Below are 72,089 nucleotides of genomic sequence, written 5' to 3' on the forward strand. Positions count from 1 at the left end.
ATGTGTTTTACCATGTTCTGCATTTTTGGATATTTAAAGAAAAAAAATTGTTTATTATGATGTTCTGTTGTGCTGGACCTCCTGACATTGTTATGACACTGCATTGCATTTCTAACTCTGCATTTATGCTGTGGTGATGTTGTACCATATTCTTGCTATGTGTAATGCTGTGATTAGGGCCGGCCCTTTCATTAGGCAATATAGGCAAATGCTAGGGGCGCCATCTGTCCAGGGGGGGGGGGGGGGGGGGGGGGGGCTCGCATGCATGCGGTTTTTTTTTTTGTTTGTTTGTTTGTGAGTGACAGCATAGACGAAATTTTGATTTCATAGGTGGGAGGGACACATATGGCTTGAGAACTGGGGCGCTGGGGGGGGGGGGGGGGGGGGTTTACAGCTAAACTACAGCCTAGAAGCTTTCATTTACATCCTCACTTACATAACATTATAACATTACATAACCTGATTTTTGAGTAAAAAAGCAGAATTTGGTTTATTTTGACGAGTGAATGGGAGAAATTGAATAAAATATCCATAATTCTATGCAAGTACTGATCATACATTTTATTTAAAATCAACTTATCCAAAACTTCCAAACACGTGTTGTCTTCGATCATTGGCAGAGATAAATTACTGGCACATTTTTTTCCTGTCCAAGGCATCAAGCCTTCCTTGGTGTATGTGACAAACTGCCACATTGTTCAGGCGTTTCTGTTTCATACAGTTGCAAAGCCAGGTCTTTAACCTCCTCAGTGCACTGAAACTCTTCTTCAGCAGAAGCTGTTGGAACAACCAACAACAACCTCACAAGGACCTCCACCTGATCAAAAATGACCCAGGCAGAACAAACGCACAACATTTTAACTTACAGCCGCGGATGAACACGGATTCCTGGACAATTACCTCGCAAAACAGTTTGCAAGCCCACATGCTAGAACCAGATGGAGTGACAGCTGCGGTGGCCAATGAGACATTAGCAAGAAAAGGCAGACTGTTTATTGTCATGTTTATGTGTTCGTGTGTGGGTTTTAGACTGACTGTGGGGTTGTTGATGCCAATGTTTGATGTGTTTTACCATGTTCTGCATTTTTGGATATTTAAAGAAAAAAAATTGTTTATTATGATGTTCTGTTGTGCTGGACCTCCTGACATTGTTATGACACTGCATTGCATTTCTAACACTGCATTTATGCTGTGGTGATGTTGTACCATATTCTTGCTATGTGTAATGCTGTGATTAGGGCCGGCCCTTTCATTAGGCAATATAGGCAAATGCTAGGGGCGCCATCTGTCCAGGGGGGGGGGGGGGGGGGGGGGGGGGGGGGGGGCTCGCATGCATGCGGTTTTTTTTTTTGTTTGTTTGTTTGTGAGTGACAGCTCCCCGTAAAGACGTCAAAAAGGCAGAAGTAACTGTGGTGCCCAGGGTAGAAAAGGAATTATACCCAGGGCCGGCTCTGGCTGTGATGATGTACTGCTGTATCCTGGAGTGGTCGCCGGGGATGTCTGACCTCTTGCGAGAGGGCTGTGTAGCGTCGGTTGATTGATTGTTTGTGCTGTTAGTTTAAGTTACCCCGTGTCAGTTTATGTAGTTGTACTCTGTCGGAACCTCTCTGCCATGTGTGTGTAATGTTGTCGCATTTATGACATTCCCTCATGTTTCATGTACGAGTTGAGTCTGTTCTACGTGATCGCGGCGTCATGCGTAAATTATGTTGCTATGGCAATTTAAATAAAAGAGCTTTATTGTGTTAAAATGGATCGGTTTCCTGCTTCTCCTTCCAACACCATGCCACAATATTTTATTTTTTATTTTTATTTTTATTATTTTATTTTTGTACTCTTCCTTCGAAAATGAATGGAAGACCCTGACCAAGAAACTATTTTTATTCATTTATTTCATTTTAGCTGCATACACCCAATTCATTTTCATCCATTGACTATGTTTTGAAAACTCGCGGACATCCTCTTGCGTCAAATAAACCCGGAAGACTTTGCGGAGCAACTTTACAAATTCTCTGCACCCTGACTGGGACGGAAGTTTAACTAAAATTTAAATACCTCAGCCATATGTTCGTCTCATGGATGAACATCCTGTATGAATTTATAGGATAAATGTGTTTTGTATGTGGTTTTCACGTTGGGTTTTATGCACGTTTCTAATACCAAAGACCCTGGGTTGCTGAATTAAGTGTGAAGCGCTACACAAAGACCCAACGCGACCCGCCGCGCAATCTGGACGTTGGTCGCACACACCGCAGTAGCTCTGGTGCGTTTAACGGTGTTACTTTGACTTCTCAGTCGTGCTGTTTCTCTGAGTGTCTTGAGGACGTTTTCCGTGCGGTTAGTAATCGCTCGTCGTTAATAGTTTAATAGTCGCTCGTACAGTCATTTCCTAGCGTGTACAGTGCATGCGTTCGTTCACCTCCTTGCGATCTGATTTCAAGCATTTACGTGAACAGTGGTGTGCACACATAGACATCGGGTGGCTCTGCCCTTTATCAACGAAAGTGCCCTTTTGAAACTTCGGTTTTTTTTTTAACTATTATTATTATCATTTTACTGAGGTCGGTTTGAAATGAACTTTTGAAAACCTGAGCGATTAAAAACAATGCCCTGAAATGAGCCCCCACCTCGCACACACCCGACCTCTCTCTTCCTTTAACACCAGATGCGCTGCAGCAGCAGTTCAGTTCAGCGAGTGGAAGGAAGCGTCTTCAGCACATCACACACGGTCACAGATAGACTTCTTCTCCCGTGCCCCACCAGCCAGGTCACATACACATCAAGTCAAATCGTACCGTTTGCCCTCTAAGCCCAACGTGAAATAATTTTGTTGTGTAGTTAAATGTCTCATACAGCACCAAACTACTAAGCATTTTAGCCGACTGGTCACCTGATAAACTAGTCGCTCTAGCCCAAATCAATGATAGATAACGTGAGGACGACCACATACAAATAATTAAGGTAGAGTTTGCAAATCTATGTGTTAAGCTGAACGTTTTCTGTTGTATAGGTTTTGTTAGGCAACATAAATTAACACATTCATTTGTGAAAGAAGAAACGGGAAGTTCCCCATTACCTGTGAAAAATGCCCATCTGCATTCATGTAATGACAACACTCAGTAGCCTATAACTCCTTCTCCTACTTTACGGTCTTTTACTGTCTTAATTGTAGGCCTATAGGCCTATTGATTTACTAATTGCAAAATATATGCAACAAGGCCTGCAGACAGTGGAGGGTAAACAGAAGTTAACTGAAGGACATGACTGTATATAGTTAATATTGTATATGAATTTTATCAGTCGGCTGCGTGACTTTTTTCCATTTAAAACTCACGTTTAGAGAATGTGACAAATAAAAGTCAAATTTCATTCAACATGTGCTTGTAATTTTTTTATAACGAAGTGTTCCACGTGCGCTAAAACTCTTCTCACTTTGATCCCTTCTTTTTCATTCCTTGTTTTTCATCCATTTTCTTCAATTAATTTTCACTGCCTTTTAGCTCCTGTGTTGTATATATGTTATTGTTGTATATGTTATTACTATGTATATATATATATATAGGATATTCGTCCTTTACCCATCACTCTATTGACTTTATAACCCCTTCAGCTGTATAGATAGTACAACTAAATCTGCTGTACTGAGTCAACTGTACATATGCTAAATATGGGCTTACATTTTCTAATATGTTCTTAAACAGCCCATTATTTTCTTATAGTTATTCATTCTTTTTCATCTCTACATCCCTACATTGATTTAATCACTCTCTTAATTTTCAAGTTATGATGATCATACTTGGTGACAGTAGACAGTAGCTGACCCCAAACACCAAAATGCATTCCATATTGACTGTACTCATCCATCTATTATCTCTGTCCTTCTATTAATCCCTCCATCCTCCCATAGGAAGCCATTGATTTTGTAACTGCTTCAGCTGTAAAGCTAGAATAACTTCACTTGCTGTACTTATTGAACTACCAGGCCCTACTGGAAACTACTATACAGTTATTTGACAATACCCACCATTTTAAATAACATATCGAACCACAACAGTGTGTTCTGTACAAGTAGTTGTGTGCATGTTCTTTTTTCCTTCATTCAATTAAACAGTTTCTCATGTTCCACCACTGCAGATGTCTGCTGACAGCAGTGAGGGTGGAGAGGAGGGTGGAGAGGTTCTGCTGGAGTTACACCTGTTATGTGACTCTGAAACATCCTGCACAAAGTCAGTAGGGACTGACCTCTCCATGGAGGACATTGGAAACCTACAAACTGAAGTCTGTGAACTGAGAAAAGTGATTGAATTGCTGGAGAGAAAGTTGAATCAGCAAACAGAAAATCTTTCTAAAGAGGTATGTGTCATTGGATTGAAGAAATTGTTTACACCAAAAAAGTATTTTGCATGTTTAAAACATACGCATGTGTTTATGGTGTTAATCAAATGCCTTCAAGTGGTGCAGAATCATGTTTGCTGTTTCATGTATGAATAACTCCATATTTACACTGTGTTTGCCCTGTTTAAGTTTATAATGTTTTTGTGATCTTTTGTCTAGAAGGATGTTGCCACTTTGTGCAGTGTCTGTAAAGCTGAACTAAACCAAAGAGAAACTCAAGACTATGGTCAGAGAGACCAGCACACACCACAGGACACAGAGGATATACTCAGTCAGAATCCAGTGTGTTATCCTGAAGCAAATCCCATGGAGACACTGGAACCTGACTGTAACGCTGGAGTCCAGCACACACCACAGGACATGGAGGATGTATCCAGTCTGTCTCCAGTGTGTGAAATGAAAACAAAACCCACAGAAACACTGGAACTTGACTGTAACACTGATTACCAATACATAAAGCAGGAGATACAGGATGAAATCAATATGTCTCCTGTGGATAAAATCGACCCAAACCCCATAGAGTCCCTGGGATCTAACTGTAATGTTGGAGACCATCACACACCGCAGACTCCATTAAAGATGTGTTCAGTGAGACTGGTGGACTGCATCCATGGTGGACATGATGATTGTAATAATAAGAATGATTTTATACCAGGTGAGTTAAGCAAGTTTAATTAAACACAGTGTTAACCAAAACATAACTATTGAGGAGGCCTGAGATTAGCCTAGAATGATTATTATAACTCTAAGGAGGAAATCGGCTTGTTTAGAAGTTAAATTACTTACCAAATAGTTGGATCATTACAGGTATTATAGGATCTATTCACGTTGGATGATGGCATATTTATACACTGCTCAAAAAAATAAAGGGAACACTTAAACAACACAATATAACTCCAAGTCAACCACACTTCTGTGAAGCCAACCTGTTCAGTTAGGAACAACACTGATTGTGAATCAATTTCACCTGCTCTTGTGCAAATGGAATAGACAACAGGTAGAAATGAGAGGCAATTAGCAAGACCCCCCCTATAAAGGAGTGGTTCTGCAGGTGGGGACCACAGACCACTTCTCAGTACCTATGCTTTCTGGCTGATGTTTTGGTCACTTTTGAATGTTGGTGGTCCTTTCACACTCGTGGTAGCATGAGACGGACTCTACAACCCACACAAGTGGCTCAGGTAGTGCAGCACATCCAGGATGGCACATCAATGCTAACTGTGGCAAGGTTTGCTGTGTCTGTCAGCGCAGTGTCCAGAGGCTGGAGGCGCTACCAGGAGACAGGCCAGTACACCAGGAGACGTGGAGGAGGCCGTAGGAGGGCAACAACCCAGCAGCAGGACCTCTACCTCCGCCTTTGTGCAAGAAGGAATAGGAGGAGCACTACCAGAGCCCTGCAAAATGATCTCCAGCAGGCCACAAATGTGCATGTGTCTACACAAACTATTAGAAACCGACTCCATGAGGATGGTATAAGGGCCCAACGTCCACAGATGGGGGTTGTGCTCACAGCCCAACACCGTGCAGGACGCTTGGCATTTGCCAGAGAACACCAGGATTGGCAAATTCGCCACTGGTGCCTTGTGCTCTTCACAGATGAAAGCAGGTTCACACTGAGCATATGTGACAGACGTGACAGAGTCTGGAGACGCCGTGGAGAGCGATCTGCTGCCTGCAATATCCTTCAGCATGACCGGTTTGGCAGTGGGTCAGTAATGGTGTGGGGTGGCATTTCTTTGGAGGGCCACACAGCCCTCCATGTGTTCACCAGAGGTAGCCTGTCTGCCATTAGGTACCGAGATGAGATCCTCAGACCCCTTGTGAGACCATATGCTGGTGCGGTTGGCCCTGGGTTCCTCCTAATGCAGGACAATGCTAGACCTCATGTGGCTGGAGTGTGTCAGCAGTTCCTGCAAGATGAAGGCATTGAAGCTATGGACTGGCCCGCCCGTTCCCCAGACCTGAATCCGATTGAGTACATTTGGGACATCATGTCTCGCTCCATCCACCAACGTCACGTTGTACCACAGACTGTCCAGGAGTTGGTGGATGCTTTAGTCCAGGTCTGGGAGGAGATCCCTCAGGAGACCATCCACCACCTCATCAGGAGCATGCCCAGGCGTTGTAGGGAGGTCATACAGGCACGTGGAGGCCACACACAATACTAAGCCTCATTTTGACTTGTTTTAAGGACATTACATCAAAGTTGGATCAGCCTGTAGTGTGTTTTTCCACTTTAATTTTGTGTATGGCTCCAAATCCAGGCCTCCATTGGTTAATAAATTTGATTTCCATTGATGATTTTTGTGTGATTTTGTCAGCACATTCAACTTTGTACAGAACAAAGTATTCAATGAGAATATTTCATTCATTCAGATCTAGGATGTGTTATTTGAGTGTTCCCTTTATTTTTTTGAGCAGTGTATATCAATGAATGGAAGTACTATTGGTTGAGTTCACTTTATCACTGTCAGCCATTGTGCTACAACCTGATTGTTGATAATAGCCACAGCGCTAATGTAGCATCTGTGCATGACTGCGCCGGATAGGATTACATCACAACAACCAGTGGCAGGCATGAACCCAAAAAGACCACAGGGAAAGGAGGCGGGGCTTAAAGGAGGCGGGGCTTCCTGTTACTCCATAAAACATCTTTTTCTTACATTATTCCTGTTTCATATGATGTTCTGTATGATTATTGTGTTTATTATGTATGGCCCAGTAATAACGCTGTAGCTGCCACTAAGTTTGTTTTTTTTTTCTCTTCCAGAACTCAAATCTTCTTCTGCACTCCTGCACGTCTTCTCCTGCTCTGTGTGTCCACATTCCTATACAGCTCAACTGTATCTCCACAAACACATCAGGACATGTCACCATGAGGAGTATGTCAGACTGCTGAAGTCAGGACAAATTAAATATGAGAATCTGGCACCCAAACGCAGCTTCAGAAATCCACGAATGTTATCCAAAACTCTCCAGCGCATACACAAAGGGGCAAAGCTGTATCGCTGCTCAGAGTGTGGTAAGAGATTTAATAGATGGAGTGATTTCCATCGACACCATCTCATTCACACAGGTGAGAAACCGTATTGCTGCTCAGAGTGTGGGAAGAGTTTTACTAGACAGAGTAGTCTCCACAAACACCGGCGCACTCACACAGGAGAGAAGCCATATTACTGCTCAGAGTGTGGGAAGAGTTTTACTCAATGGATTCATCTCCACCAACACCAGCGCACTCACACAGGTGAGAAGCCGTATCGCTGCTCAGAGTGTGGGAAGAGTTTTATTAGTCAGAGTGATCTCCAAAGACACCGGCGCATTCACACAGGAGAGAAGCCCTTTCACTGCTCAGAGTGTGGGAAGAGTTTTATTAGTCAGAGTGATCTCCAAAGACACCGGCGCATTCACACAGGAGAGAAGCCCTTTCACTGCTCAGAGTGTGGGAAGAGTTTTACTTATCTGAGTCATCTCCACCGACACCAGCGCATTCACACAGGAGAGAAGCCGTATCACTGCTCAGAGTGTGGGAAGAGTTTTATTAGTCAGAGTGATCTCCAAAGACACCGGCGCATTCACACAGGAGAGAAGCCCTTTCACTGCTCAGAGTGTGGGAAGAGTTTTATTAGTCAGAGTGTTCTCCAAAGACACTGGCGCATTCACACAGGAGAGAAGCCGCATTACTGCTCAGAGTGTGGGAAGAGTTTTACTAGACAGAGTAGTCTCCACCAACACCAGCGCATTCACACAGGAGAGAAACCCTATCAGTGCTCCGAGTGTGGGAAGCGGTTTACTCAAAAGAGTCATCTCCACCAACACCAGCGCACTCACACAAGAGAGAAGCCATAACACTGCTCAGAGTGTGGGAAAGGTTTTACTCGACGACATGGTCTCCATGAACACCGGCACATTCACACCTGAGAGAATCCACAAATGTTATCTGAAACTCTGGCGGATTCACAAAGGAGCAAAGCTGTATCGCTGCTCAGGGTGTGGGAGGAGATTTAATAGATGGAGTGATTCCCTTCGACACAATAGCATTCACAAAGGAGAGAAGGTATATTGCTGGTCAGTGTGGGAAGCATTTTACTAGCTGGATTTGATCATGGATGGAATCAATGCTCTACGTGTGAAGTTGGATTAGTTGGGAGACTGCTGACTCAAGGGGAGTTTGTGTGCTCAAACTCTGCCCCCCCCCCCCCCCCCCCCCCCCCCCTCCCTCTCTGAATGAATCACGCCTCTCACTGCTTACTGTCTGTGTTATCAATGCTGTATGTGCTATGGGGATTTTTTGCATGCACACAGACTGTTGTCCTGTTTGTGAGAATAATCTGTGGTCATATTTTTTTTGTCTCCTCCCAATGTTATCTCTCTATGTTTCTCTCCCCGTCCTGAAAGAGGGTAGGGCTGCGCACGAATCGTGCTATTGCGGCTTCTCTGACTCAGGGCTCCCAGTGTCTTAACACGGGTCCCAGGGAATGTCATCTCAGTTTGTACTTGTACGATGTGACAATAAAGCATCTATCGATCTATACGAAAGAAACTAATAAAGTTGACAAAAAAATAAAACCCGAATAACTGAAAACTGTGATTGTATGGTGATTACATTAAAGAAAACTAGCCACATCATTCCCACATTCACAAGAGTTCTGTAATTGTGCAATTCAACGTTTACAAGAAATTAGCTTGCTTTACAACTCACTCCACCGCCTAGTATATATAGCGTGGGTTTTGTGCTAATAACGACTCATGGAGTTGTAAAATAACGCATTAAATTTAGTGAATTATGAGACAAGAAAATTATTGTAACCCTGTATAGTATCACAACTCATTGATAGCTGTAATTTTCTCCAAGTATGTCACATGGTCCTGCCTCCCCCCTGTCATTAATTTCTTTTGTTTTCTGTGTGTATGAGTGTCTTATTTTGAAATTCCTAGTTGTCTCTGTCTTCACACACCTGCCTTGTTCTCCGCTCCTCATTATTGCTTTCTGGTGTGTATTGTTGGGTTCCTTGTTTGGTCAGTGTATTTAAGTCCTGTGTTTGGTCTGTGTTGTTGATTATTGTAAGTATGTGTTATGTTCATGCCTTTTGTATGTCTCATGTCCCCTCTGTGTGTTGGTTGTTTTATTATTAAAATCACTTCAATCTGCATTTGTGTCCCACCTGCTTAGCCCTCAACTTTACAAGAAGGCAGTGACCCCTTCCAGGTCACGAGTGCAGGCCTCTCCTGGGCCTTTGGCACGGGTGCGTTGGCCGTGGCTCTGGAGAAGAACACGAGTTGCACTTGTGCCACTCCTCAGTTCCCTCATCACCAATGTGGTTGGTTAGGGGAGACGTGAGGACCTGACGCATAGGCTCCCAGCACCCCCCAAAAACAGTCTTGGATTGATCCTCCATGCTGGCGGCGAAGACTTCTCCAGGAGGGGTGTAGTATCGCTATCAGTCTCCGACACACTGTAAGGCCAGGGGGGCAACACTGGAGAACCTAGCCTGTAAAAGTCTGAAAAACCCCTCCACAGTCCAGGCCTCCTCAGTCCTGTGAGTAAGGACGATGTTTGCCCATTCAAGTGCCTTTCCCTCTAGTCTTGTCCTCATGAAGAGCACAAGGACCATGTCTGGTGGCTGAGGGCATGTCAAAAACTGAACGTATGCCTTGCTCTGTAGCACAAAGCCATCAGCGGGATCCTCCTCACGATCGTATCTGTCCAGGCAGTGAGTCAACGAGGGCAGTGCAACAGGTCCACCTGTAGCATCCAGAGTGAGACACGACTGCAAATAGTCCAGTTGTGCCTTGTATTCCTCCACATCCTTGGGAGGGGGTAAGCTACGTACGGGTCTCACTCCATTTTCTGCTGCGTCCATTGTGACGGTTGGGACGTGATTGCAGATTTTGACGTGATTTAATAAGAAAACAAAGAACAGCGGAGACATGAAAGGGCATGGTTACAAAAGGCATGAAAATAACAAGTACTTACAATAATCGACAACACAAGACACCAAACACAGGACTTAAATACACTGACCAAACACGGAACCCAACAAGACACACCAGAAAGCAATAACGAGGGGCGGAGAACAAGGCAGGGGTGTGAAGACAGAGACAACTAGGAATTTCAAAATAAAAGACACCCAAACACTCAGAGAACAAAACAAAAGACATGACTGACAGAGGGGGAGGCGGGACCATTTGAAAACGTATATGTATATTTATATATATTTTTTAGAAATAAATTATGAACAGCGGAGCTCTCTCTGCATGACCTACTTACAGCAGATCATCCATGCAACTGAAGCAGGGAGCACATGAAGGCTAGATAAAAGAACCAGAACCTCTTTAAATTACATATGGATACAGGGTAATGTAGCTCTTATCTACATATGCAATTAAAATGGAAACAATATATATTTTTTCTTTTCACATATATTCATTTTGACAGGATTCACACAGGTGCTTATTCCACTTTAATTTTAACTCTGTTACATGTACAATATGTTTCTGCAATAAAAGAAACTAGTTAACAGGCATGAAAATCTGTCACCTATCGGCGAAATTCGCCGTTTTGAAGTTGAAAATGGTGACATTTATTTTAATTATCATATTGACTTAATAAGCAAACAGAACACTTCCGAAATCGGCAATTTCAATGACACAGTTGGCCACCCAATATTGGCCACCCAATATCAGAAATAGGTAGATTTGTACCACCCAAAAATTAAACCACACAAAAAGCGGAAACTGTTTAAAAACTTTTATCCAAAAAAAACGCGGTTTGGCAGCGTTCGCAATTCACGCGCTGTGTTTATTTTTACAACTTGTCAGGCACTCTCTGGGTCTTTCGCTTTCTTAAGGCTTGTGTTGAGATGTTCAGAAATATCCCGCACTCATAGCGTCACTGACCCGAGCTCTCGCCTCGCTGCAGCGTCGGTAGTTTGCGCCAGCGTTAAACGCGAGGTCAGTGATGAGAGCAATGAATAGCCAAACATATGACCATATATATGACAATAAAACAGCTTTATTGTAATGTGCTGTTAACAGACTAGGAGGGTTTGGGTTAGCTAACGCTTGTCAGAAAGCTCTCTGAAACGTAAAGTTACATTACTCTCTGCCCACGTCCCAAACTGCAGACTGCTACTACACTACACATGTGTAAAAAATAAAATATAATAAATAAAACAAATAAACAAACGAATAAATAAAAGGACACCATGGTTTGAAGTGCTTTCAGTAGTGCAGTATGTAATATTCCAGAGTGTGCAGTTTGGGACACAGCCTTACTGTCTAACATTAATGTTAGTCTTGTCTAGTCAGGAAACCTTAACATACATTTTTTTTGTCATTTCGTTTCAGCATGCCACCAAAGAAAAAAATAAAACCATAGGACACAACACTGAGTTAAAAAAAAGAAAAAGAGTGGAGATAGTATAAGTATACAATAGAGTTTAGACATAATATTAATAATAATAATCATAATCAAACCTGTTAATATTATTTTAAATATTATGCATCACCTTATTAGGAGAGTACTGGTACAAAAATACAGTAACAGTGCAGAAGCTGCAGCGATCATTCGTGCTTTGCCTTCAGAGGTACATGGATTATTTGGGCAAGTGGAAGCTCTGGTCAGGTTGCTTTTAGTAGTCCATGTTTCATCCTCTGAGGCAGAGAGAAGTTTTTTGGTTATATCTGAATATAATCCATACATTGCATGCATAATTTATTTAAAGTTTGTGGACAATAGTATCATGTATTATTGAGTATCTTGTTTAGTTTATAAAGTGTCCTTTAATTTGGACTTATCTAATAATAAACATAAGTACAGAAAATGTTGTATATTGTTTATTTATTTATTTGCAATTTACCATAATTTCACAAATGTTCTATGTCACTATACATACAGTGATTAACTACCTTACCTACAGTGGAATCAGTTTATATGAATATTTTAGAGGATAGGGTGGGCTTTGATTTGATAGCAAATGTGTCCCCCCCCCCCCCCATGTCAAACCCGCTCCTACGCCCTTGCGTAATGGTAATCCCCGTCCCGTCACCTGTCATAACCCCCCACCACCGGTCTTCTCACCTTTTTAACCCCTGACCCATTTTCACGCCTGACTAATAAACTTACTGATGTTCTTTAAATGAAATTCTACTGAATAAGTGTTATAACACGGTATGCAGTTCATCTGTGGCTAATCATAACTACGATAGTTAAGTAAAATTTTACACTGTAGACTGTAAATACACAGCTAAATATCAAACACATAGCCAATGAGTATTTACGATTATCAAGTTAATGAATGTCTCTCAGATGAAATATAGAAAATGTTTCTCATTATTTTTCTTTCTTTTAACTCACAATTTTCTACATGCTCCCATGGTCTCTGTATCAGTAAGTACTGAGTGCAGTATGTAGTGTACAGTATGTAGTCGTCTGTTTTGAACATAGCACCTGAAAAGCAGAGCTGTGTCAGACCACAGCTAAAGCTCGAGACCGCCCCCTATTGGAGGCACAGGAGGAAGGCCATCTTGGGGTTTACACTGCAAACTAGGTCCAACACTTCCTAATGCCTGTGGAAGTGGCTGCCGGCTACCTCCTGGTCGTGTACGCCGTGTCTCCTCTCTCCTGCCCTGCGTGTAGCTCCGCCCACTTGTGGCACCTGAACCAGGTAATGGACTGGAGAAAGGCCATCTGGTATTTGTTGGCGTTTTCCCAGGACAGTATTAAAGATTTCCATGTTATGCTATATGCTCGTACAGAGGACCTGCATATCGTCACCTACAATCGAATATTTAAGTTGATTTATACAGCACAATGACAGCTAAAATGGTAGTGCGTTAACAGCCAAAACCTTCTTGGTGTAGAAAAAGGAAAACATAATATATTATTGTTTTATTATTGTATATTTTATTTAGTACTCTTCATTCGAAAATGAAAGGAAGATCCTGACCAAGAAACTATTTTAATTCATTTAATTCGTTTTAGCTCCAATTCACCCAATTCATTTTCATCCTTTCACTATATTTTGAAAACTCGCGGACATCCTCTTGCGTCAAATTAACCCGGAAGACTTTGCGGAGCAACTTTACAAATTCTCTGCACCCTGACTGGGACGGAAGTTTAACTAACATTTAAAGACCTCAGCCATATGTTCGTCTCATGGATGAACATCCTATATGAATTTATAGGATAAATGTGTTTTGTATGTGGTTTGCACGTTGGGTTTTATGCACGTTTCTAATACCAAAGACCCTGGGTTGCTGAATTAAGTGTGAAGCGCTACACAAAGACCCAACGCGACCCGCCGCGCAATCTGGACGTTGGTCGCACACACCGCAGTAGCTCTGGTGCGTTTAACGGTGTTACTTTGACTTCTCAGTCGTGCTGTTTCTCTGAGTGTCTTGAGGACGTTTTCCGTGCGGTTAGTAATCGCTCGTCGTTAATAGTTTACTCGCTCGTACAGGCATTTCCTAGCGTGTACAGTGCATGCGTTCGTTCACCTCCTTGCGATCTGATTTCAAGCATTTACGTGAATATGATATTTGTTGGCCACCGTCGCTTCTGTTAATGGTAGAACTGTGATGACTGTTTTTCGGTTTGTTTTACTCGAAACTTTTTAGTATTATTTTTCCGATGCAAATAATAGCATGCTGTTTCGTCTGTGTTATGGTAGTCCAAGGATGGATAGAAATTTCTCGTCCACTTTTCACAACTTTTCTCACTTTGATCCCTTCTTTTTTCATCCCTCGTTTTTCATTCATTTTCTTCAATTAATTTCCACTGCCTTCTAGCTCCTGTGTTGTATATAGATTATTGTTGTATATGTTATTACTATGTATATATAGGATATTCGTCCTTTACCCATCACTCTATTGACTTTATAACTCCTTCAGCTGTATAGCCTAGATAGTATAACTAAATCTGTACTGACTCAACTGTAATTTTCTAATATGGTCTTAAACTGCCCATTATTATTATTTATTGAAAAGCCATATATTGTTATCTCACATAGTTCTTCTTATTCTACTTCTTCTTGTCACTATTTGTGCGTTTAATACAGCCCGAACTGCTTAACGTACAGACTCCGTTCAAACTGCGTTTTAAAGGTTTCGGCGCTGTGACTTGTAGTAGCATTTTTTGAGTCAATAGGATTTATTAAAAAATGTAAAAACCCCTCGTTAAAACGAATGGCAGAATGTTCAGAGTTTCAAATTACCACTGCCAGGTAGAGAGAGAGCAGGCATGAAAAATGATCAAAACTCTCCTGGATAAACTACTGTAAAATCCTTACACCTTGACCTAGAAGCTCCATTTAAATTTAAAATGGGAGAGAAACTTGTCCTTTCTGGCACGCCGGGATATCTAATCATTTGATCAATTACCTTTCGAGTTATGAGCATTTGTTTGGCACTAGGCACAGAAAACTGCTCCATTAGCTCCCATGTAAATTTCTCAAAATCAGAATTACAGAATTGGCTTTTTCACAATTTGCCTCTGTGTTTAACTCGTCATAAATCAATCATTTTTGGGTTTGTTTGGAAGGTGCAAATCGCATTAAACAAGCCTTCTCCACTTAGAGTAGCAGAGATTAGAGTGTGAGGAATGTCTCTCCCCCTCCCCCCCCACACACGTGCACATACATACATCTCTCTAATACCCACTACACACAGTCACACACACATACACCACACACACACATACAACTCTCATACCCGCTCCACACACAAACACGCATATACACCAAGCAGAGATACACATAAATACCACAGACATCCACTCCACACTAGGGGTGGGCATCTCCAAGCACTCTACGATTCGATTCGATTACGATTCGGAGGTCTGCGATTCGATTATAAAACGATTATCGATGCATCTTGGTAGTAGCAATCCATGATGAATTAACTTCAATTTTATTAAATGAAAGCAATATGGAAAGTACAAGGCCAAACATTCCAGAGAACTGAACAAAGAAATACAAACTGAAAAAGTGCACCTGTAGTAGCATGTTTGCAGTAAATTAACAGATTTCAGCAAATGCCAACTCTTAACTAGACACAGTAGGCAACTTGAGTGCTCGCTGAGTTGCCAGGTTTAGTGTGTGGGCATAGCATTTTACATGTAAGTATTTCCCTACTTCAACATCAACAACCATGTTGGGTGCGTTATCAGTCACTAAAACTAAATTTTTCTTGGCGATCTGCCATTCTTCTGCTGCATTCTTTAACAGCTCGGCAATATTGCTCTCGTTCACTGCTCTTGTTTGGAGTACATGTGACTGTAGTTGCCACTCACCGCTGATAAAATGGCCAGTTACAGTGACATACGATTCTGTGGCAATGGAAGTCCACGCATCACAAGTTAGAGCGATAGTACCTGGTTTCTTGAGTGACTCCGTGACCAGCTTTGGTCATGTTGTAAAGTGTGGGGATTGCTGTATCAGTAAAATATCTCCTAGATGGGACGCTGTATCTTGGCTTCAATGTGTGCAGCAGGGCGCGAAAGCCCTGGTTCTCAACTACTGAATACGGACGCAAATCCTTCACTAAGAAAGTGGAGATAGTTAGTAATTCGCTTCGCCCTTTCCGAGTTGGGTGGAAGTTTTGATAATGCTTGCTTGATGGTACACTGTTTGGCAGCTGCAACACATATTGGTTTTTCAGCCTCCGCTGGGTGGAAACGTGCAATATGGTTCCTCATGTTTGTCGTGTTTCCAAAATATTTTAGCTTTGTTTGACACAACTTGCATATGGTGTAGCTCTTGTCAATGGAAGTTGTCTCTTCGACTTCGTAGAAGCCGAAGTTCTTCCACACACTAGCTTCTAGTGCAGAGGGTGCCGGCTGAATTTGCCGCTCTTCCATCTTGCGTTTTTGTTACAGACTGTCCGGGTGCAACACCTCCGCTCTTTATGTTCCGCTCATTACGTTCTCAGAGCTAAAGTAGACAATCGATTGTTGTCATTTGTGAATCGATTCTGAATTGTCCACGTTGCGCATCGAGATGCATCTAAGAATCGAAAATTTCCCGCACCCCTACTCCACACACAGACACACATACATCTCTCTCATACATACTCCACACAAAAACACACACACCTCTCTCACACACATCTCTATCATGCCCAAGGTGGGCAACCATCAACACTTTTGATGGTTGCCACATCAGGGGTTGATTGTATATTGACATACAGCAGACGAAGATTCTCCAGAGACAATGGATTGGCAGTTGGCTTTGTGCTTAAATGTAATGCTTATGAACTGTATGTTAACTTAAGCTAACCAAAGATTCTGTGAGGAAAATGTAACTTGAGGCTTCAAACTCCGCTAGCATAAATTCTAATGCCTCTGTGTATCAAATGCTGAATGGCCATGAATAACCTGAGAGGAAAAATGTATGCATTTATTAATAGATTAATGAATAGTATGCTAACTAAAGATTAAATATATACACACATTTCATTGTTTGTTCTCTCGCACAGGTCTACGGAGGATTGGACACAGTCACTGAGAAATTTTTGGAAGTTTTTTTTTTAAGCCATTGCTGTTGCTGTCTGGGAAGGATGGTTCGGAAAGGGAAGCGTTCTGAAGCTCAGAAGCGACGCTGGAGACAGCAGAAGGAGACTGGTTGTGAAGCAGCAGGTCAGCCAACAGTCACCCAGCGTGCGGTGAGTACAGCTCAGGCTGCTGCAGTACACACTCACTGTGACGACATTGGTGTACTAGCTTCACACAGGCTGATGTGAGATACAGGGAGTCATCTAGGAACAGACAGTGTACGTGTATTTCCCTCGGCTGTTCTTCATGAGCGCAGACAGTTGCGGAGTACAGATCTAGATTTTGTTTTGGAAAAGGGTGACCTGCTGTATTATTCTATTAGAAATAAGCTTATTAATGAAAGCAGATTTTTACATGATTTCCTGGCTCTTGATGAGCTTCCTGATGAGGTTACAGTACATGAGCACACCTACAGTGTTTCCAAACATCTGTCACGGTATGGATATTTGAGAAGGCAAGAACCTGATGGTGCAGAGGATTTCCTGACACTTTCAGCGAGATTACAGTGCTTAGTGTCAGAGGTGAAGTACACCCTCCTCACACTGTCCAGCCTCACCATTGCTTTGTTCAGGGACCAAACAGGAAAATATGGATTCTTTGATCCTCATTGTAGGACTCCTCATGGCTTGCCCTGCAATGCCAGGAACAGTCCTGCAGTCATGATCACCTTTGGAAACCTGAGTGATCTGACTGAACGGCTTCTCCTATTTCATGAAGTTCTGCAAACACCTCATGATTGCATGTACGAGTTCATGCCAGTTTGGATTACATCATTGGGAAGTTGTTCCACAGGACATCAGCCAGCTCATAATCAGGAGACCATGCCAGCCCCTGGGTGTAGCACCTTGAACTCGGAACCTGCAATGACTGTAGAACCATCAGCCTCTCTGAAACCATGGACAGCTCTCAAATGAAGTAAAGATCGGAGGTGACAGAAAGTTGTGTCTAAACAACAGCAGCCCCACACACGTAAAGAGATGAACAGACTAAGACAGCATGACTATTATGAGAGGAAGAAAACAGAGAAGTTGCAAGCAGAAAATATGCCAATTCAGCTCAACATAAGAAGGCACGTCTAAAGGAGCGTTATTCCCAAGATGCAAATTATCGACATGAAAAAATATCCTACGCCAAGTTTCATTATTCCCAGGATGTCGATTATCGACTAAGGAAGAAATCCTCCATAAAGAACCGATATTCCCATGATGCAGTTTATCAACTCAGAAGTCTTACATAACCAGACGTTATGTGCAGGACGCAGAATTTCAGGAAAGACAGAAGTCCTACATGCAAGCTTATTATACATGTGAAGCACACAGAGAAAAAAGAAATGTTTCACAGAGAGATACCAACATGATCCTGACTTCAGAAAACATTGCATTCTGAAAGCTAAATGCAAATACACCAATAAAGATCATCTCGGCATCCTTCACAAACTACGTTGTTCTTTGCATATACAATGGAAATATCGACAGTTCAGTTTAAATCGTCAGCTTCAAGACCATCAAAACAACAAACAACATCCAGCTGAAACGATATCACATGCAATGCAACAAGCCAATTCATAATTTCAGATGGAGACACGTGTTGGATCCACTTGCATCTGCACGGTCTGTCACAGAGCCTTGTTTCCCAATCAGGTGAAAGTGTGCAAACGTGAGAACTACAAAAGAAACCCCGATGAGGTACTTCATTGTCTCACTGGGAAATACGTCCACACATGCAGTGATGTATGCAGTGATCTTCGGCAGTGTTCACTTCCTGAAAGGCGGACCGGATGGGTGTGTCATAGCTGCCACGAGAATTTGATGATTGGAAACATACCATCAGTTGCTGCAATGAATAAAATGGAATTATCACCAATTCCTCCAGAACTGTGGTCTCAATGTACTGGAGAGGCATATCATCGCAACATACATTCCATTTGCAAAGACAATAAGTCTTCCCAAGGGACAGCAGAAAGCGATCATCGGGTCACTTGTATGCGTATGTTCAGAGGTGGAGTCAACGGTCAATGTGTTGCCAAGGCCCAACAGTGAGTCTCAGCTTCTAAAAGTCAAACTGAAGAGGAAGATGGATTATAAAGGGCATTACCAGTTCCAGACGGTGGCTATGCATAAGGTACTGCGTTCCCTATCAAAACTGAAAGAGATCCACCCTGAGTATAAGGATATGCTCATCAGAGATGACCCAGCAGCTTTTGAATTTGCAGATGTGACCGATGAAGAAAACATGAAGGACACTGATGACATCACTGCTGATATAGCGAAAGCCATCGAGATGATGGAAAACGACAGATGGGATGATGTTGCGGAGGCTGAGGCAATAGTGCATCATTCTGAGAAGAAAAAATCATCCAATCCATCAGAAGAAAGAAACGAAGATGAAAACACTGATGAAGAGGATGTGACCAAACAGAATTCCGGTTGCCAGTTGGATACATGCCTTCAACCAGCTGATATATCACAGGAGCTGCTAACTTTTGGTGATGGCATATTCTATATTGCTCCAGCAGAGGGAAATAGACCAGTTGGCTTTTTCAGAGTTCCGAAGCTTGAGACCATGGCAGTTCCTGTCCAGTTTCCCATGGGAGAAAACACATTGGATGAGATGAGCAGGATAAGAAAAGTAACACCATCCAGATACTTCAACGCACACCTCTTCTCTGTGGATAACCGATTTGCGTTGGATTCAAATTATATCTTCTTTGCACAGTAACAGAGCCACATCTGGCAAGATGGAGCATGTCAATTCAGCTACGGAAAGGGAAGCCTCTGACTAGAGATGGACGTAAAATAACAGCTAAGATGCTGCAGGACAAGCAGGAAGAGGAGCGATAAAAAACAAAGATGCAACACGATTCATGCAGCCACTAAGAGGAACCCTAGCTTATTGGGAGAAGACACTTGGGGATCTTTTTGCTATGCTTCTACAGTTGGGAACCCCTACGTTCTTCTGTACGTTTAGTGCTGCAGAGATGAGATGGCCAGAATTCATTGAAGTCATCAAAGCACAGGGAGAACAAGTGGATTTTGCAGAGCTCGACTGGGCAACAGAATGTGAGATTTTGAGAAGCAACGCCGTCACGATCATGCGCATGTTTGAGAAACGTGTGGATGCGTTGTTGAAGTATCTGCTGTTATCACCTGCACAGCCCATCGGAGAAGTCATTGAGTATCAAGCTAGAGGATCGCCACATATTCATCTTCTGGCTTGGTGTCAGAATGCACCTGTATTTGTATCAGAAAGTCTGAATTTGTGGATTCATATATAACGTGTCAGCTGCCGGAGCCAGACACTGACCCTGAACTTTTCAAGATTGTAACTGAGGTAACTGAGATGTCACTCAAAATCTTGCAAAAAAGGTAACAAGCACTGCAGATTTGGATTTCCCAAACCACCAACAGAGAAGACTTTTATCACAAGACCAGATGGAGCAAGACGCAGTAAATCTGACAGCGATCACCCTGTAATAGATAGATAGATAGATGAGCTTTATTGTCACATCATACAAGTACAAAGTGAGATGACATCCCCTGGGACCAGTGTTAAGGCACTGGGAGCCCTGAGTTGTAGAAGCAGCAATAGCACGATTCTCGACCACAGATTATTCTCTCAACAGGAAAACAGTCTGTGTGCATGCAAAATAATAACTCCGGCAGAAGCAAAAAGGAATATCAAACCAGTATGGGAACGGCTAAATGATCCTAAAATATCATTTGAAAGGACTGCCCAACTACTATCCCAATGTAAACTGAGCTATGAGGAGTACCTGAAGAACGTCAACTCTTTAACCACCTCCAGCGTGCTCATGATGACACGTCAACCAAAGGACAGCTGGGTAAATGCTTATAACAAGCATTTGCTATGTGCATGGAATGCCAACATGGATATTCAGTTCATACTGAATCCGTACTCCTGCATAATGTACATTTTATCTTGCATATCGAAAGCTGAACACGAGATGAGTGGTTTTTTGGCCCTTGGTGTATTTGACTTTGACATCCCTGCACTAGACGAACTTCGAGCACAGCTGTGCAAAGCAGAGATCATTACTATTTATGAGATCTCTATGGTCTCCAAGTCTCTCTTTGCTTATGTTAACTGGAGACTTCAAGAAATAAAAGGAAGCAAGAAGCCTTTTGGAGGAATGTCTGTTTTGGCTGTTGGAGACTTTTACCAGTTGCCACCTCCCGGTAAAGCTAAACCTCTCTGTGTGTTTGAAGATCATGTGGTGGATTTCTGGCAAGATCTGTTTCATGTGATCACACTCACAGAGATTATGCGACAGAAAAGGATGTTGCATTTGCTGAGCTCCTGAACAGGATAGGGGTAAAGCGAAAAGGAGAGGCATTATCTGAAGAAGACGGAGGTTGTGGCTAAGGCTGAAGATTGCCCTAAAGCAGGGGTGGCCAACCCGCCAGAGACCTAGAGCCATTTTTTGTACTGTGTAACAGCAAAGAGCCACATCATGCATTGGCGAGTGTAAATTGTTGAGCGGGGGGGGGGGGGGGGGGGGGGGGGGGGGTTAGTGCAGGTGAGCCCACGGACCGGCTGGGGAGCCGCACGAAACCAGGCAAAGAGCCGCATGCGGCTCGCGAGCCGCGGGTTGGCCACCCCTGCCCTAAAGATTTCCTTCATGTTTTTGCCACAAACAAAGGAGTAGATCAGCTCAATGCAAAAATAATATCGGCTCTCCATGATGAATTGGTCAACGTTGATGCCCATGACTACAAAAAAGATCTCCAAACAGGACGGATGGAGTGACTGCACCTATCGAAGGTCAAAAAGGAGACCTTCAAGACACACTACAAGTTGCTGAGGGGGCTCGAATCATGCTCATCAGGAACATTGATGTGGATGATGGATTAGTCAATGGCTCTTTCGGAAAATTCGGCAAGATTGTTCACCAAGTTCAGCATGGGAAAGTAGATGTTACACTGCTGGGTGTAGAGCTAGACAATTCACATGCTGGGAAGAAACATCGAAACAAGATACCTGGAGGACCAGATAACTTGGTTTACATTGAAAGAATTGAGGAGCCGCTATGTAAAAAGCGCATGATTCGTCACCAGTTCCCCCTGAAACTGGCCTTTTCTTGTACTGCTCACAAAGTACAAGGCATAACAACAGCCTCTGCAGTAGTTTCATTATGGCCCATTTTCAAACCAGAAATGGCATACGTTGCTCTCAGTATGACAACTTCACTTTGTGGACTACGTGTCATTGGTTTTAACGAAGACAAAATATATTCAGATCCAGAAATCACAAGCTCTCTGGAAAACATGCAAAAGGCAGTTTGCAGCAATGCCATGACACTTCTCCTTCCAACTGCCTTCCAAATGTAAGTGCAACTTGCCTTACAATCATTCATCACAACACGGAAGGACTGTCTGCCCACATCGACGATAGTTGATAGTTATTTGAATATTTTATTGTTCTTGAATCCTTTGGATATTTTTGTGCAGTATTTTGTACTTAGGCGCCTAGTTGTCATGGTGACCGGTGTCGGCCAGAGGAGGATGGGTTCCCCCCCTGAGTCTTGGTTCCTCTCAAAAAAAACTAGGGAGTTTTTCCTTGCCACTGTCGCCTTTGGCTTGCTCACTGGGGGCTAGGACTCGGCACTTGTAAAGCTGCTTTGTGACAACAACTGTTGTAAAAAGCGCTATATAAATAAAATTTGATTGATTGATTGATACTTATTGAAAACATTTAAATGAATTTATGTTTTTTGTCATCTAAAATGTACAATTGAGACTGACTATTTACCAATCTGCATCCCTTATTTTAGCTTAGAGTTGAATTGTCAACAGTAATTAACTTAATAAGGGGCACACCTTTCCAAACCCTATAGTATTTCCTTCAGGAAATGCAAGTCTAGTTTTTTATAGCTATTCATTCTTTTGCATCTCTACGTCCCTACATTGATTTAATCACTTATAATTACTATGTATATATATAGGATATTCGTCCTTTACCCATCACTCTATTGACTTTATAACTCCTTCAGCTGTATAGATAGTATAACTAAATCTGCTGTACTGACTCAACTGTACATATGATAAATATGGGCTTACATTTTCTAATATGGTCTTAAACAGCTCATTATTTTCTTTTAGACGTTCATTCTTTGTCATCTCTACATCCCTACATTGATTTTATCACTCTTAATTTTCAAGTTATGATGATCAAACTTGGTGACAATAGTCAGTAGCTGACCCCAAACATCAAAATGCATTCCATATTGACTGTACTCATCCATCTATTATCTCTGTCCTTCTATTCATCCCTCCATCCTCCCATAGGAAGCAATTGATTTTGTAACTGCTTCAGCTGTAAAGCTAGAATAACTTCACTTGCTGTACTTATTAAACTACCAGGCCCTACTGGAAACTACTATACAGTTATTTGAGAATAACCACCATTTAAAATAACATATCGAACTACAACAGTGTGTTCTGTACAAGTAGTTGTGTGCATGTTCTTTATTCCTTCATTCAATTAAACAGTTTCTCATGTTCCACCACTGCAGATGTCTGCTGACAGCAGTGAGGGTGGAGAGGAGGGTGGAGAGGTTCTACTGGAGTTACACCTGTTATGTGACTCTGAAACATCCTGCACAAAGTCAGTAGGGACTGACCTCTCCATGGGGGACATTGGAAACCTACAAACTGAAGTCTGTGAACTGAGAAAAGTGATTGAATTGCTGGAGAGAAAGTTGAATCAGCAAACAGAAAATCTTTCTAAAGAGGTATGTGTCATTGGATTGAAGAAATTGTTTACACCAAAAAAGTATTTTGCATGTTTAAAACATATGCATGTGTTTATGGTGTTAATCAAATGCCTTCAAGTGGTGCGGAATCATGTTTGCTGTTTCATGTATGAATAACTCCATATTTACACTGTGTTTGCCCTGTTTAAGTTTATAATGTTTTTGTTATCTTTTGTCTAGAAGGATGTTGCCACTTTGTGCAGTGTCTGTAAAGCTGAACTGAACCAAAGAGAAACTCAAGACTATGGTCAGAGAGACCAGCACACACCACAGGACACAGAGGATATACTCAGTCAGAATCCAGTGTGTAAATCCGAAGCAAATATCATGGGGACACTGGAACCTGACTGTAACACTGGATTCCAGCACACACCACAGGACATGGAGGATGAATCCAGTCTGTCTCCAGTGTGTGAAATAAAAACAAAACCCACAGAAACACTGGAACTTGATTGTAACACTGAGTACCAATACATACAGGAGGAGATGCAGGATGTGCCTTGTGTATTTGTGATGTGTAAGACTGAATCAAACCCTGTGGAGACACGTGACACTGACTCGAACACCATGAGCCAATGCATAAAGCAGGAGATACAGGATGAAATCAATATGTCTCCTGTGGATAAAATCGACCCAAACCCCACAGAGTCCCTGGGCTCTAACTGTAATGTTGGAGACCATCACACACCACAGACTCCATTAAAGACGTGTTCAGTGAGACTGGTGGACTGCATCCGTGGTGGACATGATGATTGTAATAATAAGAATGATTTTATACCAGGTGAGTTAAGCAAGTTTAATTAAACACAGTGTTAACAAAAACATAACTATTCAGGAGGCCTGAGATTAGCAGAATAATTATTATAACCCTAAGAAGGAAATTGGCTTGTTTAGAAGTTAAATTACTTACCAAATAGTTGGATCATTACAAGTATTATACGATCTATTTACGTTGGATGATAGCTAATATATCTATCAATGAATGGAAGTACTATTGGTTGAGTTCACTTTATCCCTGTCAGCCATTGTGCTACAATCTGATTGTTGGCTAATAGCCACAGCGCTAATGTAGCATCTGTGCATGACTGGGCTGGATAGGATTACATCATAACAACCAGTGGCAGGCATGAACCCAAAAAGAACACAGAGAAAGGAGGCAGGGCTTAAAGGAGGTGGGGCTTCCTGTTGCTCCATAAAACATCTTTTTGTTACATTATTCCTGTTTCATACGATGTTCTGTATGATTAATGTGTTTATTATGTATGGCCCAGTAATAACGCTGCAGCTGCCACTAAGTTTGTTTTTTCTCTCTTCCAGAACTCAAATCATCTTCTGCACTCCTGCACGTCTTCTCCTGCTCTGTGTGTCCACATTCCTATACAGCTCAAATGTATCTCCACAAACACATCAGGACGTGTCACCATGAGGAGTATGTCAGACTGCTGAAGTCAGGACAAATTAAATATGAGAATCTGGCACCCAAACGCAGCTTCAGAAATCCACAAATGTTATCCAAAACTCTCCAGCGCATTCACAAAGGAGCAAAGCTGTATCGCTGCTCAGTGTGTGGGACGAGATTTAATAGACTAAGTAATTTCCTTCAACACCATCTCATTCACACAGGTGAAAAGCCGTATTGCTGTTCAGAATGTGGGAAGAGTTTTAATAATCGGACTCATCTCCGCCAACACCGGCGCATTCACACACGAGAGAAGCCGTATCACTGCTCAGAGTGTGGGAAGAGTTTTACTAGTCAGAGTAGTCTCCACCAACACCATCTCATTCACACAGGAGAGAAGCCGTATCACTGCTCAGAGTGTGGGAAGAGTTTTACTAGTCAGACTAGTCTCCACATACACCAGCGTACTCACACAGGAGAGAAGCCATATCATTGCTCAGAGTGTGGGAAGAGTTTTACTAGACAGGATAGTCTCCACATACACCAGCGCACTCACACAGGAGAGAAGCCGTATCACTGCTCAGAGTGTGGGAAGAGTTTTATTGGTCAGAATGATCTCCAAAGACACCGGCGCATTCACACAGGAGAGAAGCCGTATTGCTGCTCGGTGTGTGGGAAGAGTTTCACTCAACAGTCTAGTCTCAAAACACACTGGCGCATTCACACAGGAGAGAAGCCCTATCACTGCTCAGAGTGTGGGAAGGATATAACTAGATGGAGTAATTTCCAACGACACCGTCGCATTCACACAGGAGAGAAGCCATATCACTGCTCAGAGTGTGGGAAGAGTTTTAATCATCGGACTCATCTCCGCCAACACCAGCGCATTCACACAGGAGAGAAGCCGTATCAATGCTCAGAGTGTGGGAAGAGATTTAATACATGGAGTAATTTCCATCGACACCATCTCATTCACACAGGTGAGAAGCCGTATTGCTGCTCAGAGTGTGGGAAGAGTTTCACTCAACAGACTAGTCTCCAAACACACTGGCGCATTCACACAGGAGAGAAGCCCTATCACTGCTCAGAGTGTGGGAAGAGATTTAATAGATGGAGTAATTTCCAACAGCACCGTCGCATTCACACAGGAGAGAAGCCATATCACTGCACAGAGTGTGGGAGGAGTTTTACTAGTCAGAGTGATCTCCAAAGACACTGGCGCATTCACACAGGAGAGAAGCCCTATCACTGCTCAGAGTGTGGGAAGAGTTTTACTAGACAGAGTAGTCTCCACCAACACCAGCGCATTCACACAGGAGAGAAACCCTATCAGTGCTCCGAGTGTGGGAAGCGGTTTACTCAAAAGAGTAATCTCCACCAACACCAGCGCACTCACACAAGAGAGAAGCCATAACACTGCTCAGAGTGTGGGAAAGGTTTTACTCAACGACATGGTCTCAATGAACACCGGCACATTCACACCTGAGAGAATCCACAAATGTTATCTGAAACTCTGGCGGATTCACAAAGGAGCAAAGCTGTATCGCTGCTCAGAGTGTGGGAGGAGATTTAATAGATGGAGTGATTTCCATTGACACAATCGCATTCACAAAGGAGAGAAGCCGTATTGCTGCTCAGAGTGTGGGAAAGGTTTTATTCGACTGGAAACACCTGCACATTCACACTAGAGAGAAGTGGAATCACTGCTTACAGTATGAGAAGAGTTTTAGTACACAGAGCCATCTCCACCAACACCTGCACTCTCACATTGAAGAGAGGCCATATCAGTGGCAGCTGGCCAATATGGGGCATTGGGGTGCCGCCCCCTTAATATTGTCCAGAAATTAAAATGAGTTCATTATAAACTGTGATAATTAGCAAATTATTTAGTCACATTGTATGTCTAATAGCCATGTTTGAATTTATTAAAAGAATAAACACGTAATTGTATTTAATTGATTACATTGTGCACACTTCCTGTGTGCGGGGCGCCAGTCTAATGAGATTGCATGTAGATGCATAAACTTTGGCAAGCAGGTGATCTGAGGCTGCAGTTTAATTGGTTGTTTCAGATTTTCCACAGGGCGCTGCTCTCTGCGCCCTAGACACACCCACTCTTGTTGGACACACCCACTCTTGTTGGACACACCCACTCTTGTTGGTAGTGTCAGTCAGCTGCGGTTCATTAATTTGGCTCACGTTGAATATCATCAGGCTGGAGCAGCAGCTCTTACAAAATGAGAGAAAATTCAGTTTTACCTTTACAAAAAAAATCCTTTCACAAAGCGTTCACTTGAAGAACGCTAGGGTAAAATTCATGTTCAAATAAATAAAGGGCACTAAGACTGATTTATTTGTTTTTCATTTGTTTGTGCCCCCCTCAATTTTTTTTGCACCAGCCGCCACTGGGCCATAACACTACTCAGAGATTGGAAAGAATTTTAGACAGTTTTAGTCTCCGCCTACACCTGCACATTCACACAGGTGAGAAGCCGTATGACTGCTCAGAGTGTGGGATGTTATATTAGACAAGTGTTAACTTCACCAACACCAGCAGCACACTCATACAGGATTCAAGCTGAATTACAGAGTGCCCAGAACTTCACTCTCTTTACTGTAGGCAACATGGAAGGAAGGTGAATTTTCTTGGACTATGTTCAGATTGCCAACCCAAGTCTGATTTTTGGCATATCCAGATTGTGTCCAGATTGATTTTTGAGTCTTTGCAAGCGCCGAGTTTATCTGATCCAGTGTAATAACACTGAAACACAACTAAATATTTTTGGTTGTTTGGAAGGCGATATTATGAGAGAAGCCATTTCACTACTCTGGAGCAATATTTTTATTCCACAGAATCATTTCACTCACACAGGATTATGTGATTGTGTATGTGACAATGTGTCTTTTGTGCAGCTTATACTCAGACTCTGCAGGCTCTGGTCGGCTTCTTTCTCTGATTTTATTGCCTACAGCAGAACATCCGTGCAATCTGTACAATAAATAGCATCAAAGCTCCTACAGACATTCATAAAAAAGAAACTAATAAAGTTGAAAAGAAAATAAAACCCCAATAACTGAAAACTGTGATCGTATAGTGATTACATTAAAGAAATCTAGCCACATCATTCCCACATTCACAAGACAGTTCTGTGATTGTGCGATTCAACGTTTACAAGAAATTAGCTTGTTTTACAACTCACACCGCTGCCTAGCATATATAGCATGGGGTTTTGTGTTAATAACGACTTGTGGCGTCATAAAATAACGCATTAAATTTAATGAATTATGAGACAAGAAGAAAATTATTGTAACCCTGTATAGTATCACAACTCATTGATAGCTGTAATTTTCTCTAAGTATGTCACATGGTCCTGCCTCCCCCCTGTCATTAATTTCTTTTGTTTTCTGTGTGTATGAGTGTCTTATTTTGAAATTCCTAGTTGTCTCTGTCTTCACACACCTGCCTTGTTCTCCGCTCCTCATTATTGCTTTCTGGTGTGTATTGTTGGGTTCCTTGTTTGGTCAGTGTATTTAAGTCCTGTGTTTGGTCTGTGTTGTTGATTATTGTAAGTATGTGTTATGTTCATGCCTTTTGTATGTCTCATGTCCCCTCTGTGTGTTGGTTGTTTTATTATTAAAATCACTTCAATCTGCATTTGTGTCCCACCTGCTTAGCCCTCAACTTTACAAGAAGGCAGTGACCCCTTCCAGGTCACGAGTGCAGGCCTCTCCTGGGCCTTTGGCACGGGTGCGTTGGCCGTGGCTCTGGAGAAGAACACGAGTTGCACTTGTGCCACTCCTCAGTCCCCTCATCACCAATGTGGTTGGTTAGGGGAGACGTGAGGACCTGACGCATAGGATCCCAGCACCCCCGAAAAAGAGTTGGGATGATCCTCCATGCTGGTGGCAAAGACTTCTCTGGGAGGGGGTGTAGTATCGCTATCAGTCTCCAACACACTGTAAGGCCAGGGGGCAACACTGGAGAACCTAGCCTGTAAAAGTCTGAAAAACCCCTCCACAGTCCAGGCCTCCTCAGTCCTGTGAGTAAGGACGATGTTTGCCCATTCAAGTGCCTTTCCCTCTAGTCTTGTCCTCATGAAGAGCACAAGGACCATGTCTGGTGGCTGAGGGCATGTCAAAAACTGAACGTATGCCGTGCTCTGTAGCACAAAGCCATCAGCGGGATCCTCCTCACGATCGTATCTGTCCAGGCAGTGAGTCAACGAGGGCAGCGCAACAGGTCCACCTGTAGCGTCCAGAGTGAGACACGACTGCAAATAGTCCAGTTGTGCCTTGTATTCCTCCACATCCTTGAGAGGGGGTAAGCTACGTACGGGTCTCACTCGATTTTCTGCTGCGTCCATTGTTACTGTCGGTTATTCTGTAATGTTGAGGGCTAAGCAGGTGGGACGCGAATGCAGATTTTGAAGTGATTTAAGCACTTTTGTAAGTCGCACTGGATAAGAGCGTCTGCTAAATGCCATAAATGTAAATTTAATAATAAAACAACCAACACAAAGAACAGAGGAGACATGGAAAGGACATGGTTACAAAAGGCATGAACATAATACGTACTTACAATAATCGACAACACAAGAGACCAAACAGGACTAAAATGCACTGACCAAACAAGGAACCCAACAATACACACCAGAAAGCAATAACGAGGGGCGGAGAACAAGGCAGGGGTGTGAAGACAGAGACAACTAGGAATTTCAAAATAAGACACTCCTACACACAGAAAACAAAAGAAATTAATGACAGGGGGGAGGCTGGACCATGTGAAAAAGTATGTGTATATATGTATGTATATATATAATATATATATATTAGAAATAACTCATGAACAGCGGAGCTCTCTCTGCGTGACCTACTTACAGCAGAACATCCGTGCAACTAAAGCAGGGAGCGCGTGAAGGCTAGATAAAAGAACCAGAACCTCTTTAAATTACATATGGATACAGGGTAATGTAGCTCTTATCTACATATGCAATTAAAATGGAAACAATTTTTTTTTTCACATATATTCATTTTGACAGGATTCACACAGGTGCTTATTCCACTTTAATTTTAACTCTCTTACATGTACAATAATATGTTTCTGCAATAAAAGAAAATAATAAACTTACTGATGTCCTTTAAATGTTATAACACGGTATGCAGTTCACCTGTGGCTAATCATAACTTCGATAGTTAAGTAAAATTTTACACTGTAGACTGTAAATACACAGATAAATATCAAACACATAGCCAATGAGTATTTACGATTATGAAGTTAATGGATGTCTCTCAGATGAAAGATAGAAAATGTTTCACATTATTTTTGTTTCTTATAAATCACAGTCTTCTACATGCTCTCATTGTCTCTGTATCAGTAAGTACTGAGTGCAGTATGTAGTGTACAGTATGTTGTCGTCTGTTTTGAATATAGCACCTGAGACTCAGAGCTGTGTCAGACCACAGCTAAAGCTCGATACACTGCAAACAAGGTCCAACACTTCCTAATGCCTGTGGAAGTGGCTCCTGGCTACCTCCTGGTCGTGTACGCCGTGTCTCCTCTCTCCTGCCCTGCGAGTAGCTCCGCCCTCTTGTGGCACCTGAACCAAGTAATGGACTGGAGAAAGGCCATCTGGTATTGTTGGTGTTTTCCCAGGACAGTATTAAAGATTTCCATGTTATGCTACATGCTCATACAGATTACCTGCATATGTCGCCTACAATCGAATATTTAAGTTGATTTATACAGCACAATGACCACTGAAATGGTAGTGCGTTAATGGCCAAAAACCTGCTTAATGTAGAAAAAAGTTAAACACAATAGGTATATTGTTGTTTTATTATTGTATTTTTTTTTTTTATTATTATGTTATTTTTTTACTCTTCATTTGAAAATGAAATGAAGATCCTGACCAAGAAACTATTTTAATTCATTTATTTAATTTTAGCTGCACACACCCAATTCATTTTCATACTGGATACTGCATACTGGACTTAGTATATACTGGATACTGCACACTGGTTCTCGTAAATGTTGTACAGTTTCCAGTATGCGACAAAAGCAAAGCATACTACGGGGTCACGTGAACGTAGCGTTGCATGATGGGATGCAGTACACCACGAAGATAGCTCTGTTCACGTACTGGAATATTTTGCGGAAGTAGTAGGTCATCCGGGTATGTTTCACGTACTGGAAATTTTCATTTTGGTCACATACTGCATACGACATACTGATTTGGGGCTTGATCAGTACGTCGTCAGTAGTATGTAGTAGGCTATTTTGAACACAGCCATTTTTTGAAAACTCGCGGACATCCTCTTGCGTCAAATAAACCCGGAAGACTTTGCGGAGCAACTTTACAAATTCTCTGCACCCTGACTGGGACGGAAGTTTAACTAACATTTAAAGACCTCAGCCATATGTTCGTCTCATGGATGAACATCCTGTATGAATTTATAGGATAAATGTGTTTTGTATGTGGTTTTCACGTTGGGTTTTATGCACGTTTCTAATACCAAAGACCCTGGGTTGCTGAATTAAGTGTGAAGCGCTACACAAAGACCCAACGCGACCCGCCGCACAATCTGGACGTTGGTCGCACACACCGCAGTAGCTCTGGTGCGTTTAACGGTGTTACTTTGACTTCTCAGTCGTGCTGTTTCTCTGAGTGTCTTGAGGACGTTTTCCGTGCGGTTAGTAATCGCTCGTCGTTAATAGTTTACTCGCTCGTACAGGCATTTCCTAGCGTGTACAGTGCATGCGTTCGTTCACCTCCTTGCGATCTGATTTCAAGCGTTTACGTGAATATGATATTTGCTGGCCACCGTCGCTTCTGTTAATGGTAGAACTGTGATGACTGTTTTCGGTTTGTTTTACTCGAAACTTTTTTAGTATTATTTTCCCGATGCAAATAATAGAATGCTGTTTCGTCTACAGTTTTATTGTAGTCCGAGGATGGATATAAATTACTCGTCCACTTTTCACAACTCTTCTCTCCCTTTGATTCCTTCTTTTTTCATCCCTCGTTTTTCATGCATTTTCTTTAATTAATTTCCACTGCCTTCTAGCTCCTGTTTTGTATGTGGTATTACTATGTATATATAGGATATTCGTCCTTTACCCATCACTCTATTGACTTTATAACTCCTTCAGCTGTACTATAGATAGTATAACTAAATCTGTACTGACTCAACTGTACATATGATAAATATGGGCTTACATGTTCTAATATGGTCTTAAACAGCCCATTATTTTCTTATCGCTATTAATTCTTTTTCGTCTCTACATCACTACATTGATTTTATCACTCTCTTAATTTTCAAGTTATAGTGATCAAACTTGGTGACAGTAGTCAGTAGCTGACCCCAAACACCAACATGCATTCCATATTGACTGTACTCATCCATCTATTATCTCTGTCCTTCTATTCATCCCTCCATCCTCCCATAGGAAGCCATTGATTTTGTAACTGCTTCAGCTGTAAAGCTAGAATAACTTCACTTGCTGTACTTATTGAACTACCAGGCCCTACTGGAAACTACTATACAGTTATTTGAGAATAACCACCATTTTAAATAACATATCGAACCACAACAGTGTGTTCTGTACAAGTAGTTGTGTGCATGATCTTTTTTCCTTCATTCAATGAAACAGTTTCTCATGTTCCACCACTGCAGATGTCTGCTGACAGCAGTGAGGATGGAGAGGAGGGTGGAGTGATTCTACTGGAGTTACACCTGTTATGTGACTCTGAAACATCCTGCACAAAGTCAGTAGGGACTGATCTCTCCATGGAGGACATTGGAAACCTACAAACTGAAGTCTGTGAACTGAGAAAAGTGATTGAATTGCTGGAGAGAAAGTTGAATCAGCAAACAGAAAATCTTTCTAAAGAGGTATGTGTCATTGGATTGAAGAAATCGTTTACACCAAAAAAGTATTTTGCATGTTTAAAACATACGCATGTGTTTATGGTGTTAATCAAATGCCTTCAAGTGGTGCAGAATCATGTTTGCTGTTTCATGTATAAATAACTCCATATTTACACTGTGTTTGCCCTGTTTAAGTTTATAATGTTTTTGTGGTCTTTTGTCTAGAAGGATGTTGCCACTTTGTGCAGTGTCTGTAAAGCTGAACTAAACCAAAGAGAAACACAAGACTATGGTCAGAGAGAGCAGCACACACCACAGGACACAGAGGATATACTCAGTCAGAATCCAGTGTGTAAACCCAAAGCAAATCCCATGGAGACACTGGAACCTGACTGTAACGCTGGAGTACTGCACACACCACAGGACATGGAGGATGAATCCAGTCTGTCTCCAGTGTGTGAAATGAAAACAAAACCCACAGAAACACTGGAACTTGACTGTAACACTGACTACCAATACATAAAGCAGGAGATGCAGGATGTGCCTTGTGTATTTGTGGTGTGTAAGACTGAATCAAACCCTGTGGAGACATGGGACACTGACTCGAACACCACGAGCCAATGCATAAAGCAGGAGATACAGGTTGAAACCAATATGTTTCCTGTGGATAAAATCGACCCAAACCCCACAGAGTCCCTGGGCTCTAACTGTAATGTTGGAGACCAGCACACACCGCAGACTCCATTAAAGACGTGTTCAGTGAGACTGGTGGACTGCATCCGTGGTGGACATGATGATCGTAATAATAAGAATGATTTTATACCAGGTGAGTTACGCAAGTTTAAACACAGTTAACCAAAACATAAATATTGAGCAGGTCTGAGATTAGCCTAAAATAATTATTATAACCCTAAGGAGGAAATAGGCTTGTTTAGATGTTAAATTGCTTACCAAATAGTTGGATCAATACAGGTATTATAAGTTTATGTTGGATGATGGCTAATATATGTATCAATGAATGGAAGTACTATTGTTTGAGTTCACTTTATCACTGTCAGCCATTGTGCTACAACCTGATTGTTGATAATAGCCACAGCGCTAATGTAGCATCTGTGCATGACTGGATAGGATTACATCAAAACAACCAGTGGCAGGCATGAACCCAAAAAGAACACAGAGAAAGGAGGCGGGGATTAAAGGAGGCGGGGCTTCCTGGTGCTCCATAAAACATCTTTTTGTTACATTATTCCTGTTTCATACGATGTTCTGTATGATTAATGTGTTTATTATGTATGGCCCAGTAATAACGCTGCAGCTGCCACTAAGTTTGTTTTTTTTTTCTCTTCCAGAACTCAAATCTTCTTCTGCACTCCTGTACGTCTTCTCCTGCTCTGTGTGTCCACATTCCTATACAACTCAAATGTATCTCCATAAACACATCAGGACATGTCACCATGAGGAGTATGTCAGACTGCTGAAGTCAGGACAAATTAAATATGAGAATCTGGCACCCAAACGCAGCTCCAGAAATCCACAAATATTATCCAAAACTCTCCAGCACATTCACAAAGGTGAATGGCCATATTGCTGTTCAGAATGTGGGAAGAGTTTTAATAATCGGACTCATCTCCGCCAACACCAGCGCATTCACACAGGAGCAAAGCTGTATCGCTGCTCAGAGTGTGGGAAGAGATTTAATAGATTGAGTAATTTCCTTCAACACCATCTCTTTCACACAGGTGAAAAGCCGTATCGCTGTTCAGAGTGTGGGAAGAGTTTTAATCATCGGACTCCTCTACGCCAACACCAGCGCATTCACACAGGAGAGAAGCCGTATCAATGCTCAGAGTGTGGGAAGAGTTTCACTCAACAGTCTAGTCTCAAAACACACTGGCGCATTCACACAGGAGAGAAGCCCTATCACTGCTCAGAGTGTGGGAAGGATCTTACTAGACGGAGTAGTTTCCAACAACACCGTCGCATTCACACAGGAGAGAAGCCATATCACTGCACAGAGTGTGGGAGGAGTTTTGCTAGGCACGGTACTCTCAAAAGACACTGGCGCATTCACACAAGAGAGAAGCCATAACACTGCTCAGAGTGTGGGAAAGGTTTTACTCGACGAGATGTCTCCATGAACACCGGCACATTCATACCTGAGAGAATCCACAAATGTTATCTGTATCGCTGCTCAGAGTGTGGGAGGAGATTTAATAAATGGAGTGATTTCCATTGACACAATCCTATTCACAATGGAGAGAAGCTGTATTGCTGCTCAGAGTATGGGAAGCCTTTTACTAGACAGAGAACTGTCCGTCGACACAATCGCATTCACACAGGCGAGAGGACATATAAATGCTCAGAGTGTGGGAAAGGTTTTATTAGACGGGAAACACCTGCACATTCACACTAGAGAGAAGTGGAATCACTGCTTACAGTATGAGAAGAGTTTTAGTACACAGAGCCATCTCCACCAACACCTGAACTCTCACATTGAAGAGAGGCCATATCAGTGGCAGCTGGCCAATATGGGGCATTGGGGTGCCGCCCCCTTAATATTGTCCAGAAATTAAACTGTTCATTATAAACTGTGATAATTAGCAAATTATTTAGTCACACTGTGTGTCTAATAGCCATGTTTGAATTTATTAAAAAAGTAAACACATAATTGTATTTAATTGATTACATTGTGCACACTTCCTGTGTGCGGGGCGCCGGTCTAATGAGATTGCATGTAGATGCATAAACTTTGGCAAGCAGGTGATATGAGGCTGCAGTTTAATTGGTTGTTTCAGATTTTCCACAGGGCGCTGCTCTCTGTGCCCTAGACACACCCACTCTTGTTGGACACACCCACTCTTGTTGGTAGTGTCAGTCAGCTGCGGTTCGTTAACTTGGCTCACGTTGAACGTCATCAGGCTGGAGCAGCAGCTCTTACAAAATGAGAGAAAATTCAGTTTTACCTTTACAAAAAAAATCCTTTCACAAAGCGTTCACTTGAAGAACGCTAGGGTAAAATTCATGTTCAAATAAATAAAGGGCACTAAGACTGCTTTATTTGTTTTTAATTTGTTTGCGCCCCTCTCAATTTTTTTTTGCACCAGCCGCCACTGGGCCATAACACTACTCAGAGAGTGGAAAGAATTTTAGACAGTTTTAGTCTCCGCCTACACCTGCACGTTCACACAGGTGAGAAGCCGTATGACTGTTCAGAGTGTGGGAAGTTATATTAGACAGTGTTATCTCCACCAACACCAGCAGCACACTCATACAGGATTCATGCTGAATTACAGAGTGCCCAGAACTTCACTCTCCTGACTGTAGGAAACATGGAAGTAAGGGGAATGTTCTTGGACTATGTTCAGATTGCCAGCCCAAGTCTTATTTTTGGCATATCCAGATGGATTTTTGAGTCTTTGCAAGCGCTGAGTTTATCTGATCCAGTGTAATAAAACTGAAACACAACTGCTTTTTTTTGGGTTGTTTGGAAGGCGAGATTATGAGAGAAGCCATTTCACTACTCAGTGGAGCAATTTTTTTAGTCCACAGAATAATTTCCATCAACAATAATGTACTCACACAGGATTATGTGATTGTGTAAGTGACGATGTGTCTTTTGTGCAGCTTATACTCAGACTCGGCAGGCTCTGGTCGGCTTCTTTCTCTGATTTTATTGCCTACAGCAGAACATCCGTGCAATCTGTACAATAAATAGCATCAAAGCTCCTACAGACATTCATAAAAAAGAAACTAATAAAGTTGAAAAGAAAATAAAACCCCAATAACTGAAAACTGTGATCGTATAGTGATTACATTAAAGAAATCTAGCCACATCATTCCCACATTCACAAGACAGTTCTGTGATTGTGCAATTCAACGTTTACAAGAAATTAGCTTGTTTTACAACTCACACCGCTGCCTAGCATATATAGCATGGGGTTTTGTGTTAATAACGACTTGTGGCGTCGTAAAATAACGCATTAAATTTAATGAATTATAAGACAACAAGAAAATCATTGTAACCCTGTATAGTATCACAACTCATTGATAGCTGTAATTTTCTCTAAGTATGTCACATGGTCCTGCCTCCCCCCTGTCATTAATTTCTTTTGTTTTCTGTGTGTATGAGTGTCTTATTTTGAAATTCCTAGTTGTCTCTGTCTTCACACACCTGCCTTGTTCTCCGCTCCTCATTATTGCTTTCTGGTGTGTATTGTTGGGTTCCTTGTTTGGTCAGTGTATTTAAGTCCTGTGTTTGGTCTGTGTTGTTGATTATTGTAAGTATGTGTTATGTTCATGCCTTTTGTATGTCTCATGTCCCCTCTGTGTGTTGGTTGTTTTATTATTAAAATCACTTCAATCTGCATTTGTGTCCCACCTGCTTAGCCCTCAACTTTACAAGAAGGCAGTGACCCCTTCCAGGTCACGAGTGCAGGCCTCTCCTGGGCCTTTGGCACGGGTGCGTTGGCCGTGGCTCTGGAGAAGAACACGAGTTGCACTTGTGCCACTCCTCAGTCCCCTCATCACCAATGTGGTTGGTTAGGGGAGACGTGAGGACCTGACGCATAGGATCCCAGCACCCCCGAAAAAGAGTTGGGATGATCCTCCATGCTGGTGGCAAAGACTTCTCTGGGAGGGGGTGTAGTATCGCTATCAGTCTCCAACACACTGTAAGGCCAGGGGGCAACACTGGAGAACCTAGCCTGTAAAAGTCTGAAAAACCCCTCCACAGTCCAGGCCTCCTCAGTCCTGTGAGTAAGGACGATGTTTGCCCATTCAAGTGCCTTTCCCTCTAGTCTTGTCCTCATGAAGAGCACAAGGACCATGTCTGGTGGCTGAGGGCATGTCAAAAACTGAACGTATGCCGTGCTCTGTAGCACAAAGCCATCAGCGGGATCCTCCTCACGATCGTATCTGTCCAGGCAGTGAGTCAACGAGGGCAGCGCAACAGGTCCACCTGTAGCGTCCAGAGTGAGACACGACTGCAAATAGTCCAGTTGTGCCTTGTATTCCTCCACATCCTTGAGAGGGGGTAAGCTACGTACGGGTCTCACTCGATTTTCTGCTGCGTCCATTGTTACTGTCGGTTATTCTGTAATGTTGAGGGCTAAGCAGGTGGGACGCGAATGCAGATTTTGAAGTGATTTAAGCACTTTTGTAAGTCGCACTGGATAAGAGCGTCTGCTAAATGCCATAAATGTAAATTTAATAATAAAACAACCAACACAAAGAACAGAGGAGACATGGAAAGGACATGGTTACAAAAGGCATGAACATAATACGTACTTACAATAATCGACAACACAAGAGACCAAACACAGGACTAAAATACACGGACTAAAATACACTGACCAAACAAGGAACCCAACAATACACACCAGAAAGCAATAACAAGGCAGGGGTGTGAAGACAGAGACAACTAGGAATTTCAAAATAAGACACTCATACACACAGAAAACAAAAGAAATTAATGACAGGGGAGAGGCAGGACCATGTGAAAAAGTATGTGTATATATGTATGTATATATATAATATATATATATTAGAAATAACTCATGAACAGCGGAGCTCTCTCTGTGTGACCTACTTACAGCAGAACATCCGTGCAACTAAAGCAGGGAGCGCGTGAAGGCTAGATAACAATAGAACCAGAACGTCTTTAAGTTACATATGGATACAGGGTAATGTACCTATTACCTACATATGCAATTAAAATGGAAACAATTTTTTTTTTCACATATATTCATTTTGACAGGATTCACACAGGTGCTTATTCTACTTTAATTTTAACTCTGTTACATGTACAATAATATGTTTCTGCAATAAAAGAAAATAATAAACTTACTGATGTCCTTTAAATGAAATTCTACTGAATAAGTGTTATAACACGGTATGCAGTTCACCTGTGGCTAATCATAACTTCGATAGTTAAGTAAAATTTTACACTGTAGACTGTAAATACACAGATAAATATGAAACACATAGCCAATGAGTATTTAAGATTATCAAGTTAATGGATGTCTCTCAGATGAAAGATAGAAAATGTTTCACATTATTTTTGTTTCTTATAAATCACAGTCTTCTACATGCTCTCATGGTCTCTGTATCAGTAAGTACTGAGTGCAGTATGTAGTGTACAGTATGTAGTCGTCTGTTTTGAACATAGCACCTGAGACTCAGAGCTGTGTCAGACCACAGCTAAAGCTCGATACACTGCAAACAAGGTCCAACACTTCCTAATGCCTGTGGAAGTGGCTCCTGGCTACCTCCTGGTCGTGTACGCCGTGTCTCCTCTCTCCTGCCCTGCGTGTAGCTCCGCCCTCTTGTGGCACCTGAACCAGGTAATGGACTGGAGAAAGGCCATCTGGTATTGTTGGTGTTTTCACAGTACAGTATTAAAGATTTCCATGTTATGCTATATGCTCGTACAGATTACCTGCATATGTCGCCTACAATCGAATATTTAAGTTGATTTATACAGCACAATGACAGCTGAAATGGTAGTGCGTTAATGGCCAAAACCTGCTTAATGTAGAAAAAAGTTAAACACAATAGGTATATTGTTGTTTTATTATTGTATTTTTTATTTATTTTTTATTATGTTATTTTTTTACTCTTCATTCGAAAATGAAATGAAGATCCTGACCAAGAAACTATTTTAATTCATTTATTTAATTTTATCTGCATACACCCGATTCATTTTCATACTGTCGAAATGGACTACTACATACTGGATACTGCATACTGGACTTAGTATATACTGGATACTGCATACTGGTCCTTGTAGTAAATGCAGTACAGTTTCCAGTATGCGACAAAAGCAAAGCATACTACAGGGTCACGTGAACATAGCGTTGCATGATGGGATGCAGTACACCACGAAGATAGCTCTGTTCGCGTACTGGAATATTTTGCAGAAGTAGTAGGTCATCCGGGTATGTTTCACGTACTGGAAATTTTCATTTTGGTCACATACTGCATACGGCATACTGATTTGGGGCTCGATCAGTACGTCAGTAGTATGTAGTAGGCTATTTTGAACACAGCCATGTTTTGAAAACTCGCGGACATCCTCTTGCGTCAAATAAACCCGGAAGACTTTGCGGAGCAACTTTACAAATTCTCTGCACCCTGACTGGGACGGAAGTTTAACTAACATTAATGATAGACCTCAGCCATATGTTCGTCTCATGGATGAACATCCTGTATGAATTTATAGGATAAATGAGTTTTGCATGTGGTTTTCACGTTGGGTTTTATGCACGTTTCTAATACCAAAGACCCTGGGTTGCTGAATTAAGTGTGAAGCGCTACACAAAGACCCAACGCGACCCGCCGCGCAATCTGGACGTTGGTCGCACACACCGCAGTAGCTCTGGTGCGTTTAACGGTGTTACTTTGACTTCTCAGTCGTGCTGTTTCTCTGAGTGTCTTGAGGACGTTTTCCGTGCGGTTAGTAATCGCTCGTCGTTAATAGTTTACTCGCTCGTACAGGCATTTCCTAGCGTGTACAGTGCATGCGTTCGTTCACCTCCTTGCGATCTGATTTCAAGCATTTACGTGAATATGATATTTGCTGCCCACCGTCGCTTCTGTTAATGGTAGAACTGTGATGACTGTTTTCGGTTTGTTTTACTCGACACTTTTTAGTATTATTTTCCCGATGCAAATAATAGAATGCTGTTTCGTCTACAGTTTTATTGTAGTCCGAGGATGGATAGAAATTACTCGTCCTCTTTTCACAACTCTTCTCTCCCTTTGATTCCTTCTTTTTTCATCCCTCGTTTTTCCATGCATTTTCTTTAATTAATTTCCACTGCCTTCTAGCTCCTGTTTTGTATGTGGTATTACTATATATATATAGGATATTCGTCCTTTACCCATCACTCTATTGACTTTATAACTCCTTCAGCTGTATAGATAGTACAACTAAATATGCTGTACTGACTCAACTGTATATATGATAAATATGGGCTTACATTTTCTAATATGGTCTTAAACAGCCCATTATTTTCTTATAGTTATTCATTCTTTGTCATCTCTACATCACTACATTGATTTTATCACTCTTAATTTTCAAGTTATAGTGATCAAACTTGGTGACAGTAGTCAGTAGCTGACCCCAAACACCAAAATGCATTCTATATTGACTGTACTCATCCATCTATTATCTCTGTCCTTCTATTCATCCCTCCATCCTCCCATAGGAAGCAATTTATTTTGTAACTGCTTCAGCTGTAAAGCTAGAATAACTTCACTTGCTGTACTTATTAAACTACCAGGCCCTACTGGAAACTACTATACAGTTATTTGAGAATAACCACCATTTTAAATAACATATCGAACCACAACAGTGTGTTCTGTACAAGTAGTTGTGTGCATGTTCTTTTTTCCTTCATTCAATTAAACAGTTTCTCATGTTCCACCACTGCAGATGTCTGCTGACAGCAGTGAGGATGGAGAGGAGGGTGGAGAGGTTCTACTGGAGTTACACCTGTTATGTGACTCTGAAACATCCTACACAAAGTCAGTAGGGACTGACCTCTCCATGGAGGACATTGGAAACCTACAAACTGAAGTCTGTGAACTGAGAAAAGTGATTGAATTGCTGGAGAGAAAGTTGAATCAGCAAACAGAAAATCTTTCTAAAGAGGTGTCATTGGATTGAAGAAATTGTTTACACCAAAAAAGTATTTTGCATGTTTAAAACATACGCATGTGTGTATAGTGTTAATCAAATGCCTTCAAGTGGTGCAGAATCATGTTTGCTGTTTCATGTATGAATAACTCCATATTTACACTGTGTTTGCCCTGTTTAAGTTTATAATGTTTTTGTGGTCTTTTGTCTAGAAGGATGTTGCCACTTTGTGCAGTGTCTGTAAAGCTGAACTAAACCAAAGAGAAACACAAGACTATGGTCAGAGAGACCAGCACACACCACAGGACACAGAGGATATACTCAGTCAGAATCCAGTGTGTAAACCCGAATCAAATCCCATGGAGACACTGGAACCTGACTGTAACGCTGGAGTCCAGCGCACACCACAGGACATGGAGGATTTATCCAGTCTGTCTCCAGTGTGTGAAATGAAAACAAAACCCACAGAAACACTAGAACTTGACTGTAACACTGAGTACCAATACATAAAGCAGGAGATGCAGGATGTGTCTTGTGTATTTGTGGTGTGTAAGACTGAATCAAACCCTGTGGAGACACGGGACACTGACTCGAACACCACGAGCCAATGCATAAAGCAGGAGATACAGGATGAAGCCAATATGTTTCCTGTGGATAAAATCGACCCAAACCCCACAGAGACCCTGGGCTCTAACTGTAATGTTGGAGACCAGCACACACTGCAGACTCCATTAAAGACGTGTTCAGTGAGACTGGTGGACTGCATCCGTGGTGGACATGATGATCGTAATAATAAGAATGATTTTATACCAGGTGAGTTACGCAAGTTTAATTAAACACTGTGTTAACCAAAACATAACTATTGAGCAGGTCTGAGATTAGCCTAGAATAATTATTATAACCCTAAGGAGGAAATAGGCTTGTTTAGATGTTAAATTGCTTACCAAATAGTTGGATCAATACAGGTATTATAAGTTTATGTTGGATGATGGCTAATATATCTATCAATGAATGGAAGTACTATTGGTTGGAAGTACTATTGGTTGAGAATAGAAGTACTATTGGTTGAGATGCTAATGTAGCATCTGTGCATGACTGGGCTGGATAGGATTACATCACAACAACCAGGGGTGTAGTGGGGGCCACACCAAAACCGACCCCCCCACTTATTTTTTTTAGGACTACACCACTGACAACAACCAGTGGCAGGCATGAACCCAAAAAGAACACAGAGAAAGGAGGCAGGGCTTAAAGGAGGCGGGGCTTCCTGCTGCTCCATAAAACATCTTTTTATTACATTATTCCTGTTTCATAAGATGTTCTGTATGATTAATGTGTTTATTATGTATGGCCCAGTAATAACGCTGCAGCTGCCACTAAGTTTGTTTTTTTTTCTCTTCCAGAACTCAAATCTTCTTCTGCACTCCTGCACGTCTTCTCCTGCTCTGTGTGTCCACATTCCTATACAACTCAAATGTATCTCCACAAACACATCAGGACATGTCACCATGAGGAGTATGTCAGACTGCTGAAGTCAGAACAAATTAAATATGAGAATCTGGTACCCAAACGCAGCTTCAAAAATCTACAAATATTATCCAAAACTTTTCAGCGCATTCACAAAGGTGAAAAGCCGTATTGCTGTTCAGAGTGTGGGAAGAGTTTTTATCATCGGAGTCATCTCCGCCAACACCAGCGCATTCACACAGGAGAGAAGCTGTATCACTGCTCAGAGTGTGGGAAGGATATTACTAGATGGAGTAATTTCCAACGACACCGTCGCATTCACACAGGAGAGAAGCCATATCACTGCACAGAGTGTGGGAGGAGTTTTGCTAGACATGGTACTCTCCAAAGACACTGGCGCATTCACACAGGAGAGAAGCCCTATCACTGCTCAGAGTGTGGGAGGAGTTTTGCTAGACAGAGTAGTCTCCACCAACACCAGCGCACTCACACAGGAGAGAAACCCTATCAGTGCTCAGAGTGTGGGAAGCGGTTTACTCAAAAGAGTAATCTCCACCAACACCAGCGCACTCACACAAGAGAGAAGCCATAACACTGCTCAGAGTGTGGGAAAGGTTTTACTCGACGACATGGTCTCCATGAACACCGGCACATTCACACCTGAGAGAATCCACAAATGTGCTGTATCGCTGCTCAGAGTGTGGGAGGAGATTTAATAAATGGAGTGATTTCCATGGACACAATCTTATTCACAAGAGAGAGAAGCTGTATTGCTGCTCAGAGTGTGGGAGGAGTTTTGCTAGACATGGTACTCTCAAAAGACACTGGCGCATTCACACAAGAGAGAAGCCATAACACTGCTCAGAGTGTGGGAAAGGTTTTACTCGACGAGATGGTCTCCATGAACACCGGCACATTCACACCTGAGAGAATCCACAAATGTTATCTGTATCGCTGCTCAGAGTGTGGGAGGAGATTTAATAAATGGAGTGATTTCCATTGACACAATCCTATTCACAATGGAGAGAAGCTGTATTGCTGCTCAGAGTGTGGGAAGCCTTTTACTAGACAGAGAACTGTCCGTCGACACAATCGCATTCACACAGGCGAGAGGCCATATTAATGCTCAGAGTGTGGGAAAGGTTTTATTCGACTGGAAACACCTGCACATTCACACTAGAGAGAAGTGGAATCATTGCTTACAGTATGAGAAGAGTTTTAGTACACAGAGCCATCTCCACCAACACCTGAACTCTCACATTGAAGAGAGGCCATATCAGTGGCAGCTGGCCAATATGGGGCATTGGGTTGCCGCCCCCTTAATATTGTTCAGAAATTAAAATGAGTTCATTATAAATTGTGATAATTAGCAAATTATTTAGTCACACTGTGTGTCTAATAGCCATGTTTGAATTTATTAAAAAAGTAAACACATAATTGTATTTAATTGATTACATTGTGCACACTTCCTGTGTGTGGGGCGCCGGTCTAATGAGATTGCATGTAGATGCATAAACTTTGGCAAGCAGGTGATCTGAGGCTGCAGTTTAATTGGTTGTTTCAGATTTTCCACAGGGCGCTGCTCTCTGTGCCCTAGACACACCCACTCTTGTTGGACACACCCACTCTTGTTGGTAGTGTCAGTCAGCTGCGGTTCGTTAACTTGGCTCACGTTGAATATCATCAGGCTAGAGCAGCAGCTCTTACAAAATGAGAGAAAATTCAGTTTTACCTTTACAAAAAAAATCCTTTCACAAAGCGTTCACTTGAAGAACGCTAGGGTAAAATTCATGTTCAAATAAATAAAGGGCACTAAGACTGCTTTATTTGTTTTTAATTTGTTTGTGCCCCTCTCAATTTTTTTTTGCACCAGCCGCCACTGGGCCATAACACTACTCAGAGATTGGAAAGAATTTTAGACAGTTTTAGTCTCCGCCTACACCTGCACGTTCACACAGGTGAGAAGCCGTATGACTGCTCAGAGTGTGGGAAGTTATATTAGACAAGTGTTAATTCCACCAACACCAGCAGCACACTCATACAGGATTCATGCTGAATTACAGAGTGCCCAAAACTTCACTCTCCTGACTGTAGGAAACATGGAAGGAAGGGGAATGTTCTTGGACTATGTTCAGATTGCCAGCCCAAGTCAGATTTTTGGCATATCCAGATTGTGTCCAGATTGATTTTTGAGACTTTGCAAGCGCTGATATGTAATCAGTGTAATAACACTGAAACACAACTGCATTTTTTTGGTTGTTTAGAAGGCAAGACTATCAGAGAAGCCATTTCACTACTCAGTGGAGCAATTTTTTTAGTCCACAGAATCATTTCCATCAACAATAATGTACTCACACAGGATTATGTGATTGTGTATGTGACGATGTGTCTTTTGTGCAGATTATAGGCCTACTCAGACCAGCAGGTGGCATGCAAATGCAGGTTGAAGTGATTTTAATAATAAAACACCCAACACACAGAGGGGACATGAAAGCTAACATTAAAGACATGGAAAGGGCATGGTTACAAAAGTCTTGAACATAACAAATACTTACAATAATCGACAACACAAGAGACCAAACACAGGACTAAAATACACTGTCCAAACAAGGAACCCAACAAGACACACCAGAAAGCAATAACGAGGGGCGGAGAACAAGGCAGGGGTGTGAAGCCGGGGGGGGAGGCAGGACATGTGAAAAAGTATGTGTGTGTATGTATATATATATATATATATATATTGGGGGTGGGACGCGATAAAAAAAATTAAACGGAAGCTTTGTAATTAATTAATTGAAATTAATCGCATTTTAATCGCATTTCAGTATTTAGCATGATAAATATTAATTTACGTTTGAATGATGAATGAATCAATGAACATAATCATAAACTTCAACATCTTGTTTATTTTTCCACCAGTCTACTTCACAGACCAATAGATGAGTGCAGAAAACAGTTCAGAACACTGGAAATTCTGACCAAAAATGTTGTTTAATTTTGGGAGTTTTGCTCAGGATATTGGAAGAATTGAAGTAAATCAGAAGATGTTTTTTAATACCATTTTAGATGGTATATTTTTCTTTAATTTCCCAGGCCTCTGCCACAGACATCTCCATAGTGCCTAGAAGTGGTCTTCTGCATGCTCAAAGCAAATGACTGGATCTTCCATTCATCATCTATAATATGAGCTGTCACACTAAGATAACTCTTGTTGCTAACAGAGGTCCAGTGATCCCCAGTCAGAGCCACATTTGTGGCGCTCTTCACAATAACCCGTTTTACTTCCCTTTCCTCATCATATAGCTGCTGGATTTTCTTCGACATGTCTTTCTGGACGGTAGTTCCTAACTTGCATCAGTTGACGCAATGTGCAGCGCTTCTTGTAAGCTTTTATCTTCGACCACAGAGAGCGAACAACACTGTAAATAATGTGACACGTCATGTATAAATGTGTGCGGAGTCGCGTGCTACGGTCACTCGCGAAAGTTTAATCAGTCTTAATGGTCCAATGAAGGTCATTTATAAACCAGGACATTTCCTCACTTTAAAAAAACCCAGGACGTTTGGTCAATCGTACTAGGAATACATTTACATGTTGCTGGTATGTTGGCCCATTCCTCCATGCAGATCTCCTCAAGTGCAGTGATGTTTTGGGGCTGTCGGCGGGCAACACGGACTTTTAACTCCCTCCAAAGGATTTTGATGGGGTTGAGATCGGGAGACTGGCTAGGCCACTCCAGGACTTTGAAATGTTTCTTACGAAGCCACTCCTTTGTTGCCCTGGCAGTGTGCTTGGGATCATTGTCATGCTGAAAGACCCAGCCACGTTTCATCTTCATTGCCCTTGCTGATGGAAGGAAGTTTGCACCCAAAATCTCACAATACATGGCCCCATTCAGTCTTTCATGTACACGGACCAGTCGTCCTGGTCCCTTTGCATAGAAACAGCCCCAAAGCATGATGTTGCCACCCCCATGCTTGACAGTTGGTATGGTGTTCTTTGGATGCAACTCAGCATTCACTGTCCTCCAAACACGACGAGTTGTGTTTTTACCAAATAGTTCTACTTTGGTTTCATCTGACCATATGACATTCTCCCAATACTCTTCTGGAACATCCAAATGCTCTCTAGCAAACTTCAGATGTGCCTGGATATGGACTGGCTTAAGCAGGGGGACACGTCTGGCACTGCAAGATCTGAGTCCCTGGCGTCGTAGTGTGTTGCTGATGGTAGCCTTTGTAACATTGGTCCCAGCTTTCTGCAGGTCATTCACTAGATCCCCCCTTGTGGTTCTGGGATTTTTCCTCACCGTTCTTGTGATCATTTTGAACCCACGGGCTGAGATCTTGGGTGGAGCCCCAGATCGAGGGAGATTAGTAGTGGTCTTGTAGGTCTTCCATTTTCTGATTATTGCTCCCACAGTGGATTTCTTCACACCAAGCTGCTTGCCTATTGCAGATTCAGTCTTCCCAGCCTGGTGCAGGTCTACAATTCGGTTTCTGTCCTCCGACACCTCTTTCGTCTTCACCATAGTGGAGTTTGGAGTGTGACTGTTTGAGGTTGTGGGCAGGTGTCTTTTATACTGTTAACGACTTCAAACAGGTGCCATTAATACAGGTAATGAGTGGGGGAAAGAGGAGCCTCTTAAAAAAGAAGTTACAGGTCTGTGACAGCCAGAAATCTTGCTTGTAGGTGCCCAAATACTTATTTTCCACCATTATTTGCAAATAAATTCTTTAAAAGTCAGACAAAATTATTTTCTCAATTTTTTTTCACATTTTGTCTCTTATAGTTGAGGTCTACCTATGATGTCAATTATAGGCCTCTCTCATCTTTTTAAGTGGGAGAACTTGCACAATTAGTGACTGACTAAATACTTATTTTCCCCACTGTATATATATTAGGGGTGGGCATAGATTAATTTTTAAAATCTAGGTTAATCTCACTGAAATTTTGAAATTAATCTAGATTAATCTATATTAAAATGGCTCATATGCATCCTACCCAAGTAATGACTAAAAGTCAGTTTCTGCTTCTTAATACAGGGGGTGCGTTAGACCAGGGGCTCATCTCCTGTTTCCAAAATGCATCAATGACTGCTTGAGAAAGCTGTTCTACTTTGATACTTGAAGAAAAAAACATGCTCAATAAAATGTAGGCTACTCATGTTCGGTTTATTCAGTTAAACATGAATTTGTAAGCCTACATACTGTACATTAAAAGGGGTTGATAACATGTTTATTCAGCTAAACATGATATTTGAAATGTAAGCCAACATTTAGTACATTTAACCTCACGGACGTAATTTGTAATTACGTAATTTTTTTCAAAAGCCGGTTTTGGTCCTCTGCAGTTTTAACGGTTAAAAAGAAATATTTAAATAGCGACGAATGTAGCGCTAGGACCATGCAGAAAACGATCGCTCCAAGCTCCGCTCCGGTAACACTTTACCTTCCTAAAAACGACTTCGTGGCTGCATCCATGTAAACACACGAACGATTTGTAATTCACAGGTTTGAAAACTCGTTCTCGCCCCTACTGTGCAATTTGGTTAGGAATACAGCCGAGCTAAACTATCAAGGTGAAAGTCATCATAGTTTGCTTACCCATTTTGACCCAGTTCCCAACCCAACTTTAAGAATAGATTAACGGCGATAATTTTTATATCGCCGGATAAGAGTATCAAATTAACGAACGGCCCACCACTAATATATATATATCTATATATATATATATATATATATATATATATATATATATATATATATATATATATATATATATATTAGAAATAACTCATGAACAGCGGAGCTCTCTCTGCGTGACCTACTTACAGCAGAACACCCGTGCAACTGAAGCAGGGAGCGCGTGAAGGCTAGATAACAACAGAGCCAGAACCTCTAAGTTACATATGGATACAGGGTAATGTAGCTCTTATCTACATGTGCAATTAAAATGGAAACAATATATTTTTTTCTTTTTACATATATTCATTTTGACAGGATTCACACCGGTGCTTTTTCTACTTTAATTTTAACTCTGTTACATGTACAATAATATGTTTCTGCAATAAAAGAAAATAATAAACTTACTGATGTCCTTTAAATGAAATTCTACTGAATAAGTGTTATAACACAGTATGCAGTTCACCTGTGGCTAATCATAACTTCGATAGTTAAGTAAAATTTTACACTGTAGACTGTAAATACACAGATAAATATGAAACACATAGCCAATGAGTATTTACGATTATCAAGTTAATGGATGTCTCTCAGATGAAAGATAGAAAATGTTTCACATTATTTTTGTTTCTTATAAATCACAGTCTTCTACATGCTCCCATGGTCTCTGTATCAGTAAGTACTGAGTGCAATATGTAGTGTACAGTATGTAGTCGTCCGTTTTGAACATAGCACCTGAGACTGTGTCAGACCACAGCTAAAGCTCGATACACTGCAAACAAGGTCCAACACTTCCTAATGCCTGTGGAAGTGGCTCCCGGCTACCTCCTGGTCGTGTACGCCGTGTCTCCTCTCTCCTGCCCTGCGTGTAGCTCCGCCCTCTTGTGGCACCTGAACCAGGTAATGGACTGGAGAAAGGCCATCTGGTATTGTTGGTGTTTTCCCAGGACAGTATTAAAGATTTCCATGTTATGCTATATGCTCGTACAGAGGACCTGCATATGTCGCCTACAATCGAATATTTAAGTTGATTTATACAGCACAATGACAACTGAAATGGTAGTGCGTTAATAGCCAAAAACCTGCTTAATGTAGAAAAAAGTTAAACACAATAGGTATATTGTTGTTTTATTATTGTATTTTTTATTTATTTTTTATTATGTTATTTTTTTACTCTTCATTCGAAAAGGAAATGAAGATCCTGACCAAGAAACTATTTTAATTCATTTAATTTTATCTGCATACACCCAATTCATTTTCATACTGTTCGAAATAGACTACTACATACTGGATACTGCATACTGGACTTAGTATATACTGGATACTGCATACTGGTCCTTGTAGTAAATGCAGTACAGTTTCCAGTATGCGACAAAAGCAAAGCATACTACAAGGTCACGTGAACGTAGCGTTACATGATGGGATGCAGTACACCACGAAGATAGCTCTGTTCACGTACTGGACATTTTCATTTTGGTCACATACTGCATACGGCATACTGATTTGGGGCTCGATCAGTACGTCAGTAGTATGTAGTAGGCTATTTCGAACACAGCCATGTTTTGAAAACTCGCGGTCATCCTCTTGCGTCAAATAAACCCGGAAGACTTTGCGGAGCAACTTTACAAATTCTCTGCACCCTGACTGGGACGGAAGTTTAACATTTAAAGACCTCAGCCATATGTTCGTCTCATGGATGAACATCCTATATGAATTTATAGGATAAATGTGTTTTGTATGTGGTTTTCACGTTGGGTTTTATGCACGTTTCTAATACCAAAGACCCTGGGTTGCTGAATTAAGTGTGAAGCGCTACACAAAGACCCAACGCGACCCGCCGCACAATCTGGACGTTGGTCGCACACACCGCAGTAGCTCTGGTGCGTTTAACGGTGTTACTTTGACTTCTCAGTCGTGCTGTTTCTCTGAGTGTCTTCAGGACGTTTTCCGTGCGGTTAGTAATCGCTCGTCGTTAATAGTTTACTCGCTCGTACAGGCATTTCCTAGCGTGTACAGTGCATGCGTTCGTTCACCTCCTTGCGATCTGATTTCAAGCATTTACGTGAATATGATATTTGCTGGCCACCGTCGCTTCTGTTAATGGTATAACTGTGATTACTGTTTTCGGTTTGTTTTACTCGAAACTTTTTACTATTATTTTTCCGATGCAAAAATAGCATGCTGTTTCGTCTTTGTTATGGTAGTCCGAGGATGGATATAAATTACTCGTCCACTTTTCACAACTCTTCTCACTTTGATCTCTTCTTTTTCATTCCTCGTTTTTCATGCATTTTCTTTAATTAATTTCCACTGCCTTTTAGCTCCTGTGTTGTATATATGTTATTGATGTATATGTTATTACTATGTATATATAGGATATTCGTCTTTTACCCATCACTCTGTTGACTTTATAACCCCTTCAGCTGTATAGATAGTACAACTAAATCTGCTGTACTGACCCAACTGTACATATGCTAAATATGGGCTTACATTTTCTAATATGGTCATAAACAGCTCATTATTTTCTTATAGTTATTCATTCTTTGTCATCTCTACATCCCTACATTGATTTAATCACTCTCTTAATTTTCAAGTTATGATGATCAAACTTGGTGACAGTAGTCAGTAGCTGACCCCAAACACCAACGTGCATTCCATATTGACTGTACTCATCCATCTATTATATCTGTCCTTCTATTCATCCCTCCGTCCTCCCATAGGAAGCAATTTATTTTGTAACTGCTTCAGCTATAAAGCTAGAATACCTTCACTTGCTGTACTTATTGAACTACCAGGCCCTACTGGAAACTACTATACAGTTATTTGAGAATAACCACCATTTTAAATAACATATCGAACTACAACAGTGTGTTCTGTACAAGTAGTTGTGTGCATGTTCTTTTTTCCTTCATTCAATTAAACAGTTTCTCATGTTCCACCACTGCAGATGTCTGCTGACAGCAGTAAGGGTGGAGAGGATGATGGAGAGGTTCTACTGGAGTTACACCTGTTATGTGACTCTGAAACATCCTGCACAAAGTCAGTAGGGACTGACCTCTCCATGGAGGATATTGGAAACCTACAAACTGAAGTCTGTGAACTGAGAAAAGTGATTGAATTGCTGGAGAGAAAGTTGAATCAGCAAACAGAAAATCTTTCTAAAGAGGTATGTGTCATTGGATTGAAGAAATTGTTTACGCCATAAAAGTATTTTGCATGTTTAAAACATACGCATGTGTGTATAGTGTTAATCAAATGTCTTCAAGTGGTGCGGAATCATGTTTGCTGTTTCATATATGAATAACTCCATATTTACACTGTGTTTGCCCTGTTTGTTTATAATGTTTTTGTGGTCTTTTGTTTAGAAGGATGTTGCCACTTTGTGCAGTGTCTATAAAGCTGAACTAAACCAAAGAGAAACACAAGGCTGTGGTCAGAGAGAGCAGCACACACCACAGGACACAGAGGATATACTGAGTCAGAATCCAGTGTGTAAACCCGAAGCAAATCCCATGGAGACACTGGAACCTGACTGTAACGCTGGAGTCCTGCACACACCACAGGACATGGAGGATTTATCCAGTCTGTCTCCAGTGTGTGAAATGAAAACAAAACCCACAGAAACACTAGAACTTGACTGTAACACTGAGTACCAATACATAAAGCAGGAGATGCAAGATGTGTCTTGTCTATTTGTGGTGTGTAAGACTGAATCAAACCCTGTGGAGATACGGGACACTGACTGGAACACCATGAGCCAATGCATAAAGCAGGAGATACAGGTTGAAACCAATATGTCTCCTGTGGATAAAATCGACCCAAACCCCACAGAGTCCCTGGGCCCTAACTGTAATGTTGGAGACCAGCACACACCACAGACTCCATTAAAGACGTGTTCAGTGAGACTGATGGACTGCATCCGTGGTGGACATGATGATTGTAATAATAAGAATGATTTTATACCAGGTGAGTTACGCAAGTTTAAACAGTGTTAACCAAAACATAACTATTGAGGAGGTCTGAGATTAGCCTGAAATAATTATTATAACCCTAAGGAGGAAATCGGCTTGTTTGGAAGTTAAATTGCTTACCAAATAGTTGGATCAATACAGGTATTATAAGTTTACGTTGGATGATGGCTAATATATGTATCAATGTATGGAAGTACTATTGGTTGAGTTCACTTTATTACTGTCAACCATTGTGCTACAACCTGATTGTTGGATAATAGCCACAGCGCTAATGTAGCATCTGTGCATGACTGGGCCAGATAGGATTACATCACAACAACCAGTGGCAGGCATGAACCCAAAAAGAACACAGAGAAAGGAGGCGGGGATTAAAGGAGGCGGGGCTTCCTGTTGCTCCATAAGACATCTTTTTGTTACATTATTTCTGTTTCATACGATGTTCTGTATGATTATTGTGTTTATTATGTATGGCCCAGTAATAACGCTGCAGCTGCCACTAAGTTTGTTTTTTTTCTCTTCCAGAACTCAAATCATCTTCTGCACTCCTGCACGTCTTCTCCTGCTCTGTGTGTCCACATTCCTATACAACTCAAATGTATCTCCACAAACACATCAGGACATGTCACCATGAGGAGTATGTCAGACTGCTGAAGTCAGGACAAATTAAATATGAGAATCTGGTACCCAAACGCAGCTTCAAAAATCCACAAATGTTATCCAAAACTCTCCAGCGCATTCACAAAGGAGCAAAGCTGTATCTCTGCTCAGAGTGTGGGAAGAGATTTAATAGATTGAGTAAGTTACTTCAACACCATCTCATTCACACAGGTGAAAAGCCGTATTGCTGTTCAGAGTGTGGGAAGAGTTTTAATAATCGGACTCATCTCCGCCAACACCAGCGCATTCACACAGAAGAGAAGCCGTATCAATGCTCAGAGTGTGGGAAGAGATTTAATAGATGGAGTAATTTCCAACAACACCGTCGCATTCACACAGGAGAGAAGCCATATCACTGCACAGAGTGTGGGAGGAGTTTTGCTAGACAGAGTAGTCTCCAAAGACACTGGCGCATTCACACAGGAGAGAAGCCCTATCACTGCTCAGAGTGTGGGAAGAGTTTTACTAGACAGAGTAGTCTCCACCAACACCAACGCATTCACACAGGAGAGAAACCCTATCAGTGCTCAGAGTGTGGGAAGCGTTTTACTGAAAAGCGTAATCTCCACCACCACCAGCGCACTCACGCAAGAGAGAAGCCATAACACTGCTCAGAGTGTGGGAAAGGTTTTACTCGATGGGGTGGTCTCCATGAACACCGGCACATTCACACCCGAGACAATCCACAAAGGGGTGCCGCCCCCTTAATATTGTTCAGATATTAAAATGAGTTCATTATAAACTGTGATAATTAGCAAATTATTTAGTCACACTGTATGTCTAATATCCATGTTTGAATTTATTAAAAGAGTAAACGCATAATTGTATTTAATTGATTACATTGTGCACACTTCCTGTGTGCGGGGCGCCGGTCTAATGAGATTGCATGTAGATGCATAAACTTTGGCAAGCAGGTGATCTTAGGCTGCAGTTTAATTGGTTGTTTCAGATTTTCCACAGGGCGCTGCTCTCTGCGCCCTAGACACACCCACTCTTGTTGGACACACCCACTCTTGGTAGTTTCAGTCAGCTGCGGTTCGTTAACTTGGTTCACGTTGAATATCATCAGGCTGGAGCAGCAGCTCTTACAAAATGAGAGAAAATTCAGTTTTACCTTTACAAAAAAAATCCTTTCACAAAGCGTTCACTTGAAGAACGCTAGGGTAAAATTCATGTTCAAATAAATAAAGGGCACTAAGACTGCTTTATTTGTTTTTCATTTGTTTGTGAACAAATGAAATTTTTTTTTGCACCAGCCGCCACTGGGCCATAACACTACTCAGAGATTGGAAAGAATTTTAGACAGTTTTAGTCTCCGCCTACACCTGCACATTCACACAGGTGAGAAGCCGTATGACTGCTCAGAGTGTGGGAAGAGTTATATTAGACAGTGTTATCTCCACCAACACCAGCAGCACACTCATACAGGATTCAAGCTGAATTACAGAGTGCCCAGAACTTCACTCTCCTGACTGTAGGAAACATGGAAGGAAGGGGAATGTTCTTGGACTATGTTCAGATTGCCAGCCCAAGTCTGATTTGTGGCATATCCAGATTGTTTCCAGATTGATTTTTGAGACTTTGCAAGCGCTGAGTTTATCTGATCCAGTGTAATAACACTGAAACACAACTGCATTTTTTTTGGTTGTTTGGAAGGCGAGATTATGAGAGAAGCCATTTCACTACTCAGTGGAGCAAAATTTTTAGTCCACAGAATCATTTCCATCAACAATAATGTACTCACACAGGATTATGTGATTGTGTATGTGACGATGTGTCTTGTGTGCAGCTTATAGGCCTACTCAGACTCGGCAGGCTCTGGTCGGCATCTTTCTCTGATTTTATTGCCTACAGCAGAACATCCGTGCAACTCAGTTAATCTGTACAATAAATAGCATCAAAGCTCCTACAGACATTCATAAAAAAGAAACTAATAAAATTGAAAAAAATAATAAAACCCGAATAACTGAAAACTGTGATCGTATAGTGATTAGCCTACATTAAAGAAAACTAGCCACATCATTCCCACATTCACAAGACAGTTCTGTAATTGTGCAATTCAACGTTTACAAGAAATTAGCTTGTTTTACAACTCACACCGTTGCCTAGCATATATAGCATGGGTTTTTGTGTTAATAACGACTCGTGGCGTCGTGAAATAACGCATTAAATGTAATGAATTATGAGACAACAAGAAAATAATTGTAACCCTGTATAGTATCACAACTCATTGATGGCTGTAATTTTCTCTCACATGGTCCTGCTTCCCCCCCGTCAGTAATTTCTTTTGTTTTCTATGTGTTTGAGGGCGTACTCACACTAGGCACGGTTTGCTGGTTCCGTGCTGAGGCCCGGTTATCCCCCCTCCCCACTCCCCCTCTGGCCTGCACTCACACTGCCTTCATCAACCCGGCCCGAGCACGCTTACGTCATCACAACGGGACTTTATTTGGAAAAAAAGCGCGCTCGCACAAAAATATGGAGTTCACGATTTTCTTTTTATTGTATTTTTGGGGTCGCTTTGGGAGTGCAGAAACACGGTGCAAGCACAGATTTATCGATAATTTAACACAACGATTGTCTGCTAATCTGTCTGCTAATCGCTTTGCCGCTATGACTGTTTAACGTGAGCGTCGCATCACTGATGTCATGTTTGAGTTCCAGCTAAATGAACCAATCACACGAGGCACCAAGCGGGCCCGGGCACGGATAGCGCTCACACTAGAAGCTAACCGTGCCCGAGTCCACATGAATCGTGCCCTGGCCCAACTCTTCAAGCGGGCCCGACCACGGTTAACTGATCTGGGCCCGGGCACGGTTGGAGCGCTCACACTAGCCAAACGAACCGTGCTTTGGCAGGGAACCGTGCCCGGGCCCGGATCACAGAGCCTAGTGTGAGTACGCCCTGAGTGTTTTATTTTGAAATTCCTAGTTGTCTCTGTCTTCACACACCTGCCTTGTTCTTCGCCCCTCGTTATTGCTTTCTAGTATGTATTGTTGGGTTTCTTGTTTGGTCAGTGTATGTAACCTTTCTCTTGTGTTAGGGTCCTGACGGACCCGTTTTGTATGGTTTACATGCTTATAACTACATAAACTTGTTTATAACATCAAGATTTTTTGACTTTGTCAGGAAATTAAATTTAAACAAAATCATAAAAAAATTTTTTTTTACTAAATTACAAAATGCTTTGTAATTTAGAATTAAGTCCTGTGTTTGGTCTCTTGTGTTGTCGATTATTTTAAGTACGTATTATGTTCATGCCTTTTGTAACCATGCCCTTTCCATGTCTTTAATGTTGGCTTTCATGTCCCATCTGTTTTCTGTGTTGGTTGTTTTATTATTAAAATCACTTCAATCTGCATTTGCGTCCCACCTGCTTAGCCCTCAACTTTACAAGAAGGCAGTGACCTCTTCCGGGTCGCGAGTGCAGGCGTCTCTTTCAGGGGCATGAAAGCTAACATTGAGCGACATTTGAGCGACCGGGAAATTCAGTCCGTAAAATCAAAGAATTAAGGTCGATTCTGGCGAACCAACATCGGCTTTCAGCCCCACCAGACAAGTTTTCGCTCTCCAACTCCCTTTCTCCACCCCCTCGTTGAATTTTTCTCTCACTCCGCTTCCCCCGTCTCCTAGCGACTGCTCCACGAGCCCCAACCCGTGCCCACCAGGCTCAAAACAAAAAGATCACTCGCGTTTAAAAAAAAAAAGTGTTCACATGCACTTTGCATCCCTTACATTTATATATATATATATATATATATATATATATATATATATATATATATATATATATATATATATATATATATATATATATATTAGAAATAACTCATGAACAGTGGAGCTCTCTCTGCGTGACCTACCTACAGCAGAACATCCATGCAACTGAAGCAGGGAGCGCGTGAAGTCTAGATAAAAGAACCAGAACCTCTTTAAATTACACACGGACGTAATTTAAAGAGGTTCTAAACAATTATGTGTTTACCCCCACTTTTTCAAAAGCCGGTGTTGGTCCCCCCCAGTTTTTACGGTTAAAACCAAATATTTAAATAGCGATGAATCCATGTCCCCCCCACTTTTTATTACAAAATTACGTCCATGAAATTACATATGGATACAGGGTAATGTACCTCTTACCTACATATGCAATTAAAATGGAAACAATATATTTTTTTCTTTTTAAATATTGTCGTGCTTGTGCTCCTCCGTGAGCTGCGGCACTTGTGTAGATGACGTGAGTGGAAAAACTTCGCACGACAAGGAATCTTTAGTTTACCGTTTTTACTGAAACCTCGGCAGGTCAGTACAGAACATTCAGCATTACAGCAATAATAATAATCAGCAATAACAGATTGTCAGATGTACGGGCTCTAGCTCGGGCACAGAACAGCAGTTTGCACTGTCCATGCGATGAGCCGCCTGTTTTCATTACCATATCAAACATTTTTCACCAATCAGCATGCTACATGCGCTACACACACACACACACACACACACACACACACACACACACACACACACACACACATCAGCAAGGAGAGAGGAGGGAACAAATTCCTCAAATGTGAACTGTCTTACACTATATTCATTTTGACAGGATTCACACAGGTGCTTATTCTACTTTAATTTTAACTCTGTTACATGTACAATAATATGTTTCTGCAATAAAAGAAAATAATAAACTTACTGATGTCCTTTAAATGAAATTCTACTGAATAAGTGTTATAACACGGTATGCAGTTCATCTGTGGCTAATCATAACTTCGATAGTTAAGTAAAATTTTACACTGTAGACTGTAAATACACAGCTAAATATCAAACACATAGCCAATGAGTATTTACGATTATCAAGTTAATGGATGTCTCTCAGATGAAAGATAGAAAATGTTTCACATTATTTTTATTTCTTTTAAATCACAGTCTTCTACATGCTCCCATGGTCTCTGTATCAGTAAGTACTGAGTGCAGTATGCAGTGTACAGTATGTAGTCGTCTGTTTTGAACATAGCACCTGAGACTGTGTCAGACCACAGCTAAAGCTCGATACACTGCAAACTAGGTCCAACACTTCCTAATGCCTGTGGAAGTGGCTCCCGGCTACTTCCTGGTCGTGTACGCCGTGTCTCCTCTCTCCTGCCCTGCGTGTAGCTCCGCCCTCTTGTGGCACCTGAACCAGGTAATGGACTGGAGAAAGGCCATCTGTTATTGTTGGTGTTTTCCCAGGACAGTATTAAAGATTTCCATGTTACGCTATATTATATGCTCGTACAGAGGACCTGCATATCGTCACCTACAATCGAATATTTAAGTTGATTTATACAACACAATGACACCTAAAATGGTAGTGCGTTAACGGCCAAAACCTGCTTAATGTAGAAAAAAGTTCAACACAATAGGTATATTATTGTATTTTTTATTTTTTTTATTATTATCTTATTTTTTACTCTTCATTCGAAAATTTTCATCCATTGACTATGTTTTGAAAACTCGCGGACATCCTCTTGCGTCAAATAAACCCGGAAGACTTTGCGGAGCAACTTTACAAATTCTCTGCACCCTGACTGGGACGGAAGTTTAACTAACATTTAAAGATCTCAGCCATATGTTCGTCTCTTGGATGAACATCCTATATGAATTTATAGGATAAATGTGTTTTGTATGTGGTTTTCACGTTGGGTTTTATGCACGTTTCTAATACCAAAGACCCTGGGTTGCTGAATTAAGTGTGAAGCGCTACACAAAGACCCAACGCGACCCGCCGCGCAATCTGGACGTTGGTCGCACACACCGCAGTAGCTCTGGTGCGTTTAACGGTGTTACTTTGACTTCTCAGTCGTGCTGTTTCTCTGAGTGTCTTGAGGACGTTTTCCGTGCGGTTAGTAATCGCTCGTCGTTAATAGTTTACTCGCTCGTACAGGCATTTCCTAGCGTGTACAGTGCATGCGTTCGTTCACCTCCTTGCGATCTGATTTCAAGCATTTACGTGAATATGATATTTGCTGCCCACCGTCGCTTCTGTTAATGGTAGAACTGTGATGACTGTTTTCGGTTTGTTTTACTCGAAACTTTTTTGTATTATTTTTCCGATGCAAACAATAGAATGCTGTTTCGTCTACAGTTTTATGGTAGTCCGAGGATGGATAGAAATTACTCGTCCACATTTCACAACTCTTCTCACTTTGATCCCTCGTTTTTCATGCATTTTCTTTAATTAATTTCGACTGCCTTTTAGCTCCTGTTTTGTATGTATGTTATGTTGTATATGTTATTACTATGTGTATATATAGGATATTCGTCCTTTACCCATCACTCTATTGACTTTATAACTCCTTCAGCTGTAGGAGATAGTACAACTAAATCTGCTGTACTGACCCAACTGTACATATGCTAAATATGGGCTTACATTTTCTAATATGGTCTTAAACAGCTCATTATTTTCTTATAGTTATTCATTCTTTTTCATCTCTACATCACTACATTGATTTTATCACTCTCTTAATTTTCAAGTTATGGTGATCAAACTTGGTGACAGTAGACAGTAGCTGACCTCAAACACCAAAATGCATTCCATATTGACTGTACTTATCCATCTATTATCTCTGTCCTTCTATTCATCCCTCCATCCTCCCATAGGAAGCCATTGATTTTGTAACTGCTTCAGCTGTAAAGCTAGAATAACTACACTTGCTGTACTTATTGAACTACCAGGCCCTACTGGAAACTACTATACAGTTATTTGAGAATAACCACCATTTAAAATAACATATCGAACTACAACAGTGTGTTCTGTACAAGTAGTTGTGTGCATGTTCTTTTTTCCTTCATTCAATTAAACAGTTTCTCATGTTCCACCACTGCAGATGTCTGCTGACAGCAGTGAGGATGGAGAGGAGGGTGGAGAGGTTCTACTGGAGTTACACCTGTTATGTGACTCTGAAACATCTTGCACAAAGTCAGTAGGGACTGATCTCTCCATGGAGGATATTGGAAACCTACAAACTGAAGTCTGTGAACTGAGAAAAGTGATTGAATTGCTAGAGAGAAAGTTGAATCAGCAAACAGAAAATCTTTCTAAAGAAGTATGTGTCATTGGATTGAAGAAATTGTTTACGCCAAAAAAATATTTTGCATGTTTGAATCATATGCATGTGCTTATGGTGTTAATCAAATGCCTTCAAGTGGTGCGGAATCATGTTTGCTGTTTCATGTATGAATAACTCCATATTTATACTGTGTTTGCCCTGTTTAAGTTTATAATGTTTTTGTGATCTTTTGTCTAGAAGGATGTTGCCACTTTGTGCAGTGTCTGTAAAGCTGAACTAAACCAAAGAGAAACTCAAGACTATGGTCAGAGAGACCAGCACACACCACAGGACACAGAGGATATACTCAGTCAGAATCCAGTGTGTAAACCCGAAGCAAATCCCATGGAGACACTGGAAACTGACTATAACGCTGGAGTCCAGCACACACTACAGGACATGGAGGATGTATCCAGTCTGTCTCCAGTGTGTGAAATGAAAACAAAACCCACAGAAACACTGGAACTTGACTGTAACACTGACTACCAATACATAAAGCAGGAGATGCAGGATGTGCCTTGTGCATTTGTGGTGTGTAAGACTGAATCAAACCCTGAGACACAGGACACCGACTGGAACACTACGAGCCAATGCATAAAGCAGGAGATACAGGATGAAATTAATATGTCTCCTGTGGATAAAATCAACCCAAACCCCACAGAGTCCCTGGGCCCTAACTGTAATGTTGGAGACCAGCACACACCGCAGACTCCATTAAAGACGTGTTCAGTGAGACTGGTGGACTGCATCCGTGGTGGACATGATGATCGTAATAATAAGAATGATTTTATACCAGGTGAGTTATGCAAGTTTAAACACAGTGTTAACCAAAACATAACTATTGAGGAGGTCTGAGATTAGCCTAGAATAATAATAATAATAATAATAATAATAATAATAATAATAATAACATTTTATTTGTAAAGCACCTTTCTGGACACCCAAGGACACTGTACACACAGGAAAAATAAAATACAATAAAAAATATGGATAAATATGCATAAAAATATAGAACAACACTACAATCTACAAATCTCACCCATATGCCACTTTAAAAAGATGAGTTTTAAGACCAGCTTAAAAAATATCTAAAGATGAACAAGCCCGCATTAAAACCTGATTGTTGAATAATAGCAACAGTGCTAATGTAGCATCTGTTCATGACTGGGCCGAATAAGATTACATCACAACAACTAGCGGCAGGCATGAACCCAAAAAGAACACAGAGAAAGGAGGCGGGGCTTCCTGTTGCTCCATAAAACATCTTTTTGTTACATTATTCCTGTTTCATACGATGTTCTGTATGATTATTGTGTTTATTATATATGGCCCAGTAATAACGCTGCAGCTGCCACTAAGTTTGTTTTTTTTTTCTCTTCCAGAACTCAAATCTTCTTCTGCACTCCTGCACGTCTTCTCCTGCTCTGTGTGTCCACATTCCTATACAGCTCAAATGTATCTCCACAAACACATCAGGACATGTCACCATGAGGAGTATGTCAGACTGCTGAAGTCAGGACAAATTAAATATGAGAATCTGGCACCCAAATGTAGCTTTAGAAATCCACAAATGTTATCCAAAACTCTCCAGCGCATTCACAAAGGGGCAAAGCTCTATCTCTGCTCAGAGTGTGGGAAGAGATTTAATAGATGGAGTGATTTCCATCGACACCATCTCATTCATACAGGTGAGAAGCCATTTCGCTGCTCAGAGTGTGGGAAGAGTTTTACTCGACGGTATCATCTCCACCGACACCAGCGCACTCACACAGGAGAGAAGCCATATCACTGCTCAGAGTGTGGGAAGAGTTTTACTAGACAGATTATTCTCCACCAACACCAGCGCATTCACACAGGAGAGAAGCCGCATTACTGCTCAGAGTGTGGGAAGAGTTTTCCTAGTCAGAGTGATCTCCAAAGACACTGGCGCATTCACACAGGAGAGAAGCCGCATTACTGCTCAGAGTGTGGGAAGAGTTTTCCTAGTCAGAGTGATCTCCAAAGACACTGGCGCATTCACACAGGAGAGAAGCCGTATTACTGCTCAGAGTGTGGGAAGAGTTTTACTAGACAGAGTATTCTCCACCAACACCAGCGCATTCACACAGGAGAGAAGCCCTATCTCTGCTCAGAATGTGGGAAGAGTTTTACTAGACAGTGTATTCTCCACCAACACCAGCGCATTCACACAGGAGAGAAGCCGTATTGTTGCTCAGAGTGTGGGAAGAGTTTTACTCAACAGAGTCATCTCCACCGTCACCAGCGCACTCACACAGGAGAGAAGCCATATCACTGCTCAGAGTGTGGGAAATGTTTTAGTCGACAGGATGGTCTCAAAGAACACTGGCACATTCACGCTAGAGATAATCCACAAATGTTATCTAAAACATTCTGGCGGATTCACAAAGGAGCAAATCTGTATCGCTGCCCAGAGTGTGGGAAGAGATTTAATAAATGGAGTGATTTCCATCAACACCATCTCATTCACACAGGTGAGAATCCGTATCACTGCTCAGAGTGTGGGAAGAGTTTTACTAGACAGAGTCATCTCCACAGACATCATCTCATTCACACAGGAGAGAAGCCATATCACTGCTCAGAGTGTGGGAAGAGTTTTACTAGACAGAGTCATCTCCACAGACACCATCTCATTCACACAGGTGAGAAGCCGTATCGCTGCTCAGAGTGTGGGAAGAGTTTTACTCAACGGAATCATCTCCACGAACATCAGCACACGCACACAAGAGATAAGCCATAACACTGCTCAGAGTGTAGAAAAGGTTTTACTCGACGAGATGGTTTCCATGAACTCTGGCACATTCACACCAGAGAGAATCCACAAAAATTATCTGAAACTCTGGCAGATTCACAAAGGAGCAAAGCTGTATCACTGCTCAGGGTGTGGGAGGAGATGTAATAGATGGAGTGATTCCCATCGACACAATCGCATTCACACAGGCGAGAGGCCAAATCAATACTCAGAGTGTGAGAAAGGTTTTACTCGACGAGAGGGTCTCCACAAACACCTGCACATTCACAGTAGAGAGAAGCGGAATCACTGCTAACAGTATGAAAAGAGTTTTAGTAGACTGGGCCATCTTCACCAACACCTGCACTCTCACATTGAAGAGAGGCCACTCAGAGATTGGAAAGAATTTTAGAACTTCACTCTCCTGACTGTAAGCAACATGGAAGGAAGGTGAATGTTCTTGGACTATGTTCAGATTGCCAGCCCAAGTCTGATTTTTGGCATATCCAGATTGTGTCCAGATTGTTTTTTGAGACTTTGCAAGCGCTAAGTTTATCTGATCCAAAGTAATAACACTGAAACACAACTGCATTTTTTATTTTTGGTTGTTTAGAAAGCTCATTTATTTCTGTCTCTGAACTTTGAATAAAAATGTGATTATTTCAAAAATAAAGCTCTAAATAACTTTGAAATATGTTTTTCTTTGGGCCACTATCTTGACATGCTATCTTGATAATATTGAGAGAAAAAGGGCAAAATTCGCTAAATGCTGTAACCATAAAAATGCAGCTGTGACGTTGCAGGACGAGACACGAATCCTCAGATTATGGCAGACGTCACTTTAATGTGATTAACAAATAGCGCAGTATGCGCACGTAAAACATTCAACAAACACACGTAGAACATGTAGACTCAGACAACAACGAGCACAGGACACTGCGCGAACGCACATAAACCACATAAGTCCCACGTGATTACGAGATGAGCCACAGATGAGACGGATGATCACAAGACATAACCGCACCCACGGAGATCCACAGACACAGACTAGGAGACGTAAACGACGTAAACACACATCCAAAACGGAGGGGCCCGGGTCCTTAACGTGACAGACTCCCCCACAAAGGGCACTACCCGTCCCGGGGTGCCAACAGGACCGAGTGCCCCGAACCCACATCGATGGGCGGATCCAACGTGCTCAGTCCTGCGCCTGGGAGATGACCGCCCTCGGTGGAGAGTCCGCCACGAACCGCCTAGAACACCCTTCCTGGGAAGACCGGGGAAAACACGCTAGACAAACACAACGGAACCTGTACAAACACACAAACAGGGATGTTTACACATCGAGGAACAAAAGGGAAAAGGGGGTTTGGCACACATACGGGAAGACATACGAACATAGGAACAGACACACACGAAACAGGCGCCAAGCTACGCGCCAGGAGGAGGGTGATCAGGGGAGAGAGACCGGGAGCTGCTGGTGCTGCGGTGAGCGGTCGTCTTCCTGCCCTTGCTGCGAACCCTCCACCGGGTGCAGCTTGGCTGGCGGACGCGCCAGGTGCAGTGCGGCTGGTCTCTCCCGTCGGTGGGCCGTAGAGCATTCCCCTTTCACCTCGTGGCCGCCCTTCGGAGCCGGCAGTGTGGGCGTCTTCCTCGGTCTCCATCGCCTCACTGCCCTAGCTCCAGCTCATGGGCCGCTCCGGGCTGCCACCCTGGGAGTAGTCCATATCGCCTCCTCTGGAGCGGTCGGAGGATGGGTCCACCTTTGGACTCCACCTCCCCTTCACAGTCCCGCTGGAGATCTCCGAGGGGGGCGGACTCTCATCTTCCTCCTTTGTGTAGGAGTCCTCTTCCTCCTCCTCCCCTTCACCGTAGTCTACGGTGGGAGCGGTACACACGGACGGAGGGTAGCTGTCTTCCTCATCCTCCTCCTCCTCCCTACCATAGTCTACGGTGGGAGCGGTCCTCCTCTTCCTCCTCATCCTCACCGTAGTCCACGGTGGGAGCGGAACACACAGATGGAGGGTAGTTCTCATCCTCCTCCTCTTCCCCACCATAGTCCACGGTGGGAGCGGAACATACGGAAGGAGGGTAGTCCTCATCCTCCTCCTCGGAATCCTCCTCCCCAAACTCGCTCTCTGGGGTGGATTCGGTTGCACCTATCACGCAAGCGCCCACCCTCAAAGGCGAGAGGGCACGCGAAGAAGGAGTGTGTTGCTCCCTCCATATCCTCACTGCCCCCTCGCGGAGCATCTCCGCCATCTCGGGGTCGGGGATCGTCCGAGCCGAAGCCAGCTGGAAAGCGCACATCGGGTCCTGCTCCAGCTGCTCCAGCGTCGGCGTGGCTTCGCGGCGCTGGGGGGAGGAAGACACACGGTGATGCCGCTTGCTGGGGCGCTTGCCCTTCTTCGGCCGGGTGGTGTAGCCGGGCATGGTGTTTCAAAACGGCTCATCGTTCACGTGACGTTCGGGTTTATTCAGTTAAACATGAATTTGTAAGCCTACATCAGCGGTGCTCATTACGTCGATCGCGGAAGGAAGTGTCGGTCGATCGCGAAGGAATGTGCGTAGATCGCGTCACATAAAATAGTAGTAGATGAATCGCACATCTGCACTGACGGTTGTATTTTGATTGACATTCACGGTAGCCAATCTGCAGTCCACTCAACGTTCAATTACGTTTACGTTCGCCACCCCCCTCCCCCTCCGCTCAACAAATTACGGTCGCCACCCCCCCCCCCCCGCTCAACAAATTACGTTCGCAACCACCCCCCCCGCTCAACAAATTACGTTCGCCGCCACCCCGGTAGATCTTTCTGACTTGGTCATCTTATAAGTAGCTCGCAAGCTGAAAACTGTGGGCACCCCTGGCCTACATACTGTACATTAAAAGGGGTTGATAACATGTTTATTCAGCTAAACATGATATTTGAAATGTAAGCCAACATTTAGTACATTTAACCTCACGGACGTAATTTGTAATTACGTAATTTTTTTCAAAAGCCGGTTTTGGTCCTCTGCAGTTTTAACGGTTAAAAAGAAATATTTAAATAGTGATGAATCTAGCACTAGGACCATACAGAAAACGACCACTCCGAGCTCCGCTCCGGTAACACTTTACGTTCCTAAAAATGAACTTTCCATGAAGCAAACCTGGCGACTTTGTGGCTGCATCCATGTAAACACACGTACGATTTGTAATTCACAGGTTTGAAAACTTGTTCTTGCCCCTACTGTGCAATTTGGTTAGGAATACAGCCGAGGTAAACTATCAAGTTGAAAGTCATCATAGTTTGTGTTCGGTTTTCCCACTGAAAGGGCATTGACGAAACGGCAGACAGATATAACTTTGTGGATTTGTTTATTTTCTTTATTTTCAGGTTATTCCCACAGCTTTTAGGCAGCCTTTAGTTGGCTCTTAGTCAGCATTTAGGTAGCTCTTAGGTCATAAACCTAAAAGTATAACAAAACCGTATACATAAGTAACATGGTATAAATAAGGCCATACGGCCATGCTCATAAAAATGCAGGATATTTAAATTAACCCCAGGATTAATATAATATATATACAATGCACAAATGCAACAAATGTAACATATAAACAGTGAAAATACTTAACAGGGTTTGCACAGTGCAATAACTAGCTAACCTAACATTTACCTGGTAAACCCATTTCAATATTTAACCGTAAATGCGTAGTGATTAATAATAATAATGATTAATATAAACACTTAACCGTTTTATCAAAGGCACAAAGCCATAAATATAATTGTAGTCAAACAGTTGCGTTTACTCAATAGAAATCAAGCGCTAAACTGCAAAGTGTGCGGACTACATCTCCCATGACGCAACAGATAACATGCAGACGCGTGGCAGAACACAACTGAGTTGGAAAACACAGCACAAACAGTCCTTAAGCGGTGCTAACGTCGGTTAAAGCAGCGAAACGGTATACGCGCTAAGCTCAGACTAAGCTATACGTATACACATTTAAATTAAACCAAAGACAACGTTAGAAATCGCAGCTGAACGAGAGAGAGAGGTGACTTACTGGTGATGCGCCGCCGTCAATGATAAAACGCCATGTTCATAATCTCGCGCAAGTGCAACTTAAACATTGTTTGTGGCTCCTCATTGGACACCAACTGCTCACAATGAGCTCGCATTGGACTATATTTAGAAGATAGCTGGCTACGTGCACCAATGGTGAGTAACCTCCCTGACCCGCAGTTACACAGTAATGGATAAACACAACACCTCCCACTTGACTGAATGATCGCAAGATTCAACGAGGTCACACTTTAAAACACACACTTTTTTTTTCTTCCTGAGTATAGTGGCAGCATTCGTCGTACACCACAAACACTTGTAAGGAAAAAGGAGTCAAATCGAGCCTTCTTACGTCCCTCTTGATTATTACATAGGGTTTAGGAGAGCTGCTTTTATTGCGGCTGCCTGACTGAGAAGCAAGACTGCCTGTACAAGTCGCAATGTCAGCATCCCGGACAATCCCCTTGCCGTCAGGGTACACATTCAGAACTCTGCCCAGGCGAAACTGACCTCTCAGGGCATTTGGGTCAGCTACCCAGACGATATCGCCGACTCTGACATTTCTCTCCGACCGGTGCCACTTTTGACGAACGAAGAGGTTTGGGCCAGCAAGCTCCCTCCATTTGGCCCGATTTGGATAGCTCGTAACCGGCGCCAAGAATGGGTCTCTAGGGCGAGGCCAGATGTGTCTCCCACCATCGAAGCCCTACCCAAGATGAGGGAGTTTGGTGTCAAGTACTCAATGGAATTCTCCTGCTCTTGAGCTCTGGCATCGATTGGCCGTTCGTTGGTTAAGTTGGCAGCCTGGTAAGGGAGTGTCTGTAGTTCTCCCCATGTGAGGGAACCTGTGATCCCACCGAGGTTTGTGAGCACCCTCTTAAGAAGCTTCACAGCAGCCTCTGCAGCTCCATTCCTGTGTGGTGCATCTGCCGGGTGGAACTCCCACTTCCACTCGGTTCCATGTTTTGCAGCCACATTTTCCATGGATAAGGTCTGCAGACAATCCAGATGCTTGTAGAACTGCTGCAGGGCTGGTTTGGCGCCGACGAAGTTCGTCCCCCGATCGGACCACAGTTTCCTTGGATGCCCCCTTAGGGCGACAAAGCGAGTGTATGCCAAAAGGAAGCTCTCTGCTGACTGGTCATTGATAATGTCCGCATGGACTGCCCTGGAGGCCATACAGCAGTAAACGATTCCCCACACTTTCTTTGACGTCCTTCTTTTTACACTATCCTTAACCTCAAAAGGACCAAAGAGGTCAAGTGTGGTGAACTCAAAGGGGCAAGCTCTCTGGGTGCGTTCAGGGGGTAGGTCGCTCATGACCTGCTGGCATAGTTTGGCTCTTTGCTTTGCACAGGTGATGCAATTATTTAGCATCTTTTTGACGAGTTTTCGTCCCTGCGTAATCCAGGCTTTTTTTCGTGTTCGAAGGAGAGTTGGAGCGATACCTTCATGATTTTCTTCATGGGCTTCTTTGACTAATAGAGATGCAAGCCTTGAACGGAATGGGATCAATGGTACGACGACTTTATCTTCATCCAAACACTGGACACCGTGCTGGGCCTCAAGGGCCAAGAAGTTAAAAGCAACAGCCCTTTCTTCTACTGAGAGGTAAGTTTTTTCCTCCCACTTTAAGGCTTTAGGGGTCAAGGCGCGTCTGCTCAGCCAGGTGTCTACTGCTCTCTTCAGCCAGCCGACAGCCTCACATAGGCGTGACAGAGAGCTGAATCGCTTACACTCAACCAGATCCACAAGAGCAATGATGCTCTGGGCTGACCATTTCCTGAGCTGAACTGCAACTGACGCGACTGTTGAAGAGAACGCCTTCCTTTGAAGTGCTGCAACATCTTTGGTGACAGAGGAGAGAAATTCTCCGGCAGTTTTCATGGGCCAATTTTCAAAAGGGAGTTTGCGGAATGCAGGGCCTTCCTGCCAAGCTGATCCTTCAGCACGATCTTCAGGGGGTGCTCCCCTCGTGATGAGGTCAGCAATATTTACTTTCCCTTCGACCCATCTCCAACTGTCGACGGGCCCGGCCATTTGGATTTCCCCTACCCGATTGGCAAAGAAAGACTGGTAGCCATAGCTATCCTTCTGGATGGCTCCAAGGATGGTCTGGCTATCAACTATGTGGACCCACTTGTCGACTTGAATGTAACAGTGCTTTTCGAAGTAGGACCTCAGACGCGTTGCAAAGACAGCTCCGCACAGCTCTGCTTTGATGGCATCACCCTTTTGATCTAGTGGGGTTAGTTTAGCTTTGGACTCGACGAGTCTGACAATGACTCCACCTGCAGTCTCCCAGCGGAGGTAAAGCACTGCTCCATATGAAGCTTCACTACCGTCTGATAAGGTGACACCCATAGGGTGGCCTGTGGCTCCGGGGGGAGTAAGACTTCTGGAGAATCTTACTTTGCCGAGTCGTACGTACTGCTCGAACAGCGTTATTGCAGCCTCGCGGAGATGCGGTGAGAGGGGGTCGTCCCAGGTATCTCTGACAGGACGATCCTTTCCTGCTTCCTGAAAGGACTCCCTCGCTAGTATCACACCCTTTTGCTTGACGGGTGAGGCTAGGCTAATAGGGTCATAAAACCCTGCAATTTGGCTTAGCAGCATTCGGCGGGTGAGAGGGTCAGGAGTGTTTGCCCTGACCTCTTCCTCTCGTAGGTCCAACCCAATTCTCATCTTTCCTCGCCGCCTTGAGAAGTTCACTGATGTCAACAGGCGGAGTTTGTCAGTTTCTAGCTCGTAACCTAGACCATGTGCTTTGTTTTCTTCATCTCGCATTTGATTTGGAAGTATCAGAGTCTTAGGCACTGTTGCTTCGGTACTGAGACTGTTAGGTTTTTCACTCCTCCCACTTTGGCCATTTAGGACCCAAGGTTTAAGTAAGAAGCCACCTGCTTTTAGGATCTTTTCGACTCCTTCAGTCATCTGGGTTAGAGCTTGGGCGTCATTGTGGGAGGTCAATATATCATCGACATAGCAGTCCTCTGTCACGATGCGGCGCTCTGCAGTCATAGATGTAAACTGGGGCAGGTTAGCAGTCTCCCTCATAGCTACTTGGGCGATGCAACCAGCAGGTTTATCCCCAATGTTGACCCTGACCACAGCAAACTCGCTAATGTCTTCTTTGGGGTCATCCCTCCAAAGGAATCGGTGGAGATGTACTTCTTCATCTTTAAGCCACACAGAATTATACATTTTCCTGACGTCGCCAAGGGCCGCGTATAATCCACTTCTGAATCTAAGGAGGACACCTCGGATGGGGTTAAGAACGTCAGGACCTTTATGAAGTAGATTGTTTAAGCTCAACCCTTTGAACTCCTGGCTACTATTCCAGACGATTCTCACTGGCGTGGAGCTGGAGTGTGGATTGGGAGCAACCAGGTGGCTAATATACCACACTGGCCCATTCCAGTCTTTAAGCTGTTCTTTTGTGAACTTGACAGCGGCTCCTCTTGCCACCATATCATGAATCTGTTCCCTATATGCTGCCTCCCACAGTGGTTCTTTTGCCAGCCGAGCTTCAGTGTTTCGAAAGGTTGCTTCCACTGCTTGGCGGTTATTTGGCAAAATGGCTGGGTTGACTTTCCAAGGGTAAGCTGTATACCAATGAGGAGCATCACTGTGCTTGTCTCTTAGGGTCATTTCTTGGCCACCCGGGGAACATTTTCCGCACTTGCAGCTTCCACATTTTGGGTTGCAAGCTGCCCCGATACTGTCCCATTTAAACCATTTAAGGACTTCTTTGTTTGTGGCAGTGGAGTTGCTATGAACCATCTGCGCAGGTCCCCACCTGAGCTCACAAGAACTTCCCTGTAAAGTTTCGAAGAGGTCCTCATGGTTAGAGCAAAGTGGGTTTCAGACTGGTGGAGGGTCAAGTACACAGACTCAAAGAGGTCGGGGTGGGTACCACCTATTGTTTTGCCAAGTGGTCCATCCCAGAGGATAAGATCACCCTCCATCTTCAATGGTTGTGGGACAAGCCAACCCTCCCTGTGACTAATCAACAGGTCGATGGTCTCAGGCCGGGTCAGCTCTGCTGCAGCGACATCCGGGAATATTTTCAGGAGCTGCTGCGGGGTGACAGGGTGACTGACATCGGCAATGCTTTCCAACCCATAGCAGACCACCTTGTGTTCTGCCACCGTTCCCTTGGTGGTCTTCACTCTGAGGTGAAGGGAGTACCTCTTGGTTCTGACTGTCTTGGTCATTCCTCCGACACCATGCACCATCAGTTGAATGCTCTCACCATTCAATCCGAGTCGCTGGGCGGCGCAATGGGTGATGTAATTGGTGTCGGAGGCGAGGTCTATCAATGTTCCAATAAGCTGATCAGAATTACTCGTCACTTCTAGAAGCATCATAACTACTGGATACTCTACTGGTGTTTTTCCAGCAGTGCAGGTCGTAGCAGAAGTCTTATTTGAGAAGGCCTCTCTAAATTCTTCTCTAAGCTCAGGGGCAACTTTATCCAGGAGCTTCTCCTGCTGGCTGGTGAGACCAAAACCTTTGCCATTTGCTCTTCTCCTGACACTTTGCAGAGGCATGGACGTGGGGCACAGCAGGTAGTGATGGAGCTCTTCAACTCGACAGTCTGCTTTAGTGCAGACAAACTTTTTGTTACTGCTCACATTCTGCGAGTGAGAACCAAGGCACTGTGAGCACAGCCTGTTTGCGTTGAGATGGCTTTTCTTGCTCTGAAGATCCATTCCTCGGAATGTGATGCATGCAAAAAGCCTACCAGCGTGGGCTGTGTCAGTACAGGCGGTGCAAGCATTCGCCTGTGGCTTTGGCTGGGACC

At 42.6% G+C, this 72,089-nt stretch overlaps 4 protein-coding genes across 4 annotated transcripts; all 4 read left to right on the top strand.

The window, feature by feature from the left end:
- Positions 1–2,035: 2,035 nt before the first annotated feature.
- On the top strand, positions 2,036–9,545 carry LOC143484178 (uncharacterized). Its single transcript, XM_076982795.1, has 4 exons — positions 2,036–2,961; positions 4,135–4,353; positions 4,555–5,050; positions 7,166–9,545. The coding sequence occupies exons 2-4, from the start codon at positions 4,135–4,137 to the stop codon at positions 8,239–8,241; spliced, it is 1,791 nt and encodes a 596-aa protein (XP_076838910.1). The 5' UTR covers positions 2,036–2,961; the 3' UTR covers positions 8,242–9,545.
- Positions 9,546–15,634: 6,089 nt separating this feature from the next.
- On the top strand, positions 15,635–37,351 carry LOC143484226 (uncharacterized). The gene is given in 6 exon segments (XM_076982865.1): positions 15,635–16,634; positions 16,870–17,055; positions 23,478–23,696; positions 23,898–24,498; positions 25,035–26,590; positions 34,547–37,351. Coding segments are annotated over 6 exon segments (3,444 nt in total). The 5' UTR covers positions 15,635–16,604; the 3' UTR covers positions 35,399–37,351.
- A 2,628-nt stretch (positions 37,352–39,979) lies between these two features.
- Positions 39,980–45,384, top strand: LOC143484200 (uncharacterized). The gene is made up of 3 exons (XM_076982826.1): positions 39,980–40,363; positions 41,420–42,436; positions 43,027–45,384. Exons 2-3 carry the CDS (start codon positions 41,983–41,985, stop codon positions 43,680–43,682), a joined length of 1,110 nt encoding a protein of 369 aa, XP_076838941.1. The 5' UTR covers positions 39,980–40,363; positions 41,420–41,982; the 3' UTR covers positions 43,683–45,384.
- A 5,042-nt stretch (positions 45,385–50,426) lies between these two features.
- On the top strand, positions 50,427–63,905 carry LOC143484230 (uncharacterized). The gene is given in 7 exon segments (XM_076982867.1): positions 50,427–50,652; positions 51,720–51,938; positions 52,138–52,738; positions 53,266–54,065; positions 54,732–54,792; positions 55,481–55,500; positions 62,075–63,905. Coding segments are annotated over 6 exon segments (3,027 nt in total). The 5' UTR covers positions 50,427–50,652; the 3' UTR covers positions 63,401–63,905.
- Positions 63,906–72,089: the final 8,184 nt, after the last annotated feature.

This window comes from Brachyhypopomus gauderio, chromosome 20 (genome assembly GCF_052324685.1).
Source record: "Brachyhypopomus gauderio isolate BG-103 chromosome 20, BGAUD_0.2, whole genome shotgun sequence".
Taxonomy (NCBI): Eukaryota; Metazoa; Chordata; class Actinopteri; order Gymnotiformes; family Hypopomidae; genus Brachyhypopomus; species Brachyhypopomus gauderio.

What these genes read in the sequence shown, in the direction of transcription:
- LOC143484200 (XM_076982826.1), top strand. Translation starts at nt 41,983, where the DNA reads ATGGAGACACTGGAACCTGACTGTAACGCTGGAGTCCAGCGCACACCA. An exon ending in TAAGAATGATTTTATACCAG is followed by an intron (nt 42,437 to 43,026) that starts GTGAGTTACGCA and finishes TTTCTCTTCCAG; the next exon opens with AACTCAAATCTTCTTCTGCA.
- LOC143484178 (XM_076982795.1), top strand. Translation starts at nt 4,135, where the DNA reads ATGTCTGCTGACAGCAGTGAGGGTGGAGAGGAGGGTGGAGAGGTTCTG. An exon ending in CAGAAAATCTTTCTAAAGAG is followed by an intron (nt 4,354 to 4,554) that starts GTATGTGTCATT and finishes TCTTTTGTCTAG; the next exon opens with AAGGATGTTGCCACTTTGTG. An exon ending in TAAGAATGATTTTATACCAG is followed by an intron (nt 5,051 to 7,165) that starts GTGAGTTAAGCA and finishes TTTCTCTTCCAG; the next exon opens with AACTCAAATCTTCTTCTGCA.